A 72,089-nucleotide genomic window follows, 5' to 3' on the forward strand; every position below is an offset into this window, starting at 1 on the left:
CTTCAACAGTCCTTGAATCTTTAACAGCCCTTCGTGTTTTCTGTGCACCAACCACACCTGCAATCACTGAACAATATCTACAGACTGACTTGCAGAAGTAACAAGTACTCAGGCATTCACCTTATGATTAAAAAGTTTTTCTTAACGTATCAAACACTTTAAAAATCAATCTCTTCCAACCTAATCCCTCAATGTTAGTTAAGTTTACAGTAATGACCTTGTACCTCATATCCTTGTGTGAGAAGTGTGGATAGTATCTATATCTAATCACACACATTCTTCTCTCCTACAAACTGTCTCCCATAATAGATCCAATTTAATTGTGTATTCCTTAATACTTGTCACAGTGCCACAGTTGATGACAGTGCCATACTGAAGTCTAGGCATACATTAACAAGGCTTTCTTACTGTAGGGTTGGAATAGCAAGTAGTTAATAATGCATGTGACCACACTGAAAGATGAAGAGTAAGAAATGCCTTTCACAGAAAGTATTGAATAAGGTAGAAATAAGGAGAGGCAAAGAAAGGAAAGGAGAAGAACATAATGGAGAGAAAGGAATGATCACACCATATACTAGAACACCAAGTTCAGGTATATTAAACCTCTTGAACTCTGAGACTTGTTAGTTTTTGTGTATTTTACATTGTATTCTTAATAGCTTTTTAAGAAGAGGGATTAGTAACTTGGTTTTAAGATGTCATGTAGCATTTAATATACTCTGTAAATCCACTACATAAGAAATCTACTATCTAGAAAACTGAAAATCTTTTAGCATGAGTGTTTTCTTGTATTCCACCTCCATAGTAGGAGAGTATTTCCTGTGAAAACTGGCATGATTTCAAAACTTTTCATGAGTACCTTTATACCAGAAATATTGTATTGCAGCATTTCATATCAATAAACTTTAAGACAGAAAAAAAAAATCTGCCTTAAAAGTACAGATAGCAATGAAATCACAATACGAGAACAAGGCTGTAAACGTAAGGTATGAATTTGAAGGTATTTAGTGAAGTGTTATTGAATGTCACTAAAACTAAGTCTTCAGCAGAAACACCACTTGATATCTACCGTCTATATTCTTTGTTTCAACATGAGCTCATCCAAAACACTTAAATGTTAGATACTACTGTCCAGAGACCTTTTCTGCAAGAAGAGAGGAAACAATGAATACCCACATGACAGCAAGTTCATAAAATGGCTCTGTACTGACAGAAAACCCATTTCCAGTACCCCACAAATAACTCCAGTTATGAAATCATTTCTTATTTCACCTGCAAGCAGGGAACATGCTAAGATGCACTTAGAATGGGAAAAAATATACAGTGAGTAATATTTAAATGCAACTAGATTTCATTTCAATAATAAATTCTGCGCCATTGTAAACCCAGTGCTTTACATAAATATCACTGATGACAGTAAGTTAGACTGCATTTGTGTTTTATGTATGTTAGCACAAGTAAGATATAACTGCTCTAGGACATTTTCTCTACTGAAGTCAAGGGTAAAAATCAAGCAACCCATGTGAACAGCAGCTCTTGATGTTTCACTTATTAGAACTCAGTGTCTTGCAAACAAAAATAGCAGAGCCTGTTTAAGACTAGAGCATATGTTGCTTACCTTCTTGTAAGCTATAAGATTTTAGCCCAGATGCGTTTAAGTAGGCATGTTACAAAGATTAAATGACTTGCTGCAATCATCTCTGGCTTTATACATGTAGAGATAGAGTTAAGTACCCCCAAAACCTCAGAAAAGAGGTTTCCAGAACTCAATGAGGAGGCTAAATCATTGCTCAGGGGACAGAGAACAAGTGCCATTGATTACAGGTGACAATTTTACCTCTTCAAAACTTCAGCCCAGGAGTAGACCTCAAGGGAAGGCATACAGCAGAGGTGGGTTGAAGAAAGCTCCCATTAAAGGTGGAAGATTCTATGGCAGAGAAAAGGTGATTGCCAGCGCTGGCTCCTGAACTTACCACCTATTACTCAGCGCAGTGATTTTGTGAACATCAAGGAAGCACTGGAAACAGACATTTTGACAGTGAATTTACCCAGCTTAGGCAGTTGTTCTTGTAAACTGGATTATGCAGATTTTAACACTGAGATATTATTTTTGTTAATGAGTAACTGCCTAAAGAGATAAAACTCTAACCAAAGTTACTTGACATGAGAGACAACTCTTGGGAAATCCAGCATTAATAGCACTTACTGACTCATCTGCAGTAGTTTGTAACAGTTTGACTTTAGGAAGGATTTTTAAGGGAACTGTTGAGATTGGACTAAATGCTAAGGTGAATGGATAAACTAAAAAGTTGATAGAAAAAAGCAGCATTAAATTATTCAACAGCTACATCCCACATACTTCTACAGTACAATATAATCCTGATTTAGCAGTGTTCCCATGGGTTGCCTCTGAATATGTATATTCTGCAGTTTATAAATATGCTATGAAATATTATTTGCAAGTTAAGAATCAGAAGCTGCCAGCATTTGTGTCCTGGGTCTAACAGCTTCTTTAGAGATCAGTGAGATCCCAGGCTGGACTCTTACTCCTCTGGTCCTCCTGGCTCACAGAGTTAGTACTGGACCAAAAAAAATGAAAAGCAGGTCTTTCTCTTCTTTTTTCTTAAATGAACCATTCATACCATGTTCTAGTGTAGGAAAATCTAGAAGCACTTAGGATCTCAGTCTTCAAAGCCTGAAAGTTACCTGCCCATTGTTAAGCCTTAAATGACGAGACATAAAGAGCTTTTGAGGCTACAGATGCAGACACAGTTTTAACATAGGGTTATGTAATGCCCAGAGCAGTGAGATCAGCAGAGCTGAGAAGGTGTGGGCAAGAACATATGCTCCGACATCTCAAATAGATTACCAACTTGCCTCTTGATTTCCCACCACCCTGCCAGCAGTCACGTTTTCTCAGGCAGAGTGTGGCTCAAAACTCAAGGAACCAATTTTATCCACTTTCTTCCCTGAAAGGGCCAGTGCCTTAAAGGCATAATTAAGTCCTAAGCACATAATATTCAGTGACATTTAGTGAAGCATCTCTGGCAAACTGACATTGTAGAAGAAACAGCAAACAGACAAATGTATTTGCATGGTTTTCAGTTGGTTTGTAATTTTTTGTAATTGTACTGTCAAACAAATGCAGAATAAAGTATTAGACGAAATACAGTGGTTAACAGACTGAACCAATTATATTGATGCAGTGAAAAGAATACACTTTGCAGTAAGCAGTATTTAGAGACAAAAATAATCTTTTTAAAGCTATACAAAATGCTTTATTTCCGCTACCAACACTTGCATAGTTTGCACTGCTCATGAGTTCAGAGCTTGATGAATAAAACAATTGTTACAAATTCAGAGCAACACCACAGTGTCCTGCTCAGCTTTGGATAAAACTGACCTTCCCTCAGCCCTGCCCAGCCTCACACACTCCCCCTCTCCACAAATTTGCTCTAAAGAATCAACTTTTTGCTTCTCCTTAAAACAGCAGGAGGCTGGTATTACTGGGCAGGAAAGAAATGTGAACACCTTGGCTTGCAATCTTTCTGCTCCCACATTACACCACAGCAGCTGACAGGAATACTTGGTCATAATCTCCAGCAGGAGAGGGGAAGGTAAACTCTGAAAAGAAAAATAATACTAAAAGCAGAGTGTATGAGAACTTAACATTTAAACATTCTCCAATTCAAAGACAGTAAAGGAGACCATGGAAGCTGTCAAAAAACCCATCATATCTAACAAGGAAATTCTGTTCATAAAACAGATATTTCCAATTAAGAATTACATTAATAACCAGATTTTTTTTTCCCCGTTTTCAAATTAAATTTAATAGACTTTAATGAAATGATTTCTAGCTAAACACCCTAGGCTGCACCTAATCCTTTAAGTCAGCCCTACTACACCCGAAAGCCCATCTGGTGAAGATAGCTGCTTTAGCTGTACATGCAGTTAAGTCCCAGCTACTACCTACAGTGATTTCAAAACTTTACCTGAGCCCCTGGTCCTGCCCCTTTGCTTTAACTGGGGAACATAGCTTCCCATTAGGATGCCTGACTTTTTAAGGGATGCCCTACACCATGGGCTATATTGATGCCTACTAACTTTACTAAGACAACAATAACCTTCAGTAAAGGTAGGGAGCAACATCATAAATTGACAAAGCAGGACTCAGACCTCACCTCTTAATGAAAAGTCTTCTGCATTTAGTAATGGCAACATCTTTTTACTAAATGCAAGTATTTGCCAGGCATTTCAAGTAATACACTTCTTTGAAAAAAAAGAAAAAACAGTATTTCATCTCAATGTCAGCAACCTCCAGTCTTACTGTGCAAGACATCCTCTGTAATATCATGTTTATCTAAACTAAGTTGACACAAATGTAGAACTGTGCTTGATGTTACAATCCAAGGAAATTCAGTGTCAAGTCATAGCTCTGCCAGAAACCCTGTCCACCACTTTATGCATGATGAGGACAATCTCTTTGCTCCAGAGGCCAAACAGTTGAACTCTGCAATTTTGCAACTGTGTTTGTTGTGCAGTTAGTAGATTTTGCACTTGCATTCGTCTCCCTCATGGCATGTGATTATTTAGAGTCTTTAAAACTGCACAAAAGGTTTCATCCACAATAATTATTATTGCATTCTCTTTAGCTGGTCTAAAAACACTGAATTTCATTTTTATTTATAAAAAATAGACAGTAATAATAGTTAAACTGATGAACTAAGTTCAACTACCCCAATCTAGCTAGATTACTGATGTTAAGACAATGCCTTTCAGCCCTGTGGTTCACCTGCCATGGTCAACACTGACACAGTAGCAGGAGGTTTAATGCTAGTCTGACTTCTCTGCATATTTTTTTTTATACTAAGCATAAAAATAGCATAATGGAAAAAAGATTGAACCACAATAATTTTTCAGGAGTAAGTTTGCTGGCTTAATCATTGAGATACCATTTTCATCTTGGAATTACAAGTTAGCAGACATCCCCAGTGTGGAAAATCACAAGCCAAGAAGATCCTGCAGCACAAGAAATAAATACAGTTCTTCCACCTGTGCCAAACTAAAGAACATAAATATTTTTTTATTGGAAAATTTTATTGTGGGTTTTTTAGATGTTTTAAAAAGCTGTTTTCTTTCAAATGAGGTTTACCTTTGAGATCTGGTGCAAAAATATTTAAATTTACTCTAAAGTCACCACATATTTATAACATCTGCCCGTATTTCAAACCCCCCCCCAAAAAGAAAAACAACCCAAACAAACCAACAACAACAAAAAACCCACAACAACACAACCCCCACTTTCCATCACTTCCCATTCTTCAACATGTCTTTAAGAGGGCACAGAAAAAAAATAACATTGCATTCCTATTTTGCAGTAAGAACAAACATCAGCACTACCTATGCAGTTATATGACATTCACCCCATCAGAGAGACAAAAAGATTACATATAAGTGGCTAACTACCTGCCACAGCTCACTTGCATGTATTTTCTATTTGAAGTATAACTGCTGCCCATCCATATGGAAGTAGAAATAAACTTAAAGATTTACCTAGCCATATCAAAAAGGATACAGGAGCTGAAACTCTGGAGAGAGCATTCAGAGCAAGTTTGTTTTATCTCTACAGGCACTTGCACAGCATCCACAGGTTAGCACAGGTGAGGGCTTCCTATGGCCCTGCTGTGGCACACCACACTTCCACCTCTGCCAGGGAAAGGACAACTGATGCCATCCAAAGTCTGTATCTAAAGCTACAGTCAACCTTGTACTGTGCCTTCAAATCCCAAGAACCAGCACCTTCACTGTGGAAAAGGCACTTGGAAGATGCTATCTCAGTTGCAGGGAAGTAGAAAAGGACATGAAAGAACACCTGAGAAATTATTACAAAGAGGTTTGGTGTGATTTTTCTAGACAGTGTAAGTGCTAAGCTGCACAAATCCACTGTCAATAAAAAGTGGCCCAAATGCTCAATTTTATTTTTCCTTATGGAAGTGTGCCTCTGGCAATACATAATCTCCCTGGCATACACAGGGACAATTTTGTGGCTCACTAGCCTGCATGTTACTAACAAGCCACAAGCTCTCATTTCACTGCAGTATTAATGTACCTGTGAGCATCATGAAGTACAGAAATTATTATTTCATTACTTGATGCTGTTCGCAACAGCATCTGGGAGTGCCTGGAAAACCTCAAAGGCTGTGGACCATAAGTAAGACACACAAAAAAGCATGTTTTACAAGTAGGACAAAATGCTATTAAAAAGTTCCAGCTTAGCAACAACTAACATCTTAACATCATGTAACAGCTTTTTGTAACTAGTATCTATATATTTTCAACCTAAGCAAGTTTGCTTTTAGACAAGAGTGAAACTATATAGCACCAGTACAAAGACTAAAGACCTACTGAGAGAGTACGGTTTGTCCACATGAGGAGCAGTGTTTTCACAAAGTTCCACAAGTGACAGTGCTTTGGGTACAACCCGCTAGTAGAATTCAAAGCTATAAAATCACAGGATAAAAGAACCACTTTCTTTCTAAAATAAATACCTAAGTTGTTGCATTGAAGACCAGCCCAAATCAGCAAACATCATTTTGAAATAGGCCACGTAAATGAATGGCAAACAGATGCTGGAAGAGGTTTTCAGCAGCAGGCTTGAACCCTATTTTTAAAAGGTATTGGATAAAAATATGTATCTTTTTGCAATTTCAGTGCAACCTGGTTGAGGCATGCGGCATGAGGCAAAGCTCCTGTTGGGTGGCCCTGCAGCCTGCCCTCCAGCACAGCCTGCAGAAGTGTTGGGGAACAACTGACCATAATGCCTTAGTTTGGCTGCTTCTGTCAGACAGACATCTGTCCCCTTCTGGCAGAAGATCAGAGAAAATCTTAAATATTTTTTTACCATGGGAAACAACATGTTTATCACTTCTCTGCTTGGCAGTCACAAGTCAAAAGTATTGTTTTACTACACTCTGAGGAAGTGTCTGAGTCTTGATTTTCTGCACTTCAGCTGGGAGGCAGGCAGAAAACCCACTGACCCCCAGTCAATCCCATCCAACACTGAAAGGTCTTTTCTGATCCTTCAAGGCAGCGTATAGTGCCCCAAGCCACTGCAGGAGTGCTTCTGGCTGCTGACATCTACTGAAAGGGAAGGAGCAGCTCAAAAAGAAGAGATGCAGAAAACTGGGACATAAGAGGCAGCCCTCCTTCAGCTGAGGGGACAAAGCCCATGGAACAGGTGACTCCAGAAATGCCCCTCCACAGCCTGGCCGCTGGGTGTGCAGTGCTCCCCTTGTCGCCCCAAGCAGATGTCATCACAGTTCCTGTGACATAACGAGGCAGCACAGCCAGCATTTCTTCTCTGAGAAAAGCAGCTCCCACACCCATCTCAGCAAGTAGTAGAGTTATACAATTAAAATGAAAATTTATGACCAACTTGCTGAATGTGCCCCACAAAATCTGGTGCTTGGCCAAACAAGCCTCTGGACCCCAGCACCCCATGGTTTGCCCTGTGGCTGTGGGAGGGAGAGAGGAGCTGCCACCCAGACTTGGCCCAACCAGATGATGTCAACTCCCAACCCGCCACCAATGCATTTACCTCAAAGTTTTGCATTGAGTGTTTGGAGTCAGTTGGTATCTCCCCCTACTTCTGGGATTCTGGAGCCTCACAATTCCTCACTATAAAGATATTTATATGAAATTTCTTTATTCCACCCTCTGTTTCATACTGTTTAGATGGCAAGTTCACTGGGAGCAGCAACTGTGTCTTATTCTACATTTCTGTACTAACAGCACACCTCACATTTGCTGTATCATGAGGAATTACTACTTTAACATATTAGTGAAACTAATACCAATAGGAGTTTTGCCACAAATCACAGTTCAAACAAACAAACAAGGACAGACAGAAATTCCCTGCTTTTCACAGACAACTTCCAAACCTAGAGATCAATTATTACATTTATTACCCTTTGCTCTATCCTGGATGCAGGAGATTCTGCTAAATCGCTTATCAGAAATAGCTCATGCCAATGAATTACACATGGTAAATGCTGTAGCTGTGTTTGATTCCCATGTAATAGCTTTGGATGATACCATTTGGTATTAATTTCTTGATGTTTTACGTATTTATCACAGTTGGCATTTACTTCTCTGCTACTCAACTTCACAGTCCAATACAAGAGAAAAAGTTACAGCAATGCTGAAAATATATTAATGGTTCAGGATGTATTTGCACTTTTCTTCCATCTTTACCTGCTATGCTGCACAATTATCTCTGCAATATTTATTATCCCTAGTGACTTGAAGTGCTTGAATTCCTAAAGCTTGTTCTAACCCTCCACTTTTGTACCTTGAAGTACTTTCCTCCTTCCCGATGCAATCCGGAACTTGAAAGGTCAGCTATGAGTATTATATTGCAAAGCTTCTGGTATTTCCTTCCTTTGAAGGTGTTAGCTAAAAGAAAACAAAAACCTAAGCCACAATGACAGTTCAAATACAGAACTTTTAATTCTCTTTCCCTTAGCTTACATGGCTTGCAAAACTGAAGGAAGCACAATCAACACCCTTAAAATAAATAGTTCAAAATCTTTAAAAGCAAGAGATAGGCAGGTCAGCTTGCAGGTGCCACAAACCAAAGCCTTCTGTAGTATTTTGCTAACAGCAATCTTGCCACACAATCTTTTATCTTCACCTAACATCCAGCCACAGTGCAAGCAATAATAGAATTGGTCTGCTATTCATTTCAGTTTGAACATCATTTATATACTTGCATTACAAAACAGAAATATCGGTCCTTTGTATTTTAGTTATAAGAGAGTAACAATGCAGTAGGGAAGTGAATCTTTAGAAGAATAGTGAGCATGTACAAGCACTAAGACATGATGGTTTTAAAACAGTTTCCATTGTCTTCCCCCCTCCAAAAAAATTCAATAACCTGATCATGGAACAATCTGCATTTTTTCAGGGCTCATGCTCCATTGATACAACACTAATAAGAGACTTGGTCTAATTTTAGCAAAGCCTCCAGGAAAAGCTGAAATTCCAGCATAAGTCATGCTCTGAGTTAAGTGACAGTTTACTAGAAACTGACCTGAAAAACACTATTTGTAACTCAGCTTGTCACGTTCTAAAATCTTTTTTCTCCTTCTCACAGCTGAGCAGTTGCCCATGCCTGGTCAGGTTTCTTCAGCACCACACACAATTGCAAACACTATACTAAGCTGTCTTACACCCTTATGATGCTCCTGCATTTGATGGAAAAAACATAGCTGAGTCCGTTTTTTCAAGGAGTAACTCAAACAGCTTGTGGGTTCACCCAAGCCTTCTGCCTCATTCTGTAAAACACTGGTGTCCTATCTGCCTGTGACCATTTGGAGCCAAGACACTCAAGCCAAAGATATCCCAGAACAGCACCACATGGTTATTGATGAGAGGATCACCAGCAGGTCAAAGCAAGTGCATTTTAGTGAAGAATGTGTTTGGGCCCAGCACTAGCTGACAGAAGGGCAATCCTCTGAGTACCAATATATTCATGCTGTTGTTTTTTAAATCAAATACATTGTCCAAACCCTTTGCTCATATCTGACCTTGAAAAACCTGGCTCATTTCAGAATTTTAGAGCACATGTTCTTAATTTTCAGTATGTCTTAAACACACACACATTTAATATCAAAGCTACATTCTTGGGGTTCCCCCCCCAATTCAATGTCAAGTAACATTTATTGCCACCTAATCTGTTATATCTGTTTCTAGATGTTGCATACCTAAATCAACTGTTGTTAGTTTGTATAAACCATCCCCTTTCATATTTTCCTATATTCCATGGACCTGCCACTTCAGAAGAGTGATTACTTAATTGTAAAGTAAAAGATGATTATTTAATATTATAGCTAGAAGGAACAGAGTTACTTGGTCATGGATTAATAAGTACCCTGACTTTTACAGTTCGCAATTCAATTAATGTTAAACATGTTTTGTCATCTTCTGTAGTAAGGTCCTGAACCCTGGAAGGAAAATGGATTACTCTGAGGATTTGTTAATGCCACTGGCATGTTTTGATTCTCCCCTCTGTGTCCTACTTAAGATTTTCACATTTTACACTGTAGTAATTTCCCCCCTCCAAATGCATTTTACTGTCTCAGTGTTATAATCCTCATATTTAAAGGATGTAGACACAAATACTTAGGGAAATTGGAAACATCTCCAGCTTGTTCCTGTCATAATCAGTAATTTTCTGGTTTCTTCTGCACACCTTTGAATTATCAGAATGAGAACATTGTTTTCACTAGATGATTAACTTTAAATAAAGCTAAATAACTCTGTTGCCTCCCACTGAACAGAGAAGGAAGCAGAAGCATCTGACTACTTAAGGTAATAGTTTCAAAAATTAATATAACCTCTAGAAGCACCTATGGCCATCTTACAAATCCACGCTCCCCAAATATTTGAAGCCCTTCACTGACAGTCTCTAAATATGTTACAATCAGACAGGTGATGCTGGTCCAGGCACTGCAGCCACTTTCAATGGATTTCACAGTTGAAGCCGAGGCCTTCAACTATACAACCCACTCTCATCCTATTTAGTTTCCAGAGACCTTTTATTGGCTGCCCAACATCTGGTGCCATAGGCTAACTTCCTCAAAACATAATATTTGTCACTCAGAAAAGAGAGACAGACAGACACTAAGATGTATTGGGTCACGGCTACAAGCAGCCACTTGTACAGAAACACGGCTATCGGCAGTCTGCAGGGCAGCCATCACTTTCCTTGCCCTTCTGGCCATTGCACCGCTGTCTGTGCTACACATCTGGAAGAAAAACAGAATTTTGCCACATATATTATCTTGGTTTTCCTTGTTTAAATATAGTGATGACCAATTCATCTTTTAATTCAGCCATTCAGTGGCTGGCTTTTCATCACATGCATTTGTAAGTTTCTGCAGATAGTCAGGCCACACCTCTAACATGTTCAGCTGTCCCCGCTGGTGCTGTGTGGGGTGTAGTACTTCAATGCTGACATTAAATTATATTGTCTTCCTCAAATCAAGCTGAAGTTTTGGTATGTAGGGTGAAGCCTTGGATGCAAGTGCTTCAGGCAAAGTAAATGAGTTCTAACTTTGGGGAAACAAAACTGCTAAACTGGCCAGAAGTGAAATTTGTGCTTTGATTTAAATGCAGAACATTATCTCCTTTAGTGGCTCATGTAAATAGCTACCCAAGAAATTGGTCAACTGTAAAATAGCACCTCACTCAACTTTGTCAGCTTTCAGAAGCAGACCTTCCAATTTGACTTTTTCCTGAGTAGATAGATTATAGTCTGCCAATGTAATGCCTCATTGTTAGGAGTTAGGGAAGAAATCTGTCTGTGATTAATTTTTTTTTTTTTTTTTTTTTTTTTTTACACATAAAACTTTTTTTCTTTAATCTAAAGTGGCTCTGCAAGTTAACCAGTTGTCTGGGCTATTTCAAAGCATGTTTTTCCTTTTATTGCTGGACATTCAGTTACAGCAACATGACCACCCAAGTACTTTAAACCCAAGAGTTTCCAGCCCAAAGGTCAGTTTTCAGAAGTGCTGAAAACAGCAGACTAGAAAGAAATCATCTGGTATAACATTAAGTCAGACACCAGCTACCAGAACAATTACTACTTCTTGGAGAAGAAAAGGTTATATATGTTCATATTATGTCCATCCAAATGACAGGTCCTGATTAGCTTTCAAGGTTCCATACAATGAAGCTATTTTTAAATTATATGCCACTGATCATTACTTGATTACCTGTTACCATGTAAGTGAATTAGGAAAACAACACTAAGCATTTAATAAAACATAAAATGGATTAGCAATTAAATGCACAATTGTTTATTGACTTGTTTTCAGCAAGCTTTCTCAAGAATTTTAAAAAATAAGTATAACACTGCTGTTTATAGTATTAATTTTACTTTTTAAAAACAGGATAGGATTTCATTATTGAATTGTATAGAAGTAACCTGAAATTTACTATTAACACTATGAAAATATAACAGTCAAATGGACTGAACACACAGCTTTGTGTTTAAGTTTGAATACTCAAAACCTGGAAGAGGTTTTGAGTACATTTACATGTATGCTCATTACATTTACCAGTAACTATACCATGTAGTTATGAGGAGAGACTACCATCAGTCCTCGCAAGGATTCTACAATCTATACAGCATGCAATTCTTGTGCAATGCTTTTCTTTAACTTCCATTAAAACTTAAATGCAGCATATGAAATGATCCTGTAATATGCTTCTCATCTCTGATTATTAAAAACACTAAACCATTGAGGAAGCTCAAAGCTTATTTTTACTGTGCAGAATAAGTGAGCCTACACATGCCTCTAGTATCCCATAAATTCACTATGTAAAACCTTTAAAGGTTGAAACCAGGTGTTCACATCTGAAAGAATTATATGTAGCAATATCAGTTAGATATATTCATTCTAATACATAAAGTACCTTAAAAATAATATTGTATAATCCCTGCATTATACTAGTAGATATTTTCCATACTTGTCTGTGTGTTCAGTGCCTGTAAGTGCCATATAACTGTTTGTTTTTGTTTTGTTTTGTTTTCTTAAAAAGGAAGGGGGAATCCTTGCTCTATTAGCTGTGATTTTCTATGTATCAGTTCACTTAGTTGCATAATTCTGTTTGTAATACAATAGTTTAAACCTAAGGGTACCAACTCACTAAAAAAGCATGCACTGTATAAACCTCACTGTCACTGCTTAATTACTTGATCAAACTTGATTAATATTGGAGGGCAGATAGCAGCCTGAACTCCCTCATGCCCTTTTCCTCTGTCAAATTTTTCTTATGCTGCTGTCATGGGCTGTAGTAGCAAACCATGCATAACATCACTAAACATGCCAGCTCTTACAGGCACCCTCCTACTTTTGATTTTTAGTGGCCTTTACCTATTACTGTTACATAGGGAAGGAAAATACAGCTGTCTATCTTAAAAACCATGCCAAATAAAATACATAGGGGCAGTGAAAAAAACCCTTGTCTTAAACCTTGGTCCCACTGGAGGGAGGAATAAGATACTCACTCACTGCAAAGTCAGGTTCCTCCCCTGTTATCCTTCTTCCCACTGTACAGGAAGAGATGTCAATAGTGGGTTTGGATGATTCACAGGACAAGCCAGAGTAGGGACTTAAGCAGAATGACAGTGAAAACACAAACAGAAAGGGAAAACACCTGGGGCAGAAGTATTTGTTCCCCATGATCAGCAGAAGGTCTTTGCAGGGAGAGGAAAAGGGCAGCACTTGGTTTATCTTGTGTGGGAGGAGACATTGCGAAGTATGGGGCAAACTACACTGCCTATCAGACTACCTATGTGCCAAACTGTAGGAAGCGGTAAACCATGGCAGTTACTGAGCCAGCCATCAGGCAAAGCTCCTCTTTCTCCTGTGCAGTGACAGGCAGCAACCAGCACTCACACAGTGAGTAGCCCAGCCCAGCTGAGGAGCTGCCAGCTCCTTCCCAGGCCCCAGGAGCAAAAGCTGAGTGCAGTTCCTCACTGCCTACTCCTGCTGGGCAGTGGAGAGAAAAATAAGGGCTGGTCCTCTTTTTCCAAAGGTTAGCCAGCTTTCTACACATACTTCAACCAAAGCTTCTCCTTCATGTTTCTGTCTCAGATGACAGGGTGGAAATGACTTAGCATAGGGCATAGTACACCACATTTAGCTGCTTTTGGCTCAGTTTCGCTGTTGATGTAAAGAACAAATGAAACACCAGCTCACGCAGCAGTCGTTAACATATGACCAAACCATTCCTAGCCTGCTAACACAAACCACCTTTAGTATACTCATCTCTTTGGTTAAAGTACAAGAAAAAGCTTTTTCTAGATTTCAGTTGTTTGCTGCTTAAGTAACAGACACATACAGTGTTGCTTTGCTAAGCTGCATGCTATGATATTTGAGCAAGAGTGTATTACTCATGTTTGTGTCACCAAGGTCTGAGATGACCCTTTTATTTCCACAAAAACATTTACATCTCTCATGGGAAAGTACCACATGCCACTGAAATCACCTCCACCACTTCTGACTTTCACTTCAGTGTAGTAAGAAAAATGAAATGAACACTGAATCTTTGACACTTGTGACCAAGCTAAATTGAACCACAAGCTCTTGCTCCCTCTCCCTCCAGTAACCACATCTGTGATTTTACATCTCAGATCCTTCCTCAAGATATTATAGATACTTGAAGTCCCTCCAAGTTTCCAGTTGATGCTGAGCAAACAAGAGTGAATCTCCAGATTCTCCAACATAGTAGGATCCTGGTTCCCACTGCAAGAGTGACGTTCAGTTAAATGCATTTGCTGGGCACGCGGAAACTATGTTACAGGGCAGTGTAAAGTATTTATGGTCACGTAATTTCATTTCAGCCTATGTTTACCATATAAACACAGCTCTATATTACTAAAGAGCAAACAACAGAGAATGTCATCCCTGGGCTGAGGACATTCATAGCAATCAGGCATTCATAATTCTCTTTTACTAAAGCACCTTTTACTGGAACAAAACAGAGTTGACCAAATCCCACTTGTAAAGAGTGACACAAAAATGAGTGATGAAAACCAAGGTAAATAACTGGACCAGGCACTATGCATTGAAGTTTATTGAAGCAATTAGACAACATACACACACTCTTGGAAGCATATAGATATTTAGGATGGATTAAAATATAAAAAGGCTCTCAAAATACAAAATGAAAAAAGTGTGGTTAGCTTGATAACAGCCATTTAACCAATTAAAAAATGTGAAAAGAAGTTTAAAAGAAAATTAATTTGAAAAATATAAATTAAAAAATATTAATAGGGGAAGAATATCTAAACAGGGGTACACTATTATACATTATCATTGGACCAGGCTTAAACCTAATTTAAAGTCTTTCCTTCCCATAGGCCTTCTAGGATTACTAGAAAAATAAATTAGGAAGCCTATCTTCTCTATAAGCCCATGGAATAAGATCTCCATAATACCCAACTCCTCCAATATGTTTAAACTAATGGGATTATTTATCTTTGATTTTGAGTGAATAGCAAACAAGCAGGTTTAAAAAGTAAGCCTTTGCTAAACAAACCCAAATGCCATTTAAGTAAACTATTAATGTGCTTCACAATGCCTAACAGAAAAATTCATTTCCTTTTAATGTGAAATCACCACATTATATTTTATAAACACTGAAAAGAGATGATTCTGTAAACAGTAGAACAGTAACCTTCCTTTCCTCTACTGTACTTTTTTCCTGTTTCTCCCACAATAGATGAGAAAATAAATATCTTTTAGAGAGTAGATGTTGAAGACTGATCATTTACCTTCAGTCACACCACATAAGGATACATTGCCTTTCTCTTTCAGCTGCCAAGGATTTTAGTCAGACACAGTCACTACTTTTCACAGGAGGAATTCCTATCTAAGGAATAATTCATATGATTTCAAAGTGTGAACATGCAGGCTGGACCTATGAACAATGTCCTCAAACTTATCTTCATTAAGAATAAAATAAACTATCTAAATTGATTCATAATAATGACAATAATGACGATCTTCCCCACGGGATAAGAATCAAGATGGTTTGTTTCCCCTCCCTTTATTCTGTTAGCACAAAAGAAACTTTTTCTACTGGGCTATTTACTAATTATGAACAATTAATCATTAGTCTGTGAGTTTATACTACAGGATTTTGAAATATTATTATTAGGAAAAACTCAGCATAACATTGAATTGTTTAGATATATTTTTCTGCACTTGCCAATGTCCCCCATAGTTGCTCGGTTTTGAATTGGATGCAATTCAAAGAGATGGGAGCAACAGCAACTAATGCCAGGCTCAGGTCAGGTCCAATTTCTTTTTAAAGATGTTGGATAATCATATTTTATTCCAAAACAAAAATATGTTTAAGCTGGAACAGAACCAGAATGACAGTCTGGGAGAGCTATTTCACAGTTTAAGAACCCTATTCATCAATAGCTGATGAAGAAACACTTAAAAGGGGAATTTTTGGCACCACATGAAGCAATTAGAATGGAGCACAATCAACATTCATTGAAGAAGTTTACATTATGATGACATTAATCAACATGGGCTATTTAGCACACCCTTTAAAATACAGGGCTCAAGAGGAACAGCACAGATTAGTGAGGTGAATTTTAGAAGGTTTGGAGGTTCAGATTAGATAAGCATCCCAAGACTGACTGCTTAAGAGTAATCAGTCCCAAAAAAACCCTGCACGAGTCAAACCTGTTACAAGTCATTCAGCAACAGGGTTTTTTAGAATGCAGTTGGAGCTGACTTTTTCTCCCAGTGGCTCAGCAGCATGAAATGGGCTGAACAAGGCACCAAAATCCTACCTACAAGCAGAGCATTCCTGTTGTATTGCACCCACCTAGAACCAGGAAACAGAGCCAGATAAGTACACAGCATTTCAGCGATTACACCACAATCCTATTCAGCTCCCTGGTCAAAACACGGCACCTTGTCAGACAAGTACATTAAGTTATATAAAAGAAAGTACAAATAAGCTGTAACATGATTTCAGTTCACCAGATGGTGGTATTAAGGTACTGCAGAAAGCACTAAAACAGCATTTAAGCAATGTTTATTGTCTGCCCCAACATGTTTCTTTAAAAGTGCTGGATGTATCAGGAATACAAAGTGCTCCATCTCTTGCTCATTTAGGGAAAATAATTTTCCAAAGCCTGCTGCATAAAGCAGGAATCATCAGCTTTTAAGGCAGCATGCCATATGGCATTACCAAATTAGAGGTTCACCGGAGCAAAATTGCATGGAGCTGAGGGGTTACTCTCAAAGAGAGAAGATGCTTCCAGTTGTGGTTTTGGGGGCATTTGTCTCTGATCAGATAATGTGGCTCCAACTGAAACTCCTGGGCAGGCCTCTCCATGCTCCGTTCAGTCTCCTTGTAACCCACCCTTGGGACACACATGCTGGTCTGCAAAACTCCCCACAGATAAATACTCTTATATGTTAGCTGTGTATCTTGATTTTGTTCTACCTAATGTAAACATCTATTAATATTTTACATTTTATGTAGCACATACGCATGAAGTGAAGGGTCTATGTAGAAGTTATATGACAGAAACAGCTTCTTTGCTACTCTGTGTTTTATTCCCATATAGGTTTATAACTTGAGTTACACAAGAGAGAACTGGACTCCATTCTGTGAAAGAACTCTGTTCTATGAAAAAGAAGTTTCTGTTCTTGAAGAGCAACAACAAGAAAAAATAAAAATATAAGAAGATACTGACTGAGACCCGGGAAGCCTTCATGTACTTCCAAACTGCCTATAAAATTAAGAGATTAATCTCCCTCTATGGGCACTCAGTGCAAGTACAACTCCCTCCCCACTTCAAGAAACAGAAAACACACACAGCCAAGCACTGCACCAGACACAGAGCCAGGAGAGCCACCTAAATACCAAAAACAGCCACTAATCTTATTTCAAAAGTGGTGGAAGATTCAGTTTCAGAGTACAGCACAAGGAGAAAAGTGCGCATTTCGTGGCACACGTCTTGATGACATCTGAACCTAATTCACTGCCAACTGCTGGTCACCAAATCCCTGGGGAGATTACTTCATCTTTCAAGCCTTGGTTTTAACTGCTAGACCATGTGGGGCAGCAAACTCAGTGGTAACAGCACAGTGTATCAGACCAATAAAACTCCAGTAAGAAAAGACTGATTTCATAACTGAAGCAGAAAATAACCCCAAACCACACAACCAAAACCCAGAAACTGATCACCAAAGAGGGCACTGAGAAGAAAAGAGAAAATATTATGGTATCATATCTATTTCATATCACACTAATATGTAACTGTTCAGCAATTACTCAGCAATTGCCAGACAAAGGCAGGCTTTATGTTTTCTTGAAGAAAACACAAGGTAATTATGCCAAGTTGCCTGAGACATTACTGTAGCTTGTAACATTAGGCTTTATAATAATGAATCATCACAGAGGATCACACTAATCAGCCATAATACCAAACTGAAAAGCTATTATTCATGCAGTCCTTACTTATCAATAGATTGCCTACACAGCTTCCATACAATCATTAAAAAACTGTCTGTGTGTATACATATTTACACACTCAGCTCACTAGGTCTTCTGACTGGATCTGGTTCACAATTAACTCTTTTTTAAGTTTACAAAAGGATACAGCCAAAGACTACTAAAAATACAGGTCTTTTAAAATACAGGTCTTTACTCTTTGAAAGCCCAAGATCTGAAAGAGGCAGGCAGATATAAAGGCCTTTTTCAAAGAACTAAGAGCTGGATTAGGCTCTAGTCTAGAAAGTACAAAGGCTGCATATATTATATAAGATTGCTCTTGTTATAGAAAGAACCATAAATCTCAAAAAAGTACAGATAACTACAGAGAATCAAAGGACTGAAGAAAAGGAATTCCTGCTAATGTTCTCTGAAGAGTGACTTTGTTTAAAGGGCAAAGCCACACTCCATCTCCAAATCTCAACAGCACAGTTAAAATTGCTACAGGAGCAGGAAAGTTATTCTGTTTACCGCTCTTTCAAACTCCACAAGCAGCTTGAAATTCAAGCTGGTTAGTTCTGACTTACAAAAATCTCCATAAGTGTGGATAAAAAGCACATGAAGCCATCTCACATTTATGCACCTTTTAATCCTGAGGTCTTGGGAACCACATAGACCATGGGACAGGCAAGGATGCGAAAAGGATGCAGAGCGCTTGCTGTCATTCAAACCCCATCACCACACTCCCTATTGACACCTGGGCCACAAGGCCCAGTATCTACTTTTTCATACCTGGGTCAGATTTACAGCACTGAGAGGTGTCTGTAACTCCTTACTGTGTAAAATTATGTAAGAGACTGCAAAGCCTGCAAACATTCTGTGATCAGAAAAGCTGAGCAACATGATGCCACTTCTAGGTAGCCACTTTAAAATACAAAACCCCCAGTTTAAGTGTTCCTTTATTCTTTCTTCATCTGAGCTCAATTAAGTTTGGCATGGCTGGCTGCAAATAACCACTAATGTTTCCACATAATAGAAAGATAGTAGATTAGACTAAGCATGAAGTGTTAGTGTTTGCAGTTTTAGCTTAACCTCTTCAATGGCACTTTCTTAAACTAGATATGCTGTATAATCTACCTTTGATCTAGACTTAACCATTGCTTTGAAATAAAGGATTCTGTTCTATGTTTTATGATCTGCAAGGCTGATTATCATAGGCTATGAATTGTTAGGTGTCTGTCTTCAGTTATATACTCAAATGTTTAAACATTGAGACAGATTTCTGAACACTCCATAAGTAGTTCATGCTAATAAAACCAGACGGAAGCCCCAGCCTTCTCTATCACACAGGATGATTACACAGTGTCTGAGTTTGTATGAACTAATAAGACTTACATTTCTGAAATATTAACCATTATTCCATCATGTTCTGGGATTCTAAGGGTACTTCAGTCTCCTTGTTCAATTCTGTGAAGGCTGATAAAGTTCTTTGCATGCATTTATCTACTCAAATGCTTTGCACTAACTGCAAAAGGAAGCCTTCAGTTTCCAAGGAAGACCGCACAGATCTCTTTACACCATCCAGCTCTAGAGCTTGTTTTCAGGGCTAAACCAGCCTTTCACGGCTCAGACAAGCTGCGTGCTTGCTCACAGCCTGAGCCAGCATTGCCTGCAGATGACAGCAGTGCCCAGCAAGTTACAGCAGTGTCCTGTGGGCTCCTGTCACCTACAGCAAGTCACAAGAGGGACACCTGGAGAGCTTTGCTTCGGAGAAATACACACTTCTTTCCTGTAGGGAATTAAAGCTGCCCAGAACAGCTGAAGAGATTTTTCTCCTGATCTACTTGATCTCCTGATCTTCAACAGCACATGCTTTAATCCCATCCATCATTCTGAATAGGTAGTGTTTATAGAAGTGATGCACCTTGAGAGAGGCATCTTCTTAATTCATATGCACATACTCCTATAGCACAGCAATACTCCTGCACTGAATTGTGTTATTTCAGGTCCACAAAGACAAATCAGTTACAGTTTTTATACCATTTTGCATGCTCTGTTTTTTTTTTTTTTGCTTCATGAGATGAAGAATCCACAATGCTCTGGTTTTGGTTCTAGGACTTCTATTATTTAGTTCATGTTCTACTTTTGATAAGCCCTTTTTTTTAATTTGGGGGTTTTTTGAATGTTTTATTGTAAACAGTGTGACAGTACTAAACCTATTAAATAACAAAATTTAAATGTGGGTGGTGGCTTAATGTTCCATTGTCTGAGTGAGACCGTTTGATAGGTTTAATTTTTAAAGTGAGAAATAGTTTGGATTCAGTCCAAGGTGAGAAAAGCACCAGTTTAGGGAATTAACAAATATTAGCTGTCTAAAAACAGAAGCAAAAAGAACCCACAGTACTTAAGGTATCTCTTAAGGTCTACTTAAATGCTCGCTCCACACCCAACTCCTGGCATTCAAAGGAACAGAGTAGTCTGAAAATTTGAGTCAGTGACTTATGCACTAAAAAGCCCTATCTTGAATTCCATTTTACCAAGATGTCCCTACATGATGATTCCTACTATTGAACATGTTATCAAACATATTCCAAGAAACAAAGCAAAAAAAGTATCAAATATTATAAGGTAACAAGGTACGAGACAGAAAATATTCTTTGCTCCAGGAAGTATAACTAAGGGTGTATGAGAGAACAAGATACTCAAAAGTAATTGTCTTACTTTTTAAAGAGACAACCAGACAGTTCAAAGGGAGTGCAGGAATAGGGAAATCTACTATTTACACTTTTTCTGACTGAAAGTTTATAATAACCTTCTCCAAGAGGGCAATAAAGGTTAATCTCCCATTTTAAGTATTTTTTGGCACAGCATCTGTTTCTATAAGAAACATTGTGGAAGACTGATTTTTTTTGGTTGTTGTTATTTACAGCACACGTCTTTATTAATGAACATATTAATGAGTTAACGGACAGTAACAGAATATTTCTTGCAGTCAGGCCATGTTCTTTTGCTTATATTTTTTCAGTAGGATTATTGTCCCTGTTACTCCCCTCTGGAAAGCCTTTCTATAGGCACAGGTTAACAAGATTACTATGGATGGATTTTTATCTGCAATACTATACATTAGTATTACAGCCCATCAGCCATACTCCAGGAACTGCTAAGCACAGCTGCCAGGTTGACTCTGCTTTTTACCTTCATTGCAGCATTCCAGCTTCGGCTAATTTCTCTAGCATACAGAGCCAAACTAGAAACTTTTACATCTCTTGCAGGTGAGAAATAATTCCCTCAGTAACCCCACTGAGCAAGACTAGCTCTTGCCAGTCTCATTCATGAAAACTTCCTCCCTGACGGCTTAAAAGTGTTGTTTTTGTCTGCTCCGCCAGCCAATTCAGCTAATAAGGCAATGAGTTAGAAATGATTTGCCAAACTATATAAAAATTCTCTGTACGACTTAGTCAAATATTCTACTGCTGAATGCTGTTGCTTCAAGGAGGGAGAAAAATGATCACCATTCAGAAACCATACCTTCTGCAAGGCAGAACTCAGATCAGAAGTGAAGACACGGGGCCAAGATGCACACAGCAGCCCAGCAAAGCCCTCTCACAAACAGGTCAGCATAGAGATTACATGAAGCAGCTTTGCAGTGCTGTGAAGAAATATCAGAGGAACAATCATTTCACAGGGTGGAGGTGGGGAAGGAGGGACCCTCTGTGTACAATTAAAAGCAACACTTTTAACAGTATTTTCAGAGAAACAGAAACAGCTTATTTCAGTACTGTGTTACATACACTACATCTGTCACCACTGAGGAAGGTCTTTGCCAGAGGGACATGATGTCTAGGATTAATCACAAGTAGCAAAGCATCAAATTTTGTGGCAGGGAACATGAGAGGAATGGAGATGCAAAAGACAACAAGGATTGCAGAATTAAGTGGACATTGTGTTGCTTCTCATGATGGGATGAGAGTGAGGATGAGTTCTGTGGAGTGGAGTTAAAATCAATGGAGAAATCTATGTATTTTGGGATGTTCTGGGCAGTGCCAGGACTCCAAGTTAAGATTATGTGGGCATATACTTGTGCTCATTTTTTCCTTTTCATATCTATGCACCTGCAATTTGATCATACATATCTTATCATAAAACAGGAAAGCCAGGCTTATCTCTCAGGTTTGATCTGTTAATTAGTTGACCAAATAGAGACAGGGGGAGTTTATGAACCTTAATAACAGTAGAAGGAGGAGCTTCTGTTTGCAAAAGTCACTGGGTAGCATATAGAAAAAAAATTCTCTACTATCACTGAACAGATTTTCACCAATTATTTGTATTTTTCACTTGGTAATAGATTAAAATGCATCAGGTGGGATGAGTTCAGGGAAGCAGGCCTTCTCTGCCTGGTGGATTCATGCAAGGTCTCACAAATAGCACAATATTGAAATGAGAAAAGTGTTTTGTTTCTGGAGCCAGCTGGCTGAGGAGCAACTGGAAAGAGCAGCCACTATTTCAGAAAGCAAAGAGGCTTCAAGTACACTAAGGTAAAACATTAATACTACTCATGTACTAGGAATTTTTTTTAAGGTGTGCAGAAGAGACAGATGACACATGTGGTGCCTCCTCATAGTGAACTGGTGTCTGTGACTTACTGGAAGCAATGGCACATGGAAACACAAACACAAGGCCCTTCAGCATACAGTAAACAGTAGCTGTGGTAGGACATCCAAAGGCTGAGGAAGAAGTTTTCAAATTCAGATTGTGAAAATTTAATGACAACAGGAAATGATTAATTGTTTATATCTGCAGATACAAACATATTTCCTCCCTCCCAAACAAAGTGATTAAATAAAAACTGTCAAAACTATACCCCAGAGACAATTTCAAGGACAAGCTGCATCTAGAATACTTATGCATTTGCTGCAAGGAATAATCACACCTTAGACTACCTTTTTTTATTTTTCTATATACACCCATATATATGCACACAAACATGAATTACAGCTGAATACAAGCTAAATTTCCCTTGGTTTGAAATACGGAATTCAGCTGAGATCCCCCTCCCTGCAGCTGATTCATCAGCCCCTAACTAATGAGCCCCTATCCAGTATAAGCCTGACCAAGCTCTGAAATAAGGGACAGGGCAGCATTTTTACAGTGCTGGGATAAGGGGTAGGTTCTGGAGAGTAGCATAGAAAGCTAGAAAAGGGCTTCTTTCTTGGAAAAGAGGAGCAAGGAGTTAAGAAAACAGAAGAGGAACAGGGAACTAGAAAGAGAAACTTGCCAAGCAAATCCCCAGGTGTAATGGAAAACTAGTGACATTAATCTGGTTCATCTGTTCTTTCCCTACATCTCCAGCAATGGAGGTATGGAAATGATGAGCTCACAGCAGCCCTCCTGTTTGAAGTGTATAATTTTTCATTCAGCATTGCTTGCATGTTTTCAGACTAGAACAATCTGCCGGTATTTCCTTGGGACAGAGGCAAGAAAATGTCATACAAAGCTATTTCAGTAAGAATCATGCTGAAAGGATGAGAAAAAAATAAGCAGTTTTAGCAAGACAGAGCTTTTTAAATTTGTTTAGTTTATACCAATATTTGCATGGCTCAGAGCAAGACAAAAGAGTTAAAGATTGTCACATGTGTGGCACACCTGCTCTTCTTTTGTGGGCTTGCCATCAGCTCCTGTTTCATTTCTCACCTCAGCCCCCAGCTCGGGCAGTACAGGCACTAGCAAGAACCACAGGTGGGCAGCCAGGACACCCCATGGTTGGTGGGTGCAGGCACAGGCTCAGGAGCAAGGGCCTTGCCCCAGGGACCCCTTCCTACCTCTTGCTGTTTTATCAGGTCCTGCCCAGTCACAAGTGCTGGGCTTCCTTCCCCTGCTGAGACACACGCACAGACAGCATTGTGAATTAACTTTAAAAACCACACAGAATGCAACATTGCTTGCAGTAAGCATTATAACAGCAGCAGGAGGGCTCGGTTAAACACACTAATATGACACCATGTCCAGAGCAAAAAGCAGTGGCAAGCAATATATACTGCTTACCAAAACAGCACTACTTGGAACTAGTTTTTCCATAAGGGATTTGTTCTGCATGTCAGAAAAATCAAGAGGTCTTTTCTCATCGCATTGCTTCCTCAAATACAAGGTGTATATCAAGTTAGAAGACTTATATTTGTTAGCAACACAGAAGTTGCCTCATGGACCACAGACTGTTTCACATGCAGCTTTCAAGTGCTACTTATTTAAATAACATTGCTCCCTAAAAAGAAAAACAGTGATCAAGGAGCATAATATTTCTGGCCTGAGGAATGTGCAACCTTATTTACTCTGTCAAACTCAGCAAAAATGTTTGCCAGGCTGTTATAGCTTCATCCATAAAAGTGCAGGATCCAGTTCTGCTTGGAAAAGCAGCCCCAGAGAAATGGTGCATCAAGTTCATTCTTAATGTATCTCCATCTTTCTTTTTCTCAGTTTAGAAAAAAATAATAATGGAACAAGTGATTGAAATGTAGTTTTTCCAGCCTCCAGGCTTGTAAAATTACAATAGGATCTTTCCTTCCCACCCTTACAATATGGTCAAATACAGAGGGCAATGTGCTAACACAGGTTTTTCAAAATGAAAAGATTGTCCTTAAGCTCTACATACAGTGCCATGAACAAAACCAGCAACAAATTCCTTTCAAAAGAGGAGGTTTTTGCTACCAAATCTCAGCTATTAGAAATCCTATTAGAACTCCACAAAGGCATAATCCACACAACTGGATCTGAAGCTTCCCTCGTTTTCCAGCCTGTCTCCAAGACAGAGGGAAGGGCTAAAGCAGAGGACAAAACTGGGACAGTAACACTGGTGCTCACCAGCTCTCACATATCTCATGAGCTTCTTTCTAAAAAAACAGGACAGCAGAGCAGAACAAGAAAACACACAGCATATGTTACGGGGGTCATTTAGGACTTGCAGAAGGAGCACAGAAAGTATCATCCTGAAGCCACTAAGCCACCAGTGCCGGCTGGGGACTGCAGGTGCCATTGTGCTTGCTCAGAGGGTGTTTAAGTAAACTGCTGTTTTCTGTGCAAGCTTCAGTCTCGGCACAATTCACATACACTTGAGTACTGAGCACAGTACAGGAGTCCACTCCTCAGATTTAAAAAAAGGATATAAATGTCAAGTACCAAATCCCTGAAGAGTAAGACTCTTTCTGATGATGGGACTTGGGCTTTTCATCAGTAGAAGAGTTTTGGAGCTCCCAAACCTAAAATAGTCACCAAACACCAAAGTACTTTAAAAAACACTAGAGGCAAGAGGCCAGGCCACCAGAGCACCCCTAGATTTCCTCCAGCCTTCACCAGAACCAAGCTTTTGCTCCTATAAAATAGCACAATAGTTTTTGCTCATCAGTAAATTCTTGTTAAACAATATCATCTTTTGCCTGTCCACCTATATTTGTGTAAAACAGACTTGTGTTATTGTTATAGCCAATTAACAAAAAAAATTACTTGTTTTATGCAAGGCTGTAACCAGGGATCAAGGATTATTCTGAATTTGTAGACCAACACTCGGGGCACAGCCTTTCTTCATTCAGCATTAACTAGCTGCTTCTCACCTATTGTTTCATTTGATCCTTTCTAAAAAATACACTCACAAAAATACAAAAAGAGCTAGCCATCTTCTGTAAGTTGTGATCCAAGCTGAAATCACCTCATCCCCACAAGGTTTGGGAAGAATCATTGGAGGACATGTCCAGGAAGAAACATGAAGCTCTTCCTGCTGAAGAGGGCTGCTCATACTAAAGTCTGTCTTCCACTTACAACAGCAAAAAGATCGTCCACTTTCATATCCCAAATCACCATATTACAAATCAGCCCCAGTGCACATAACTTCAACTGTCTGGATAAAGTGAAGTGGCCACTATGCCTCAGGTTGGCACCCGAGAAAAATCCACCAATTCACAGGATTTAAATATATTAACTGGGTTAGAAAAGTATCAGACAAAGCTGGTGTTTTCTGTCACACTCTTAACAAGAATTACCTTGGTGTCTTTCTTTTCACAACCAAATGAAGTTTGGCTTCTGAAGTCAGTAGACTAAGTAAAAATAGGTTGCTGTACCAGAGACAAATCAGAGCAGCTGGAACTTTGAGTTTCATCTCATTATACTCAACATTGATCAGGTAATATTGCTCGATTCATTTACTGAAATATAGTCTGAATTAACTTGAAGCAGTAATGCACACTGAATACATTCATTATGAGAAAACAATGGATGAGACTAGACCGATTACAAAGGTCTCAGCAGGTCAGCTCTAATGAAGCAGTTCAGCCATCGTATTCCCTGTTTTTGACCTACACTCCCAGCATATTTTAGAGCATATTAAACTCCGGTGAGGCATTTTAATTGACAAAATTAATCTATTCTTGCAGGATGAGAAAGGTTGAATGCTTCATAATGGTTCGATTTTCCCTGCAATAATATTCTAATCAATTTTTTCTTATCTCAGCTCCGCATAAGGTTTGTATCCCTAATAGTATTCAGTTTACTAACATGTCAGTGGTGCTTCTTTCCCCTTCCCCCACTAGCCAGAGAAATTCCTAAGTTTCCAAGATGATGCATTTTTCCCAACTATTATACATATGGTTTCCCTTTATTTCACTCTCCAAATACACATCATTTGCACATGTAAATATTTGAAGGACCTAAAGTTTTATCTAGCAGATCTAAGGTGCTGATGTTTCTGTTTAAACTTTTTTTTTTAACTAAAAGTACTTTTATTGTCAATGCATTAAGACCTCTGCAAATAGGTTTCTTTAAGACCATAAAATATTGCAGGTTAGTGCCTCTGCAAGTGTAAATCAGCATATTTCCTTTGATAAAACTGCCTAAGTTAACAACAGACAGGATCCAGTCCCGATTGGATTGTCTCTAAAGAAGATAAAAGTAGAGCTGAACTCTGAGGCATGAGCCAGTACCAAGGAGATTTCAAAGCCTGACTGCTTATGTTTCCCCAAAGTTAAATTCAGTTTGAAGCCACTCACTATGCTTTAAAGATCTTTCTTTTTTCAAGCATAGTAAGCACTTGACTAACTTGCTCAATTGCAATAGCCCAATGGGTACGGTTCTACTTTGCAAAGGTATCAAGGTTCAGTAACTATATTATTTTACTCTGAAGCACACAGGACACATGATGCAAGTGTGAACACAGCTCTGAGCAATCATTTTATTTAAGAAAAAATAAACTGTCAAACCAAACATCATAATCCTGTGGCATCTGCTCATAAAGTGAAACACTCCCGAAGACTGACTGAAGCTTTTGTTACACTACAAGATAAAATCTTGGCAGATAAAGCTGCTGCAAATATTCAGGATGATCTTACATGTGTGTTGGATCACAAGACAGGTTAAGGTACTTCCATTAATGAGTTGGTGCCTCTTTCTGTAACTAACACACTTGATTTTTATTTTAGGCTGTGTGGGAAACATTCTATTTCATTGCAGAGTCCTTCAATATTGTCCTTCACCAGAGGTTAGGGTAATGTTTCATTACTTTCTTAGTAAATAGTAACTGAGAACATGCATTTTCTGTACTGGTGGAAAAAAAGCACAATATTACCAAGTATCTTCCCTGCTAGCTGTGTTCTAGCAGTCTCATAACTTAACAAAAACCAGAACAAATTAAAAGGCATGTGTCCTACTCATAAAAATCCTGTTGCAGGCATCCTGTGCATGCAGTCCTGTGCATGAACCGGCAGTGTGAGCTGAGCTCCCAGCCGCTCACAGCAGTCATAACCGCACACTCAAAAACTCAGTAGATTTTAACTTGGATGTAACAACAACATTTAACCTTATCTTTGCAGGGTAATGTATACAAAAGTGCAATACAAGACTACAGGAAAGTAATTTTTATTTATTTTGTAGAAAACTGAAATGGGATTCAAGACAATGAAAGATACACAGTCTATTCTCTTTTCACTGTTTTCGTGAGGAACAGTCTAGCTCAGTTATTTGCAGGTGATGTAAAGGCTCCTGCTGAAGGACTATGAATCAGTTTTTATCAAAAAACATCACCTGAATACACGCAGTGCCTGCTAGGTTTACCACAAGGCTAATTCTTCATAACTTCTATTTGCCAGGGAAAGTATTTCAAATAATTATACAATTACAGAATGCTGTATGAAGAAGTTCAGTATCGATTATCTTGCTTAAATTCACACTCTTAGTTGCTTTCTAGAGTCTCTTAGATTATCCAGTATAATTATATAGCTCAGAAGACAAACAAACCACCTTTTATTAAATGTTAATTAAACAAAAGTAGCCAACTTCATAGACACAACATATTAACCAGAATTCATACAATCCTGGTGACAATTTAGGGAATTCTCATTTTTCTTTTTGCTTTCTGTTTCCTAGATAGTTTCATGCCTTCATAGATTTTGTTGTTGTTGTTGTTTTTTTTTCCCCTTGTGAGGGGTGCTGAAGGATACTACACTATTTACACCATTTTGGCCACTGACTTCAATGAGAATAAGGCTTGAACCAATAATGCATGTTAACAGGAAATCAGCTCACAAACTGTAGCTCACTAATTCTTACCACACCGCTGTGAAGGTGCAACTAGTGATGCCATTATTCTCATATTACAGCACAGAAAGAATTGTAACACAGAGGCTGAGTGACTGCTGAGGGCCTCAGAGGGAAGCAATGTTTGTACAAGAAAATAGACTATGAAAGAAGATCTTGGCTCAAAGGGCAAAAAGTGCTTTTCATTACTCTGAAAGAGAGAAAAAAGTAGGCTTTCAAAGCAAGCTTTAAGAACACCATTGTCAGATTTTTAGGTGGAAAATTAAGATAGACAAAGAAACAATAATAATCTCTTATCATCTTAGATGTATCTAACTTTTTTAGCATGCCAAAAAGCATCTGTGCTCACGTGGCTAAAAATGATATGGTAGGGAGAACAATATACATACACTTCCTCTAAACACATTCACATTTAATCTGCTGAGAACATGAGTGAGACACATCTAAAAGGTTTAGGTAAGTTTTGAATACTTTGAAACTTAAGTACCTGTACATGACTTAGGTTGCCCATACATACTCAGATACATTTTGGCTATGAATCCCCATAGGAAAGATATACACAGCAATAAGTATCAGTGCCACACAAATAATGGGAAGGGAGACATTTGTGCTGTGTTACCATCTATTCATTTCTGTGAGCACATCGTTGAAAAATGTTATTGTTTTAAATAGGCTAGTGTTTATGTCATCTCTGCTGTCTATATGCAAGTAAAACTTTCCTCCCATATGCAGAGTTAAACAGATTAATTATATTAATTAATTACATTTAATAAATTCACCATCTGAAAAGACAGGTTGCTGCAGCATGGAGAGATTATGCCAGAAATTTTGCTCCAGTAAATCAGTGTAGTGTCAAGACAGTTCCAGGGCTGAAAGCCACAGAAATTAAGAGGAAAAAGGCTCCTTTGATAGGCCTGATACCAAGGCAAGTGTAATCAAAGACTGAAAATTACACATACATGCCTAAGTGTGTAAAATGTGAGGAGAAACTATTTAGTCTCAATATCAAAAAAATGGGTTTCAGTGAGCCGCTAAGCTTTATGATCAGTTCCAGGAACAATGCCATAGGTAAAGTCCAAAGTATTCTGAAAGAAAACTTAAAAAAAACAATTAGGACTTCTCTTTATTGTCACCTTCTCTCTAAACAGGTTGCATTTGCTCACCAATAAGTTGAATCACATAACATCCTCCTCCAAGGTACAACCATAGAACAGCTAATAGGAGCTGCCACACCAGCTTAAGTGGAAGCAGCTGGAGGATTCAGAGAGCTATCTGACCAAGAGTGCAAGGTCAGTGCCAGCTGACAACTGATGGGTCAGAGCTACCTACTCTAAACCAAGTTAATATCGTTTCTGCAAAGGAGCTAAACTACCACCACAGGGTACTCAAGAATCTATAAAGGCACTAGGAGGGCAGTAAGGGGACAGATATTGAAACTTTCCACAGGGCAGAAGCAGATTTGCTGCAGCTGCACCACTGGGGGAAGGGGGATTCTGCAGCAAGTTATAATAACAGTTCACATGCATATGAACTACACTGCTGCTGAGCTGCAGGATTTAGGGGCCTTTTGAAAAAGGATTAACACCAAATTAGCCATACAATTTGACCCCATACGGATTTCTGCTATGAGCCATCCATATTTAGTGAAAGTGAATGAGCATCTGAAACAGATGACCAATAAAAGGTTGACTTTAAGTGGTTTTCACTGTATGGATTTCACTATCCAAGTAACACATAGAAAGTATTTGGGCATCACATACAACAAGGCCCTTCTCTTTCTTGGAAAGAAAGAAAAAATTCTTGCCTTGGCAAGACTGGTGATCTCAGAAATTGGGGTAGAGGGGTGGAAACAAATGTCAGCTTCAACGGCACATCACTTAAGGTAGCAAACACAAGGGTGAATGGATGTGCAAGAGTCAGAAGTACAAAGTGCCTGAAATTTTGGAAGTGTTTTCAGAACAGAGTAAATATACCTCATTCTTTTGAGCAAGCTCTAAAAAAAGCTCACATTAGTGGCATCACTCTCCAATCACATAGTTTAAAGACAGCTCAAGGGAGAAAGCACTGTCAGGCAAGTAGATTTTTGCATGATGTAGACCTCTTGCTTTTACTACAAAGGACACTGAAACACCTGACCAAAGACAGGGCCCTAACTGTTAGGTGTTCAAATCAAGGACAATCCTACTGGAAATGACTCTTGTTTCTAGAAATACAAACCCAAATTAGCAAACAATTTATGTTACAACAGATATGCTGATACCTAAGTCTATTGCCTGTCTATGAAGAGCTGGGGCATACACATCAAAGACAAGTCTGATGTATTATAGGCAGGTTGATTTGCTCTTACAGCTTCAGCCATTGAGCTTGTTAAATTGGTAAAAATCAGGTTATAATCAATATAAAAATAATCATATAAAAAATGTCTATCCTGAATTATTGTCATATAAGATCTATAATGCATCACATTAAATGAGGTGTTTTTTTTTTTCCTTTTCTTTTATTGCTCAAGCATTACTTTCCATCTTAGGGACCAGACTACACAGAATATTGGTAATGAAAGACAGATTGGTAATGGGAAAGCAGATTTTCATTGGCAGGCTACCGGCTAAGTCCTGTCCCATCAGCAGAGATCCTACTTGGCCTCCTGCAGCCAGCTGTCCCTCTGTCCTGTTCCATTTCTTAGCAAAAGCATTTCTGTACCAGAAAAATTAAATGCTGCCTGGGAGGGAAGCTGCCCTGGGCTGACACACAGAGCTGCCCTCTCACAGGCTGCTGCAGGCCTGAAGACCCAGATGTAACACAGAAGGATCGCAACAGCATGGTCACCTTGCTTGCTCATAAAAGCAGAAAACAAGCTTCAGCAGCACTCCTGCATTTTGCAACACTCCATTCAGTCACAGAGCACTTCTGAGGAAGTTTTGAAAAACCACTGTATCTCTAAGCTAGGTTGCTTTGCTGCTGTGCATGTTTCCTTGCTCTTCTTGATAATCATATCAATACTGCTTGGCACTCCGGTTGCTCTGCCTCGCGCAGACTCATGTTGAGACTATGCTTAGTGCTGATTTCTAGGAGGCTGAAGGCTGCAACTCCAGAGCGGCTGCACAGACCAGCTGCTTGCCAGAAACAGAAAGCTTGAAAAGCTGAGGAGGGAATGTAATTTAATACCCATTCTAGGGGAACACTTTTGAGCCAAGATATGAAGCAGCAATTACTGAAGTGCACTTACAAAACTGGAAAGGAACTCTGTCATAATAACGAGCAACAATATTCTCCAAACCAGCTACATGTGATGCACCATTCAAACGCGGACTCACACTGAGCACAGGAAAACAGAGGCAGAGACACAACACACCCAAGCAAACATTTAATGCCATCCTTGCAGGAAAAAAAAAAGAAATCTAGTAAGAGAAGGGAAGTTTTTTTCCTATCTGGAGATGACTTGGCTTCCCAAGAATACTTTAAGCTTCACAGAAATAATGGCTCTGTCTGCATCTTCATATCCTGGACATGGTAGAGCTAGACAGGTCTTGCCAGGTCCTGCATCTTCTGTACCTTCATGACACTTTACGGCTTATTGCCCTTATTATTATATCAGCAAGCATTTCTTGATACTGCTGAGGTCATAAAATGCCAGGCAACAGAAGTAACAGCTAATCCCACTTTAGTGTCACAGATTTGTTTTCAAGATAGCAATGCAGATATCAAGGGAAAATCCCCATTCCTCTACAAGTGGATGGTAAAACTGCCATGTACCTCAAGGTCTGCAGCACAAGAAATACATCAGCAACTTCAGAATTTGAGTGCTCCAGGCAAGAGATATTACTTATCACTGAAGCCAGGATCAGCATGCTGAACTGAATTATATAACAATGGAAAGATGAAACACTTTCTGGAGGAGAAATCTCAAACTTGGAACAGCCAGGAAAGTGCTCAGGGTGCTCACCTCACATACTTTGCTTCTCCAGGGCAAGAGCAACCCTATAAGGGATTCCTTTCCTTGTGCTGCCAGCAGTCAAGGAACAAGCTGGAAAGGGAAAGGCATGGCATCTTCGGAAGATGCTCAAATTTCTCCAGCTTGCTCCTGCAGTTTTGGGTGCAGTGGCAGCTTCTAGATGTTGGGAAAAAAAGCAACAATGGAACCTAACTGTTCATTTACTCAGGACAGCTATTGTTTGTGATGCTCTTTCTAACCTGAGCTATAGACTACACCAATCTTCAGATTTGGTGTATAAAAAAACCTTTTTTAAAAACAACAACAAAAAATCAAAACAAAACACACACCACACCAACCAGCCCACACAAACAAAAACACACAACACCAAAGAAACAAGTGTACTAAAATTACAAAACTATCATGCAAAGTCACCTTTCACCCAGCAGCCAAGAAACTTAGGTTGAGACTGTGGAACTGCTTAAACCATGCCTGTCAAGGCTTGGCAAGTTTCTATGCAGCTGGCAGTTTGAGAAGGGTCCAGAGAGGCTGCCTGCTCCCCAGCCCTGGACACAGCCACCTGGCAGGATGTTTCCACATCTGGTAGCGTTTGCTATTACTCTCCTGCCAGTGGCAGGAAAAGGAGGATGGAACAGGGACTGGCATGATACCAGCAATCTTCAGCTGGCCCAAGGTTGGAAGGGGCATGGCTTTCCATCTTCTTCATGGCCATCAGCTCCAGCCAAGCTGTGCTGGAACAGCATTACTTGCTGGCTTATCCCAACTCCGTAATAGCTGTCATTGACAGAGATTCATTTAGATACTTGGTTTTGTTATCAGTGTTATATTGCTTCCATGAGCACACCACAAACAGGCCAAAGTTAGCATGCTTTTAAAAACCAAAGTTATTCAGAAAAGGAAAAACCCCAAACCAAAACATCCAAACCCAAACAAATTTTAATTCATTAAAAACCTTGCAAAGCAAATTGTGACAACGAAGTATAGAGCTATCACTGCAGAATTCACCTTTTCTTGCTCTCCCAGGATGGAAACAGCTTGACCTATAAAGATCCTGTCAATCAATAAGGCAGCTAAAGAGGTTTGGTTTTTTTAAGTTCTTTCCTAGTGGAAAACTCTCTCCAAAAAAATAGGTATTTTACATTTAAAAAAAAAAAGGGGGAGGGGGGAGAATACAGGTAGATGAATCCTAGCTTGCTCAGGGTAAAAGCTCTTTCATTCTACAGAAATAGCTTTGAGTGACACAATATCCTGGGACAGTACAGTAGAAGAGAAAGTGATGATTTATAGTGGCTGAGAAAGGGGAAGAGAGGGTAATAGCAACAATTAGTTGGCATACTTGTGATTTTACCACTCCAGCTTTCTGCTTTTCCACACCTGTGCAGGTCTCTCTCCAGGAAAAGATCAAAATTATTTCTGATCTGCACTCTACCAAGTTTTTTGTGATAATCTACTAATCAATCATAAAACAGGCCTCAGTATTCACAGTTCTTTCAGGGTACACCTGAAAAGAAATATTAAGCAATGTTTCTTAAAAAGGCCCACTAATCACTTTATTCATACCCTACCTATGAAGTCCTAAGGTCCCAAGATTGAATTACGTATTTTTTTCAAAGGTAGCATTCACGAACTGTGTTTTATGAGTTTTAGATCTGATGAGATCACTTCTTGGTTTCCTCTGCTCCAAAACACACATAGCTCAAGGCCAAATTCTGTCCTCATTTCAAACCTGTCCCATTGGTTTCAGATGGGAGAATAGCCCAGGTCAGAACTGGCTCCACTCCTGTATTTCCTGGATGAGAGAGACAATCTCATCAGGGCATTAAAGATCCTCAATAGGATGAATAGTCACATACAGCATAGGCTGTACCTGTCAGAAACAAAGACAGCATGCATATGATGCCCATCTACAAGAAGCGCTTGAAAGAAAATCTGGAGAACTACAGACTTCTCAGTCTAATCTCAAGCCAGGGAAGGTCATGAAGCAGATCATCCTGAGTGACCTCACATGTCACATACAAGAAAAAACAAGCGATCAGGCCCAGTCAACATGGATTTATGAAAGGCAGGTCCTGTTTGACCAATCTGATCTCCTCCTACAGCAAGGTGACCCACCTAGTAGATGAGGGGAAAGGCTGTGGACGTTATATACTTAGATTTAAGTAAACCTTTGACACCATATCCCACAGCATTCTCCTGGAGAAGGTGGCAGTTCATGGCCTGGATAGGTGTACTCTGAAATGGATAAAGTACTGGCTGAATGGCCAGGCCCAAAGAGTTGTGATGAACAGAGCCAAATCCAGCCAATGGCCGGTCACAAGTGGTGTTCCCCAGGGATCATTATTGGAGCCAGTTCTGTTTAATCTCTTTATCAATTATCTGGATAAGGGGATAGAGTGCACCTTTAGTAAGTTTGCAGATGACACCAACTTGGGTGAGAGTGTTGACCTGCTGGAGGGTAGGATGGCCATACAGAGGGATCTGAACCAGCTGGATTGTTGGGCTGAGGCCAGTTGTATGAGGTGTAACAAGGTCCTGCACTTGGGTCACAACAACCCCAGGCAACACTACAGGCTTGGGGAAGAGTGTCTGGAAAGCTGCCTGGCAGAGGGGGATCTGAGGGTGTTATTGACAGCCAGCTGAATATGAGCCAGCATGTGCCCAAGTGGCCAAAAAGGCCAACAGCATCTTGGCTTGTATCAGGAATAGTGTGGCCAGCAGGATTAGAGAATTGATTGTGCTACTGTACTCGGTGCTGGTGATGCCCCACCTTGAACACTGTGTTCAGTTTCGGGCCCTTCATCATAAGAAGGACATTGAGGTACTGGAGAGAGTGCAGGTGGGGGCAACAAAGCTGGTGAGGGGTCTGGAACACAAGTGTGATGAGGAGCAGCTGAGGGAACTGGGGCTGTTCAGCCTGGAGAAAAGGAGGCTGAGGGTCTACCTTATCACTCTACAACTACCTGAAAGAAGGTTGTAGCATGGAGGATGTTGGTCTCTTCTCCCAAGTAGCAAGTGATAGTACAAGAGGAAATGGCCTTAAGTTGTGCCAGGGGAGGTTTAGATTGGATACTAGGAAAAAAATTCTTAATGGGAAGGGTTGTCAGGCACTGGAACATGCTGCCCAGGAAAGTGGTGGAGTCACTATCCCTGGAGGTGTTTAAAAAGATGAGGTTCTTAGGGACATAGTTTGGTGGTAGATTTAGGTTATAGTTCTACTTGATGATCCTGAGAGTCTCTTCCAACTGAAGTTATCCTATGAATTAAACCACATACAACATCAGTTCTCACAGAAACAGCAATATCACATTTCCAGTGAAAATTGAACTAAACACAAGTGATACAAATGGCCTAATTCAGTTTTAAGACAAGTATTGATTGATAACATTTGCCAATGTTGAGACAATTTTTTTTGTTCCCAAGAAGTACCGAGCAGACTCAGTGTGGCCAGAGAATAGCTGCCATGATATCAACTGAAGGGATTTATCACATACTGGATTTAATCTATGTTCTTCTCCATTCAGACCTTAATTCTTCAGTCTTGACAGGATTTCCAAGAACTTTTTTAGCATCAGCTTTAGTGTTTTTCAGTAGAGATGCTTTTAAACTGTAACTAAAACTCCTCAAATCTGGGGTTGTGAAAACCAGGTGCAGAAATACACAGTTTGAAAGCAAAGGATAAATACCATGCCCATTTCATACATCACACTAAGCTTCCAGTTAGCAACTATTCAAAATGGTAAAGTGTTTCACCAAGGAACTTTGTAGATTACAGTGAAGTGCAATACAAAACAGTAGCCAAGTTATGAAGATTGTATATTTAACAACTAACTTTACATGCTCTGTTGCTTCTAATGACTCTCTTGTCCATGCAAAGGTTTTCTTTGACTGGGAGATCCAAGTAACCTGTAATGTTCGGCAAAAAGCTGTAAGGCAGCCTAAGAGTTGATCTCATAGCCATGTAACCTGAAGCCATAAAACAGATACTTGGCAAAGCTTGTGCAAAGATGAACACAGCCTCAGAGAATAATCTAACAGCAATAACACGTACTATAGTGAATAAGCACAATTTGAAAACAATTAGCATAACAGTTTCGGTAAGTATATTGTGCAAACACCTATAATATCACAGTATTGCTTTAAAGAAGGAAATAAAGCAATTATGTTTTGCACACACAGCCAGTGAGAGACAAGCCGGAAGCTTAACAGAAATAAATAGTACAGCTTTCTTATTGTAACGTAATTTCAGACTGAGTTTTGTGCTAAAGAGGTCCATCCTATCATTTTGTTTTGGTCCCCAGAGCTGTTTAACAACTCCCAGTCCTATCCAGAACTGGTCAGTCTTGCACTGAACATAGGGATCAAAGTGTTTTGGTCTCCAAAACAAAACAAAAAAATCCATATTTCTAAACTGAATAGTGCAGTAACAATACCTATGTACTGCAAGACTGAAAGTGACATTGTGTACTATCTTTTTAAAGGACAGCTCTGACTTTCTACATCATTTGCTAAACACAGAGTTACAAAAGTTGAAAAACCTCTTAAGGTCCACAAATATGATGCTAGTGACCAGAAACTAAAGAGTCATCTATAAAAACTACAATGTATTGGAGAACTGAATTCAACCCGCACTGAAGAATACTTAGATTTTACTTCAAACAGGTGAAGAACAATGCACTCTGTGAATTCTGTACAATTCAGTTCACACGTGTACGGCAGCACACACTGCAATCCGCCTGTCAGCTGCCACAGGGACCCAGCACAAGGCAGACCAAGGCTGCTGTGCCTGCCTCAGAGCAAGGACTCTCCTACATCTCAACTCAAATATGCAGGCACCGAACAAGAGAATGTTTCACTTCATAATTCAGAAGGTGGTAGAAAATTTTTAAAAGCATAGAACAGGGAGAAATTATTCACGTTGCTCCTGAATGTTTCTTGAAACATTTTCTTAGGACATTTTGCGAAGATTTTCAGTTTAATTTTATGTAAACCAAACACCAACTGTGAGTAAACAAACAGTGCCTCTGTTTTCTGTTCATGCAGCTGTTTTATCCAGTAACTTTTTGAAACACCCAGCTTCATAATAAGGTAATATTAGATTTTCTATTTTCTTTAGCTTTCCCTGAACATTTGAACTTGAAAGTTAGTTCAACTACCAAAAATTCAATGCACTTAGTACATCCATTTCAAAATTTTACAGTAAGTAGCATTTGTAAGTTATTATTTCAACATTCTCACGAGTAAACTTTTCTCCCAGAAAATTTCAAATATAATTCTACTATACAGACAGAAAGTTCATATAATATTCAAGGGCAAACAAGTCAGTCATTGTAAAAGGGAAACAGTCATACAGAGCAATAACACAAAATAACCCTTTCAATAGAGGCTTGCCATTTTGCAACTGATTAGTCTTTCAAAAATAAAAATTAAAGAAAAATATAAAATCCTCTAACAGCTGAATCAAACCCAGTGTTTAAATGGGAAGAAACCTTAGCTTTGGCTTTCCCAAGCCCCTTCTTAAGGGAGATAAAACTCCTTAAACAAGTATGTATAGTTTTTGCTTCAGATGATGCTGAATCAGATCTGTCGTCAACTGTATTTCAGTCAGCTGAGAGGTAAATTTCATTTATTCCATCTAAATGGAACACAGGACTTGACTACAATTCTTTCTGCATATCAAGTGTCATCCCCTGTTAGCCTCCTAAAACACTTTCAGAGCAACACTGATTGATATTTCCCGTACCCCCACTCCCAAAAGGAAAAACGTGTAGAAATGAGAAGCTGCAGAAAGGACACAGCCCAGAGTCAGAGCACATACGTTTGGATGCACGCACAGAGGATGTGAAGATCCCTCTGCAGAGCTCCTGGCTCTGCGCAGATTCGTTCTCACTCTCGGACTACAGATGGACCTCAATGCTTGTGTTCCTCCACCCATATGCATCAGCACAAAGGGTCATTGTGCCTAATCCCAGATGGCAGCCAGGGTTTAGCAGTTACTTGTCAGCACCATTCTGTTTATTCAATCACACTATAATAAGTGAGATCTTCAATACAGTTGATTGAACATTTATTTTGGACTTATCATACCACATGTGTCTAAATGAATGTGGACTAATTGCTGAAACCATTAAAGCTACACAAATGCTTTGGAGTATTTTTATTGTCACATGCAATTCTATTTTGACCACATTTTTATGAAGCAGGATAGGTGATTTCCTGGTGTATCAGATTTTGGGATGGCACCTCCCCATGACCACCTTTTAAGCTTCCCATGGGAAGCTCTTGTCTCTACAAGCAGAACTTCCAGTGATATAAACACAATGCCTGGGAACCTGCATGCAGCCTTGGGGCTAATACCAGATATTTATTTTTTTTAATCACTCCTGGTGTCATATCTGGTTAGCAAGAACTCCTATAATAATTTTATCCTACTTCCTTAAGGCAATATCCTGCTCACAGTGAGATGCAGTTAAACACTAGTAATAATACTTCTAGAAATAAAAAACAACCTTTCTATTGCAATTTTTTGTTTCCTTTCTCAGCTTCCATCTTTCCCCATCTCACTTTATTTCCATAGCTTTTCCTTGTTTCCACCAGTAAGCAACCTCATAAATAACACAGATGATCCAGTGGCCCTTCTTCCTTCTGCACTGACCTTTCTGCAGTATCATGGACAAGGCAGTCAGGCCACGGATTTGTCTTTTTGCCACACGGCACCAGGAACCGCTGTGGGGACTGAAACTGAAAATCCAATCCAGACTCAAAGGCGTTTAAGATATGGAAAACCAGTACAGAGCTTTCACTTTATTTGGCCTGACTTCTCCACCCCTGAGTCCTCAGACAAATTCTGACAGCACTGACCTATTTCAACAGCTACTTTTGCCTTGCACTTGACTGTGTCACTCTTTACTGCAGGCTCACAAATTGATCCGCAATTCCCTTTTTCTCTCGATAGTTAGACAGTAGCAGATCGTCCACACATCTCCTCAGCAAGACTAGAAATTCTATAGTTTGAGATAAATGCAGAGGTATCCTCACTGAACATCTTCACATTTTAAACTTCTTTTATTTCTATAGAGTCTGTGTTTCCCCCTACTATTTTAGCACATTTAACCCTCCCAGTTTCTCAATGTGTTGCACTTTCCAGCTTTGTCAGTGAAAAGTACACGTTTTTTGTACACAGTAATTCTCACAGCTCCTCTGTAACACAGGAAAATGTTATTCATGCTCCTGTTATTTATACTCAGGAAAAATAACTACTTCAGCACAATGCTACCCAAACCTGATAAGAACAAAGCCCAGTTACTATAATAGGACAACATGTTCAGAACTTGAAAGCAAGGCTGATAATAATCTAGATAACAGTCTAATGAGTAAAATGCCTGTAGTCTATTAAATGGCTAATGGAGGTCTTCTCCCAGAACTGTATTTGCACATGCCACCGGTCCTGCAAATACTTAATCTACAGAGAGATGAGACCCCGGAGAAAATAACCAATATTAGCACTACAGCTGTTTTGATTTCTCAGCATTTGGATATGAGCATAGTGCAGAAACTAGCAAAGTAAACAGACCAAAGCTGAGATGTGTACATCACACAAAACTAGAGACCACAAATAGCAGCTGTAGCACCACTTACTGTCATTAGTAGTATTATCCATCTTAAATGATAAATATCCTAAGGGTTATAAAGTTTGCAACTATCAGAACTTCTAGCCCGAAGCAGTGTTTCTCTACTTAACATGGATAATTGTGTTCATTTCTTCCTGCTTGTTATGCAAACAACTAACAGTGACAAAGGAAAAGCTATCATGACAAACCTTACAAAAACGTTTGTGATACATGGCACCAGTTAAGGCCATCAGCAAGATAACTCCACATCTAGTGATTTTTCTTTAGCTCCCATCCACTTTGTTCCTATGAGATCTGTTGAAAAACATCTGTCTTGCAGCAACAGATATGAGAAATTACGAGCTGTGGTTTTCCTTAAAACAAGGCAGAGTGCACAGTAGGCAAAGGCAGCAGTGAAGGATACAAGTATGCTTGCTCTTCCCTATTTTTCCTGTGTGGCCTTGGGCACATCACTTAATTTGTCCGACTCTTGGTTTCTTCTCTGTAAAACTGGTGATAGATTCACAGGAGCACTGTAGGAGCTAACTTCTGAAGGCTGCCAAGTACTGAACCAGCAACAAGTACATGAGACATAAAGAAGGCTGTCATGCTAACACACATGTAGTAGAGCCTGTTGTGGCAGGACAAGGGGTAGTGGTTTTAAACTCCAAGAGGGTAGATATAGACTGGATGTAAGGGAGAAATTTTTTACAACAAGGGTCACGAAACACTGGCCCAGGTTGCCCAGACAGGTGGTAGATGCCCCATCCCTGGAAACAGTCAAGGCCAGGCTGGACAGGACTCTGAGCAACCTGATCTAGTTGAAGATGTCCATGGTCATTGCAGGAGGAGGTGGACTAGATGACCTTTAAAGGTTCCTTCCAACCTGAACCATGATGTGGTTCTATTATAATTTAAATTCTAATTTCACTGCTCTTGGTGTTTTCCCCATCTCCCCACCTACCACCCCCCTCCCCTCCCCCCAATTTAAGGATAATATACTACTTTTTTTACCACCAGGAAAAGCTATTTAACAGGCAGTAGTTTAATACCTTGAAAGAGTTCAAATAAGACTTCCCAACAATCAAGCCTTGATTAGGGTCCAATAACCTAATGCTTTGATCTGAATAGGGTAAACAAAAAATGAGGCTGTTACACACTGGCCTTGCCATTACCCTGTTCTCCCTTTCAAAGGTCTGCATTTACACCTCAAATACTCAGAAAGATTACATTTCTATTACAAAATATAATCAAGTATTGCAATTCTAGACAGAGCAACTTGAATTTCCCATGCCTACCAATGTTCCATATGAAAAGGGTTTATTTATTAAGACAACAGTTGCTGCAAGAAGAGAGAAGCCCAACCAGGGTTTTTTTGCTCTGCAGCATCTTCCTCCGCACCTCCAACAGCCTCCAGGCTTCGCCCATGACAGCCCATAGCACAACCCACAGTCCGGCAGGAGTGGGGACTCCTGTATCCCCACTTCCACGAGGGCAGTGGGGGCTGCTCACACAAAGCTGCTCTCAGAGCTACAGCCAAAATCCTGGACCAAATGGAGTCAATTCCAAATGTGCCACTAATCGCCCAGACTCAGTTTCACCCTTTGCTGAGGCTATGAAGTGTAAGCAGCCTTGACTTATTTCCAACACTACATGAATATTTGCAGGCTACAGAAACACGCATGCATTCAGCCACCCGTGTCACTCAAATTGCATGAATTTGTACTGTTCTTTCAGAACAGTTTCCAGAAACAATATGATATTTTTAGGTTCTATTTCATGTTGAAAAATACTCTAAAATAAAATGGGATTTTACATTTGTTAATCATACATTATTTCATCACATAGGTCAGTGATAACATTTAATACAACACATCATTGTACCAAGTCACGTCACAAGCTTTATAAGCATAATGACATGTCAGATAAAGGCGCACCTGAAGTATTCTATTTTTAAAAGCTTTAAGGGTGGCTCCTGCTACTTAGTACTCCTTGAAACTTCTTAACTTATTTTCTAGATCAAAATATTTCCTTTTTCCCCTGTAATGAGACACATCGTTATTTTCCAGATCAAAGTACTGAACTCTATTTTCTAAACAAAAGAGCAGCTGCTTTCAATATCTTTGAGCTTCTAGTATTAAATTAAAACAGCCCCTTTTGACTCTGGGGCCTGTCAGAGACTACAATTACTCAGTACCTAACCAGAAATAATGCAAAATCTATACATAATAGCTATACATAAGCACAGTACAGTTTAAAATTGCAGTGATCTATTAGTCAATTTGAAGTTTCAAATGCCTTCCAAACCAATTAATTTCAGGAAACATTCTTATATTATTTTCTGTTTGAATATGGAAAGAAAGCATTACAAGATGTTGGAACATCTAATATAACAAGTTATTCATGCTTAACCAGTGCCAGGTCTAGGCCAAGATACTAAGAAATGGAAGAAGCTGCAGGGATCCAGTTATTAGAAAATTATACTTTAAATTTTTATTTAATAACCTGGAATTGGTCACAGTAGCTGCTTGCCATTTTCCCTTTGCAGCAGAGAAGTTGCTACAAGTCTTGGGGTTTCTATATGACTTTGCTCTTCCAACACTTTCAGGTTTTGATTTGTTTATTATTACCCAAGAATAAACTTCTAATATCATTTTTTTTTGCATAACAATGCTGCAAACATTAGCAAGGACATCTTACAGAACAGAGGCAGAGACCAGGAACACCTGAACAGACCCAGCCGCTGAGAAACTTTCCCTGAGCAAAGGAGATTCCAGAGCAAATTAGCTGCTCACTCCATCTACATTTTCTGCCACTGCAGGTTATAATTTCCTTTTCATAACACAGCACATCGTTCTCAATACCATATGCCATTCTGTAACCACTCAGCTTCCCACTGAGCTATTGGCATAAGATTTACTGAGAGTTTCACTGGTGTTCCCAGGCTTTCCAGATACTTACACAAGTTGAAAGATGCAGAAAAAAGAATGCTTTTCCCAAGGACTTTTCTGCTTTGTTAATTATGGAGACCCCTGCATCACCAGCCTCATGTCTTCCACCTGCTGCCCTTGCCTGGGACACTAGAAGCTCCATGCTCATGCTTATTCCAGGCCAGGTGCCCCTAAAGTGAGACCTCCAAGTTCAAATTACAGCTACCTGATCTGTCATTAATGGAAAAACACTACAAGCACACAAACCTCCCAGCTGCTGGAGCTGAACATTGAAAAGCTGAGCCTTGCTGCTTGATCTTATGTCAGGAAGCAAGGAAAAAATCCAGGCTCTCTAGAGAATCCATTTTAGCTCCTTCAGACAAGGGATCAAGCCCATGGCTGAGCACCATACCAGCTGTTACTAACTAGAACCACCAACCCACATGGACCATCTCAACCAAAGCCCAGTGGTAAAACACAGAAGCCCAAGCACTCTCTCCCAGTATTAGGCAAGTGGATCTGTAAAGCCTTAAAAAAGCCAAAGGAACTCAGTTGAATTTAGTGGTACTATTTCATATATGCACATAATTGTAGTGTCTATATACACATGCACAAATGTAAATATATATAAAAATTTTGGCTAGTCTGCTTCTTTCTACCATCATCAGGACTTGTGTTATGGTAAGGAACTCTTGGAATACAGGGGAATAAAACCAAAATTTAACAGCATGACTACAGATATTTTTTCCTGCAACTACAGTCTTTTTCAATATTCACTCTCCAGCTATTCCTGTGATATATCTTCCAGCCAGTGCAATATTCCAGCCTGGTCTTCATATAAATTTAAGAAAAAAAAATGGAAGGAAAAAAATAATTCCCAACCGTATGGCATAGGAGGAAAAAACATTATTGCTTACTTAACAGACTTCCACACAGACACAAAAGCTACGAGGAACTCATTTCATCTGCTTTGTTGGTGATCTTGAAACAAGAGGAGTTTCAGAATCTGCTGCTAACAGCCCAATTCACAACCTTCCCCCTGAGAAGGGACAGGCAGAAGCTATGAACACGTTCTGTGGGATCTTGGAGAGTTCAGTAAGGGTTACACACCCGGATTTTCATCACTTTTCATGAAGTGCTTTAAGTGTTAATAATGAAATCGGACAGAGACTATTAAATACCGACTGAAGTGACAGTTCTGCTATATTATTACAGTGTTTGCACAGCAATCATTCTGCAGGTTATTTTAGGATGAGTGGTGTTTAAATTAAATATAGTCCCCTGTGTTCTTGTCTCATCTGAAGTCAACCACAGACTGCATGCCTGAACATCCTGCAGGCAGTAAGTTTTGCCGAGTCTCATTTGTTTGTTTTAGTTTTACCCCTTATTCCTTTTGCCAGGCAAGATGAGGAATTTGAAAGAAACCTGCTGCAGCACTTCACAGCCTTTCATAACATGAATGACACCAACTTGGTAAAAAACCACACTTAAGTAATTTAACTCAAATAACACACACAAACTCTGCACACCATGTTAACCACTGACACAAGGCTTCAACTAAAGAAAATTTCAATCTACATCCCCAACTCATTTTCTACAAAAATCATTAGAACTTTGAGTCAAAGTGAATAAAGTGAGAAAATCCCAGGTCTGTTCTACCCAGACCCTTCTCTACAGGCAGAGATAACAGAGCTGTTGTATTTAAGTCAGAAAGAACAGCTTCAGTCTTTGCTATGCTGTTAATATGGTAGGACACCATTGTTTACATTTTAAAAAGCATTTTTCAGATGTGTATTATCTCCTTCAGACAGTTTATACCATTAATCAGATTTAACTAATTGCTTTCCTAGAAAGTGAGCACACTGCAGTATTCGTAATCTACCCTCTTAACAGGGAAGTACTTCAAATTGCAGATTATACTCCACTTTCCCCTGTGGCTTAAAAACCATAGCAAACATTAGAATTGTATCCGTTATTAATACTTATTCAAGTGCATCTTAATAAACACTACATACATATGTATGTAAGTACATGCCCTTGCATCAGCTTTTGAATAGTTCATAGTAAGATATTTCCCAGCACATTCACTGTTCCTGCTATGCCACCAAGTGCATTTACTGTTAGCTGAAAAATAGCTTGAATTGTAGGACTAGAAAGAGCAAAAGGAATAGCATTGCAAGGCTGGAGTAAAGCTAAGTTGGAAAACAAAACGAGTTAGATGAAGGTCTAGATGATGGCCCCTTCCCAAGGGCACAGTCAGAGAACAAGCACATGCAGATTGGGTGCAGGGTCACAGTCAGTTACAGGGTTTATTTCAATTTTAACATCAAATAACTGCACTCACTGGGTGGGTGTGGGGAGGGGGGATAGGGATAACATGGAGAAAAGCAGCAGGATACTTCATAATAATTTTTATCACAATGAGAACAAGTAAAAAGACTAGATTCCACGCAAACAGTAAAAACAAAAGAAACATCTCCCTGACGTCTAAAGATACGCCAGCAGTGCAGGAACTGGTGCATTCAACTCAAGAAACTTTAAATTAGTCAGTCCCCAGTACCAGTGGCCTTTCAGAGACAGGACAGACCACAACTAAAAAGTCTTAACCTACACTCAGCTTAATACTTCCATATTCATACAACTATACAAAACCAAACCAGCAAATTTAAAACCAAGCACTTCAAGAGATATTAGCTTAGGAAACAATTGTAGTATCTCAATGCACTTCAGTCCCTACTTCCTCTCTTACAAGTTACTCATCATCCAGAGCCCAGCAGCCTCAGCAACATAAAAACCTCAATAATTTACCTCTCAGTCCTTGAGAAGTGCATCTCCATACCCCCAGCAGCTCCCATGCTATAGTCAAATCTGCAGCTAGAGGCACAAGAAAAAACCCCCACAGTTCCCCCCTGCCTCCCTAAATCCAGCAGCCTCCAGCACAGCACTCATCACAAACAGCTGAGAGACAAGCACAGCCCAAACAGCTCCAGCTGTGTGAAACCACCTATTGCCATGAAAAAGGCCGGTCCTCCAACTCAACACAATTAAAACAGACTTTTACTACGTTTTCGAAACATTGAACCATGGAAAGCTGGACTTTGAGCAATTAGGGAAATAGGACACTATATGGTCTAAACAGCTACCTCACATTTAGCTGGATTTGTATTTGGAGAATATTAAAGACTTTGTACATCGTATTTATAAAATATTTGTTTTCTCGATGGCCAGTGTAATGTCTCAGAAGGACCATGATCTGAGCAGACAAACTCCACTTCTAAAGCTAGACTTTTTTTTAGCTGTCGTAAGATGGAATTCTCAGATCCCCAAACAACTGAAAATCTCGATATGTGCAACGTGTTCCTGGAGTTTGCTGTGCTACAAACACTCAGTCTTGTTGAATGCTGCAGGCCCCTCAGCTGAGTGTTTTTGCACTTGTGTAGGTACTTGCAGGGTCAAAGGCCTGAGCTATAAAGAACTCATGGGATATACTGTAATAAAAAATGGAACTAGCAAATTCTTGCTTGAGTAGCATTCATGAAGATTTATTGTAAATATATGTAAACATTAAGTAATAAGTGTTGTAAAATATCAGGCTGTTAGATGCTTTAGCTGCTCTATATGAACACATTTAACCTAAGATAGCTTTTAAAGTAGTCCATGAATATCCATGCTTTGCCATCTGCTTTTGAATTGAATGATCCCTCGAAAGCAGCACCGTAAATTTTTCCACAAATGAGTGATCTGTTCACATTATGTCCACTAACACTATCTTATGGTAGAGCAAACAAATAACTCAGATGTCACATCACTGCACACAGCAACAATAAGGTGCACTCTGACTGGGGTTTAGCACATTACTAAGAACTGCATCACTGGTTGTCTCTGAGGATCTAACCTGGCTTCTTAGAGACATATTTCTTGACAGCCTGTCAAGAAAGGCTGGAGATGCACACTGAAGAAAGAATACCTTTAGCATCTCATTTTTTTAGAGATGATGAATTTTTATCTGGGCTAACTCTCAAAAAGATCTGAACAAGAGGATGAACAGGCACCCAAAGTAGGAAACAAGGATTTATAAAGGTGCTTTTATAAAATGAAGTCTTAAAGGCAGAAAATATGCAAAAGAAATATTTTATGCATTTGTTATACAAACTGCTAGACTAGTCAGTATTTTAAAATATAAGAAATTAATTTTCCATGGTTATACAATTCTTAGCTATTTCAAAATGCTCTCATCAGCTTCTTGGGAGACAATGAGAACTGTACCAGCCAAGTAAATGCACACACAGGGTTCACTGAAGTTCATCAACTGAGGAAAACAGTTCCTCATTGATGTTCACAGAATGACAGAAACATAGAATCATAGAACAGTTTGGATTGGAAGGGACCTTAAAGATCACGTCATTCCAACCTCCCTGCCATGGGCAGGGACACCTTTCACTGAACTAGGTTGCCCAAAGCCCCATCCAGCCTGACCTTGAACACCTCCAGGGATGGGGCATCCACACCTTTTCTGGGTAGCCTGTTCCAGTGCCTCACCACCCTCACCACAGCCATAAGCTCCAGGTCCCTGCTTGATCTTCCTAGCAAAGTGTTCAGACTGAAAAAGGGGCTTTGGCATAGGGGATTCCTTCATATTTATTTTCTGTCTGGCTCTGGGCAGATCAGAGGTCCCAAAGACCAGAGTGCTGAGCAGTGTGGGGAGTGCACCCACCTTCCCTCGCAGCTCCTTGCTCTCCAAAGCCCCACTGCCATCTGGGCTTGATGAAATCAGCAGCTTTGTCCCAGAAATGGGCTGTTTTGGGTGCCTAGACAGAGGCAAGGAGAGCTTAAAATAGAGCTTGTCTCTGGGGCGGCAAGGCTGGGGAGGCTTTCCAAGGCTCCATAGCAGCCAAGTGCTGTGGTGCTTGTTGAGTCTGCCCGACGTCTGCTGCTCCCCAGTGAGAAGCTCTGTGGACACCCCACTGTTGTTCCTTTTCTTTTAAAGTAACCACTGAAGAAAACCACGGGGTGGGTGAGACATGTCAAATGCTTAAAGGCAGCTGAACAAAACCGGTCTGGTCTGCATTTGACACACCATCACTTATTGAGTTTTTATTTCGAAAATGAATGAAGCAAACCACTGCTTTAATAAGGCTCTTTGGTTTGTCAGAAATAAAACATGAAGCAGTCAGAGCCACAAGTGGGGAAATTATCAAGGAGGATGAGTTAAAGTGCAGTTAATGCAGTTTTTCTTATAGATGCTGTTCTTGTGACAGATGGCCTGGTCTTCCTGCCCTCCTAACAGGAAAGAAATGGCCCTGTGGGAGGATAGTAAACAAAATTTCAAATAGATCTATTGTTTCAGCAGACAGGAGAGACACCACGCACTCAAGCACTGGCTGACTAATCTCAAAGTGGGTCTGTCATATGAGGACAGACCTTTTCCTCTGTGCTGCTCCTTGAGAGTATCCTCCAGGGCTAGACGTGCCTGGGAATTAAGAAGCTGACTTTAACATCACAGCATCCAATGTTCTATCTAATTTTGCCCTTGGGTTAACTGGTAACATCAAGGATATTACCTATTGACTAAGAAACTGGAAAAATAAAGCATGGTGGTAGAAACAGTACTACTCATACAATGGCACAAAGATCTATAGGTTCTAAAAAAATTAAGAATACCAGATGTTACTGTTCTTTCCAGTTGCCATGCAACCACAGCTACCCTGCTATGCTTCACCTTCCTAATCTCCTGAACAGCTAACTCTAAACCAAGTACAATTAATTCCCCAATGAACAAGACAGGACATCACCCAGTTCTGTGGTTACATAAGTACTTTGACTGTTGGTATATAAACACTAAACAGACACAGCACCAGCACACAGCGCAGCACCAAGCTGCGTTTTTTGAAAGATTAACAAAAGTCATTGTTGCAAAGTATGACCTTCCCCGTAGTACAGGTTTTTACGACAACTCCTAACAGATATTTCTTATGCTGCTTAGGAGACTGTCCTTGCCAGTCCTCCAATGATGCAGGCAGCCTCTTACCCTAGAAACCCAGATAGAAATTAGTATGTTGTGCTTCAGCTGAGCAGCATGTAGAGGCACTAGGGCATGCACAGTATTAACAGTTTACTCACTACACCCATTTATGCCATCTGACAATAACTATACAAATAATGATAATTTTCTTTTTTATGAGCAGCATCTCTGGTGATCTGCTTTGTGGTTTTTCAGCAAATAGGTTCTGGACCATACATATAAAACCATGATCATTATAGCTGTGCTAAATCAAATCACTTCCATTATCAATAAAATGGACAGTGAACAGTGGTTTTTGCTTCTAACAAATATTTGTATATATTTGTATATTCACAGAAAGTGATAAGCACTCAAAAATCCCTTTTATTCTGAAGTGGCTCTCATTGACACCATGCACAGACCCAGGCTACTAACATTTCTATGTAGCTTCCTGAACACTGTGCAGAGCTGCTGAGCAGGCATAGAAATGATTGGAATTAGCATCGAATATGAAGGTGTTTGCAGAGTTTCTGATTCAGTGATGAAGATTTTATTGTAACGACTATAGATTGTACAAGTGGCATGCCAGTCTTGTGCAATTCCTTATTTTGCAATATAAAAAAAAAAGACGTGAAAGAGGAAAAAAGCTGTTCCATTTCATTTCCTGTGCATTCATGCTCTGGGGAGCAGTGTGTATGTGCATATAAGCTGTGCAGGAACAATTATGATGACATTTAGTATTTCAATAATTATGGCTTTCTGATATTTTCAAAGGTGTGCTTAAATGATAAATACTTCAGTTAAGCACATGATATATAGATGCTCAAGCACATGCAAATCAGGATAATTCTCCATTCATCTGCTGTAGAAAATGTTGCATTGGAAAGGGCAGGCAGAGACACTTGGCTGTGAAATAGGGTCTTTTTCAGACCTCCTGTGGCTGTCCTGCTCTTTCTCCCAACTTCTCATAGTAAATGGTTATTCCTGCCTTCAGCCTGCTGCCAGGAGTCACCGCACCCCTACAACGTAGTCAGATTTCCCAGTCTGAATGTTCCCTTTTGATATAGTGACCTTTGACAATGTGTTAAAGAGCAGGAAAGATTTAAACAGCTAGGTGTGCTGAGGCCAAATCTTCAGAATAAAATTATATGTTGGCTATAGTACCAAGAGCAGAGCCGTGCCTGTGACCCTGCTTTAAAAGGTCTCTAAAGATTCCAGATGCATGGTTTGTAAATGCAGTACTGTGGCCAGCTGTTCTGGTGGACAAAGAGAGAGCAGGACTGACTGATTACTCTCAAAAAATACCAATAAGTGGATGGTTAAGTACCCACTCCCTTGTCAGTTTGGGGCTTTTAAGGAGGAGGCTGATAGGAATCAAGTTAGTCTGGGCATGGGGGGTTAAAAGAATTTTAGCAGTTTGATAGGGAGCCGTGTTTGATCTATGCTGTGTTCAAGTCAAATAGATCTTACCCTTGGCTTCATGGCACAAGTATGTACTTGTCCAAATTATGCTTTCATGAGTTCACCAGGTTTTTAGGATTTGCCAGTCTTCATGCACTGTTACTCAAAGTAAGGTTCACAGAAAAAATCACACGCTGTCTGCATAAAAATGTTTGCATGGCTGTGCTCTAAGGCCAACTCACATTTCTAAGTCAGAAATGATCGTGTTCAGCTATAACTTGTCATAGCAGCAAGCACTGGTGCAATGATTTCCCATTTACTGTTTCTCAAGCACATGGAAATGCACGAAAGGACTTTCCAGTGTCATACAAACTAATACACAAATCAGTTAAAATGATGTTTTAACATTCTGATTATGATTGATAGATTATGGATGTCTGCTCTAGCCCTCCTTATATTTTGCCGTCTTCTCATTATCTCTTTTTTTGCAGGAGATGATAAAGGAGAAAGACAGACAAACCTGAATGGTATTGTAGCCAGAGGGGCATTTAGAATATTGCTCTGCACCTGAGAAACAGGTTTAATTACTGCTGCTGTCAAAATGTTTTAATCTAAACAGGTTTCCTTATGGTGAACTATCATTTCCCAAACACAATCCACTTTATGGTAGGGCTTAAAATGCAGGTATCATAAATTACAGCAATAAAGCTTTAATGATTAAAGATGCTTCATCTGCTTTAAATGCCTCAAATTATAGAAATTATAACAAGTCTTTGCATTAAAATTTAAATAGGATTAACAGTTTGAAACCCTTTATAATGTAGGTATCATAGACCTGATTCATTCTGAGATGGTGGAGAGCTTAGCACAGACATAGGAAGGAGGCAGCTTCTACTTCTCTTTTGGACAGCTTGGAACAGGTCTAGCTGTTGGCATATATCAAAAAAGGGACTGCGACTGCCCTAACCTGTCTGCCAGAGACAGCCTTTGATGTACCAAGGGAATAATGTAATTGCCTCAGCCATGCTTTCTCTGTTGTATAATGCTGCTCCCTCTGGAGACTTTCCTAAAAGGCATCACAGAGCCAGAAAGCTGCTCTCTGCCTGCACCTCCCGCTCTCTTCCCCAGGGGGACTTTGGGTCCTTTAACATAGGCAACGTGCCTCCTGTACATCTATACCAAAAGAAGATTCTACATAAAAACACCTGCACATGAATTGACATATGACTCTGATTACCCTGTTGTATTTGATTTATGTAATCATCTTATCATATTCACATTACTCTTGTTAATAACTTCTGGGAGCATGTTTAATATTAAGCAGTGTTTGTCAAAAGCAGATTTTAAATCTGTAATTAAAACATTTGCTTCTGCAACATATTTATATTCTGCTTATCCATTGGAGAGACAGAAACATGTATTTTGCTTGACCAGGCACCAATAAGTAAGGAAGCTCAGCTTTCAGACGTGCATATTACCTCAGATTTTTTTTTTTTAAAGAAAAAAGTAAGAGAAATGAAATTATTTCATGTAGGTGGTACATAAAAGAGGAACCTCAATTCGTTTTATACATTATTAATGTTGAATTATTCAGTTGACTCATATAGAGATAAAGAAGGTGCCTTTTATGATATAAAATCTACTCAGACTTAAAACTTGTATTAATATGATGTAATGTTTGATTGTAGTTGGAGATGCACTTTCAGATCATCTTTGTGAAATCTGAGTTTGACTGAAGACACTTAAGAAGTGCGTACTCTGTTCCTTGATACAAATAGTTACATGGTAAGTGTGCAAGTGAAATGCAGGACTCAAGAAAAACCAAATGGCATCCAGCTTTGTAGCTCGCAAATTCAAAGGGGGATGAAGCAAATAAGAGAAGTCCAAGACATTTCAAGGGCATTCCTCAAGATTTCTGATTTGTGTTGTGGGACCACAGCCTTTTCTGCACACACCACAGCTGACTTTTCAAGCTGTTTGTATTTTTTCTAATACTTATTCATTCAGATTTATAAAATCCTTTTGGTAAATTATTGAAAGTCAAAACACTGATACTCCCAGCCTTCGACCATGTTAACAATGGTACAGTGAACATTACCACTGATTTATTGCCATAGTTCAGATGAGTGAAACACAGCCTTAGAAACACAGGAAGGAAACTTTTTGTTAATCAAGGCCAGTCTTCCAACACTGGAAAACTACTGTAAATAAATGCCCTACAGAAAGAGAGTTTGGTATTCAAAATGATCCTTTTATTAATGGAAAGCTCTTCCAGAATCTCACTATTATGAGAGTTAGGAACATTTTCTACTTTTATTCATGCTTGTACCATTTTGTCCTACTTCAGCATATTAGGATTAGGACCTAACTCGAAGATGCTCCAAGTTTGATTAATATCTCACTTTCTTACTTGAGAACCAATGTAACACTTGACTAAACACGACTGTATCACACAAAAAGTCATCTTCAATAAAGAACATCCTTTGTTGATCAAAAATAACTGTGCTAAGTGAGAGAAACTGAAGTACTCTGTAGACCCAGAAACCTGTTCACACGTAACAGCCTGGACTACAAAGCTGCAGTAACTGCATGTTACCTCTGTAGTATAGACACTAACTAGTTTCCATGGTGATCTCATATTTCAGAGCCAATACTAAAAGTAGGTAAATGGGGTAGGTGGTAATGATGTGCAGACGGTAGTGTGGCACTGGACACGACCACCTGTCTCTGGTGAAGACAGCAGGAAGCCCCTTGGGACTTACAAGGTCAGTGTCCTGTTTGGTCTTACCCAGGCAGCTCTGGGCGCACCAGCTCAGGAGTCAAAAAACAATATGAGACTTTAACTGCCCTCTCTCCAGCAAACAGGGGTGTTGAAGTAATGTAGCTGGGTCTGTTACGGGTTCAATTTGGTGCAAATTCCTAGAACACCTACAGCTTGCCCTGGCAGTTTGCTTCTGATTACACTGCACAATGCACCATGCTACCCATGGTCTGTTGCCACACTTCTGTGCTGGCAGGGTCCACACTTCCTTTTGAAATAGAAGCTTTAAGTCCAAATATTTTATGAAAGAAGGGGAAAAGAAGATTAAGTGCAGTTCACCATTTAAATCAAAGCTGTATGTACAATAAACTTAAAAAACTTGTGGTTAAATTGAGATGCCAGAGTGATCTAAAATCATTCAGTGACATTCAAATTTGTATGCTTGTTTTTCCTGGATGTTGATGACTGCTTGATTTTTTATTTTTTTTTTTTCAAAGAAGGCTCTGTTCTGTTGTTCTTTTTAACGGGTGAGATTAATGCCATTAGAAACTTTAACCATTTTAAATCAGTCTTCATTCACTAAGAAGATTGATAAATTGATGCAAAAGAAACCTGATGTTCATAAAGTTGTGCTCAGACTCCCTCAGTAGGATGGCAGATATTTCATTCAGTTCCCTGAATTTTGTTTGACGATTTAGAGTGATACAGATTTTGTTCTGAAGATCTTTTTTTTACTTCAGCTAATGAATAACTGCAAGATATAAAACCATCTTCTGTATAATTCCTTTGGATTTCATTCACAGAAGTTAGATCACTGGTTATTTTCAAGGCAGCAGTATAAATCAGTAAGATAATAACTATTAAGTTGTGATGCTATTGTACTAATTTATTACATCACCCAATAATAGTAGAGACATAGTTAAAAATCAGAAACTCATTAAGGAGTTTCTGTTCTGAGCCCTAACCAGATGACTACCTGTCTTTAAACAATACTTTTGCCTAGAAGCATGTTTCGGGATATAGACACAGTAATAAGAATTTTTAATTACAATGCAAATTCGTAGCATCATTTATCTCACCTCACCTTTTGCTTTCAGTCAAGAAATACCCCTCTTCTTCCCTCTCAGATATATTGCTACTAATTGCATAAGTCTTTTGTGTCTGACTTTTACCATTAAACTTTCAATCCCAAGTATCCAATGCATTTGCAACAGATTCTTCCTCCAATAGGCACAGATTAGAGACAGACGTAGGCTGCAAAGTTTGCATCTGTACCTTCATTTTCTTTACAAATATTAGGAAAATAATCAATAATCTGCATGATTTTTGAGAAAACTTAATGCCAAGTAAGAAGACAACTGAAATCACATATTTTTCTTCTGGGAAGAGATTGCCTGAAAGTTTCCATTCTCGAACATCCAAAATTCAGCTATGACACCCACAGCTGACTGTCTCCCCATCCAAACAAGGCAGAGCAGAGAGCGGGCAGATCTGTGCCTCTGCTCCTCCCCTGCTAAGCAGTCACCCTGCTCCTTCCAAAAAGCAATCAAAGGCATTTGGGCATTGCCAGCTATCATCATACAATTAAAGCACAGGAAGTCAATGTAGAAGAACCTAAGAAAGTCTAGCCTTGAAAAATAAGCTTTTAACCTTCAGTTAATTAATTCTGGAGAACATTTTTGATCAGATCTCATTTTTAACCTTGCTGTCAGGTGGTGAATCTGCCTGTTTTTCTGAAGTGGGAGTTGGCTGATAGCTATATCTTATCTTAGCTCATACATCTTCAAAGACTTGTACTTTTTTAAAAGAAGGCTTACATTGGGAAGGGAGAGGAGGTCTTTTGAAATTACTGTACAATGCATATATTAAGCTGTAATATTTTGCAAGACATGTATGCCCAGCAATGTGCCTCTCATGAAAGGTGTCTTGATTTATCATCGAGGCAAACATTTGAATGTCCTTTTCAGAAATATAAAAACTTCTACAAAGCTTTTTCTAAAGCAAATTATTTAATTAATACCAAGCAAAGTCATTATTTTTGTGTTCTTAAACCAAAACTTTTAGTTTTAGTGGAAAAAAATACTAGTTAGCAAGCACTTATTACTTAAAAGAAGGATAATTACTGCTGCTGCTATGAGAGGGACTGGATACGTATATCTGGAAAATAGCTATTGCAACTACTTTCCAAAATACTTCTTTACTGCACAGCAGCACTGCAGGCTGCAGAGTTGTTTCCATGCTAAATGTCAGTTTGGACATGCTCAAATTTTACAGGAGTGAAAACAAGAACACGTTTTTCTCTAGAAGACTGTGTTGTAGGAACATTCATGTTACAAATCTGACACAGAAATCCAGATACTCTGTGTGCCTTCTGCAAACTGACCCTGTACCCAAAGTCTGAAATTTATTATATATTAATTACAGCTTTGTGTTTACACACAGAATAGCAAGCTATCTGGAACCCAAATTTTAGTTAAAAACAATCTTCTGGGAGTGTGAAACATTGACTTTGACTGTTACTTTACCAGGAGGCAGAAATGCAACAAACCACATGCAAGTTAATCTGCATTTGAGCTCTGTTGCATGTTGGATGGACGGTTAAGTGTCCATGGTACTTAATCAATTCCTATTTTGTGTAAGGGAAGAATAGAAAAACAGTGCAAAAATATTGCACAAAATACAAAGTTAGCGACTTTTTACAGCTAAAAAGGAGTCTTTGAAAGACCTTCCTACCGAATTTACAGGGAAAATACTGACAACTAAAACGATGTGTGGATTAGTTAAGCCTTTGTATTGTTGCTAAGAGAGGACGTTTTCTTCATGGTTCTATAGCCCCTGTTGAGAACAGAAGCTTTACAAAGGGGTTTCATATTGACAGTTACCTTTGCAGGAAGCACCCCTGGTCAATGCCTACCTTATCAAAGAAAAATTCAGTCCTGGACACAGAAACTGTATCAAAGAGTTAAGACGCATCTCCTGTGAGCTAGCTCCAGGTCATCTGCAAATGTCCTTCTCTGTACCCTCTCCTCCTATGAAAGCACGAGTCAAATTTTTCCAACATTTGGGTCAGGGTGGACACAGAACCGGTGCAGAAATGATGGCTAATCACAGTAACTAGATGTGGATCATACTGCCGGGAGTGAACACAAGCTGAGGACTTCAAGGATTTTAAGCTTAGGAAGTCGATTACAGAATAAACCTAATTTAAAAATGCCATAAAAAGATTAAAATGTATTTGTTGTTGTAACTAAAACACACTGTCTGAAAGGCTATTTCTCTGAGAGATTGCTGAAAATCTATTATCTGTAACATGTACAGCAGAAATTTCACATTCATGCTTGTCACAGCATTAGGGGCCTGAAAAGAATCTATCCAGTTCAGTGACCTGTTATCCATGCTGTTTGAGTAGATACAGCCAATGTTTTTGTAAAACTCAGCTCAAAACATTTCTCTACCCTTTTAAGGAAAATATGAGATATATTGAAATGCAGTTGTTTATCACCCTAAAATGGTATAGTATGAATCATCCAAGCTGGGAAAAAAAAATAATCTGTTCACTTTCCATGAAGAGAAGCAGTACTTAAGAATTAGGACTGTGAAATAATGAAACTTGCAAAGTACTTTTAACACCTGAAATGGCAACATGAAGGGCCACAGTTTTCAGGCATATCAGTACCTGAAGATATGTAAAGGCACCTTGTGGAATTTCAGAAGTCCCCATGCACACATTTAACCCTTGTGTCTGTCAGTATGAATGTTGTGATGGACACATTTGTCTGCATCTTTACATTTTGCTTCCCCTATTCCTTTGTTTCTGATGTAATAAACCTGCATAGAAATAGCCAATATAGAAAACACAGCAGAAAACTTACTCTGCAGTTCCTCGGTGAGGTCAGTGCCTGCCTGGCTCGGGGCAGGCTCAGCGCCAGCCGCTCTGAGGGAGCAGAGGGGCAGCTGTGCGAAGTGCTCTTCGTTTGCAGCATTATTTGCTCAGTTGTGTACACAGCCACTCGTCGTCTGACAGCCAGTGGCTCTGCAGGATTTGTGGACTGTGGCTATGGGGAAAAATATCACCCCAAACAGTGACTAGTTTGGCTGCAGTCATATTGGAAGGAGCCCATTTGTTCCTTTGCTCTCCCCCACTGAGACTGGTAACACATCCCTTAGGAAGGCACCTGCCCTATGCAATGGAGGGGGGCTTGTTAGTATTTATTAGGCAGAATACATAATGCAATTTTGTTGGCAGTGTGCTATATTGAATATGGATGAACTGCAATGCTATCAATGAAGTTGCCTTCACTGCTGACTGCTTTGCATTGCAGGACATAAGATCGTTCACAGCTAAAAACTGTTCCTTCAGCTGTCTTTAGGGGCCAGAATTATGGAGGTGCTTATGTACTCACTAAAATCAAATGGGAATTATGTCTAAAATTTTTCAGTCAGGCTATTAATGACTCCAGTGACCACAAGAAGCTTACTTTATATGTAGTGCTTTATAGCAGTATATAACAATAAGATAAGATTTGCACCACTCCTCTTAGACTTTCATTTTTTTAAGGCACAGTCCTCAAACCATACAACCCATAGATAAACATGTCAGTGGCTGGAACCGTACTCAAGGAGAAATGAATAGAGGATGAAAAACAGGTTGCAAATATTAAGAACAAGGTAGCAGCTAAAACCTTCAGGTTTTGGGTTAACACATGTTACAATTCAATAAAGCTCATGAAAGCCCATCAGCTCCAGTCTCTATTCCTTGCCTTTCTCCAGGTCCACACAGCAGAGGACAACTTAATACTCAGGCTAAGAGACTTAAGTATTGGCTTTCACACAATGTTTCTACTTTGCTGTCATCAGGGCTACAGCTACAACTATTGTCGCTAAGATTTGGTGGCTATGACAGAAGAATGGACCAATAAAGCAGAAAATCAGAAATGAGAACTATAGGATACATTTGTTCAGTTGTTATAAAAATATTTCTGATGGGAACACGGGCAGTACAGGAATAGAATTATTCTTAATTATCCCCAAAGAGAAGTATAAGCATTTTTACAGAAAAGTAAGTTCAGGTAAGAAAACAGCAAAGTTGTCTTTACTGACAGTATTCAATGCTTTTTGTGACAGTGCTTTTCAAAGCACTGTTTAGAGACAGTTCATCTTTATAATCTTCATTTTATAGACAAGGAAATTGAGATACACGATCAGAACAAGTAGATTACAAAAAAATGTATCCAAGAAATTGCCAACACTGAAGAACAGATTGTGGAACCAGCAGGCAAATGGAAATAAGAGACACAGTGCACATGTAAACCATACTAAGCAGCCCAAGTGGTTGCAATTCATCTATTATCTTCTGTACATATAATGAACTCTCTTAGAGCAGAAAGTTAGCCATGCAAGTCTCTTCTGTTTCTCTTATTGCACATAATTATTTTCCTTTATTTGATAAAACAGGTTTAAATTACTGTTGCACTGTCAGATTATGTTTCTCTGGCCTATTCTATCAAATGCATTGGCTAAATTGTGTCAGGCAACAATTTTGCCTGCTTGGATTTAATGTAACTGTCAGACATATAGGCCATTTCACCAGCACATCCATAAGTATGTAACAGCATTTCAAATTCCCAAATAGCTGTCAAATGCACAAAAGATGTATTTTCAGTTCAGCAAACTTGCCACCATCACTTCTGCTTTTTGTTTATTATGCAAACCAAACAGCATTCAGTATTTTTGTACAGTTGATAATGGCTAATTATGGAAGGAAACGTTATGTGATTGTCAACCATGGAATCAAATGAATTTAAAATATTCCATCAAGCATTTAACGAAAGTGTAGGAAAAAGACCGACTAAAAATAACAATGAACATGTTCTTTGCATTGAAAGATCATTGGCAGAAGTAAATTGCACAAAATTCAGATCCTTATTGCTTAATCATCTCACATTTCATTAGCCACAGCTGCCAATTGTCTTGTGCAATGTGAATTGCTTTTCATTTTAAAAAAAAAAAAAAAAAAAAGAAAAAAAAGAAAAATTTTCTTAGGCTGGAAATTGGTTTCACTCAGATGCAGTGTTAGAATGCAAATATTCATTTCTGAATTAATTCATGACAGAGGGCTTGGCCAACCTGAGCTAATCACACCCCTGGGGTCCTCTAATCCTCTAAAGCTGATTATCTCATGATTGTCACACCCACTGGGAGTTCCCTTTGTCATTAGCAAATTCAAACTGTAGTTTAAAAGAAAAATAAGTTCTTGTTTTGATGCTAAGGTCGGGTAGTGAATAGCAGCTCCTGCTCTAATCCTTTAGTGGCTGATGAGGAAGAAGTGTGCTCTAGTATGTCTCATTGCCCCTTCAGAATTATTAGGATTCAGAGAGAACAAACAGCAAGCGAGCAAGCGAGTCAGGTGGTGAGATTATGTACTGATGAGACAGCTTTGTCCCTCCAAACTTAAAGTGGATGCCAGTAACAAATACATGCCATTCTCTTTCTTTCTACTATTCGTTTGGTGTGTCTGTTTTGCTAGCAAATTGGCATCAAGTCATGAAGAAACTTGTGCAACATAAATTGCAAATTTATTCTGCAACTCATGTTTCACGATGTCCTCTTCAAAACCTGTTGTCTACCAAGACTGCAGAAGCTGCAGGAGGAGCAGAATAGTTCAGAGCACCCATGTGAAACGTGTGGTAGTGAACAGGTGACATTAGTCTCCAGTGGGTACTTGTTAATGCTGTTTAGTAGATCATGTCAATAGAGAACTAGAGTCAAGGTTTAAAGCTGAGGCTGTTATACATGTGAGCCCTGCAAAACTCAGTTTGCACATTCAGCCACATTATGTAGAAATTCTCCATTTGAGATAATTTTCATTTACTGAATATGAGTTTTGTGTGCTGTGAAACTTGTGTTGTACAAACAGTATAAAATTTGAATGTGTGTCAAGCTGGAAAATTGTTTGGGAAAGCTTGCACTGAGGGTATGCTTTGAATTATTCATCACAGTTGTTGTTGAATTTGAATTGTTTCTTACCAGCACTTCCAAGGTGCTGGAATTTGCTTGATACATTAGCTGTCTAACCACTGTGTTTAAGTGTACTGTAGTGGCTTTCCACTCCCTAATCCAACCACTACTTGTCTGTCATCTCAACTGTTTCAATTTCTAATAATGACTCTGTATTTGTGGGCAATTTTTTGGCTGTTTTTGTTTGTTTGTTTTAAATTAAAAAAGAAAGGCAGATGGCTAGATGTGTGTGTGCACATGCAGGTATGAGATGTGCAAGAATGTTAAATCTATGAATTTTGCAGCTGGTATATGAGAAAATTGTTGGTACTTGTTTGATGTTCTTAGATATACTAGTATGACATACTCTCATGTAATTTATTTTGAATACATACAGACATTTAAGGTTTCACTTAGCTGTAGAGTGTCCAATCTGTATTACAAAATGCAGCTTGTTTTGCTCAAATTCATATTGATCCTCTGAAGTTTGTATTATAAGATTTATCACTCCTTCTGCATGAGAGCTTTTAAGATGCAACATAATGTGTACATTGGGAAAAATGTGTAACATGATAAAGAATGTACGTAACCTGGCTCATAATGTTTAAGCAACATAAAGGAGTGTGAGATCTGCTGTAAAAGTTTAATGATGTGTGGTTTGCAATTAATTTTGCATGCAACATGAAACTTACGCTACTTTCTTGATTGGGCTGAGAAATTTTTATCAGGCAAGTTAAAGTGCATTACACTTTGCATAGTGAAAATCTGTTCTCTGTCTCTTGTGAAGTTGGTATTGTACCCTGCTATCCATGTGAATACATGCTCTTCCCTCCAGTGTGCTGTAGGGACTGTATAATATGCTCCAAATTATACATATATGCTGAGAAATCCCAGCTACACAATGAGAAATCTGTGCTGAGTTTACCATGAGGGTACCAATTAACTCTTCCACAAGATATTCACAACATGTGTATTCTGTGAAATTTCATTGTAAACAGGAGATCAGATTTTACCAAAGCAAAGGAAGGTAGTGCTGTAGAAAAATCACAAAGCATGTGCTCGCTACACGAACACATAGATACAGATGCAAACACAGATAGTAGGATCTTGAAGATATTACAGACTTTACCAAAACTATAACTACCAAAAATAGTAGCAAGAATTTTCCTCAGATCTTCGTGTAATTCTACATGAAATTCCACATGGAGACATAGTCTCACATAAAAGATTTTAGGTACATTTGTGTGAGAAACTTTTTATGAGCTTGAAAGATTTAGAAGTGGAGCTCATGCTGGAAATTCATACTATGTGCATACATAGTAAAAATTATAAACTCAAACCCAGTGCTGCCAGTCCTCAACATTCACAAGTTTTACATGGTATTTTCATAGAGCCCCAGCTCCCAATAGCAAACACTCATGGAAGACTTTAAACTTTAAATAAATTACTCACGTTAAAATTGCAAAGCAAGAACTGAAAACACAAGGCTTTATGCACATGGACCAAACAGAAATCAACCACTACTACAGAAAACTAATTTGTTTACATCACTTGACAATGACAATAAAACTTCTACACTGGAAATGATGGAGAAATCTGAAATATTAAAGCCATTGATTTAAAAGTCAGATATCCCAAGCAAGTTATCCAGCTATTCAAAAGAATGACTTTAAGAGGCTACTTTTTCCACTGAATTTATAGGGTAAGTTAAGTTCAAAAGATGAAAAATCTAACCTAGTATCATGTAAGAAACCAGTATCAGAGTGTACAAATAATCAGAATTAATGTACATTTTACTTTAAGTAGTAGTTTGCTGGTTTTATTTTTTAAAAGTCACACATCTGAAGCAAACTATTTCTTATCATATCAGTTAATACACTTTGAAACTCCCATGGGAAATGATCACATATAAACTAGTGTCATATGACAGCAAAAACAATTGAGCTGAAATAACTGAATTTACAATTACATTGGTGAACCCAAGTCTTACTGTGCAGCCTCACCTGGAGCACTGTGTGCAGATCTGGGGGCCACAGAATAAAAAAGATACTAAGCTACTGGTGAGTGTCCAGAAGAGGGCTATGAAATTGGTGAAGGGTTTGGAGAGGAAACTACAGGAGGAGCGGCTAAAGTCACTTGGATTGCTCAGCCTGGAGAAGAGGAGACTGAGGGGAGACCTCATTGTGCTTACAGGTTACTCACAAGGGGAGGAGAAGGGGCAGGTGCTGATCTCTTCTCTCTGCTGACCAGTGATAGGACCCCAGGGAATGGCAGGAAGATGAGTCAGGGGAGATTTATGTTGGACATTAGGAAAAGGTTCTTCCCCCAGAGGGTGGTGGAGCACTGGAACAGGCTCCCCAGAGAGGTGTCATGGCCCCAAGCCTGGCAGTGTTCAAGAAGAGACTGGACAACACCCTCAGACACATGGTGTGAACTGTGGGTTTGTCATATGCATGGACAGGAGTTAGACTCGATGATCCTTGTGGGTACCTTCCAACTCAGGACATTCTATGATTCTATGATACTGTGTACTTGCCAGTGTTCTGTGTCTTCAGCTTTTATTGCAAAAATCATTATTTTCTTGATTGTTTTAGAGTCTGAATCTCCAAACTGTCCACTAAAGCTTGTGAATCACTTAGGAACTTTTTGAAATGTTAGGATGCAAGCTTAGTTTTCTGGAGTATGAATGTGTAGAACGTGTGTGTGTGTGTGCATACAGGCAAGCATGTGTGTGAACATATCTTCCCCAGTGCATCACCAACAAAATTAACTGTTTGTCTTGCAAAGTATGACTGAGCTTTTTGCAATATAACTGTAGAGTAGAAAAGGGTAATAGGATTTAAAAAAAATCCTCTCTTCTTTTGAAAGCTATGCATAAACCAATAATTTAGTATGGGGGGAGGAAAGAATTTTGATACATACAATGGATTTGGGCAAAATACTTCTTTTTTGTACAGATCTTTGGGGAAAATTTTGCTCGATGTCATTGTAGTGTTCGGTGTCAACTGTTTTGTACCTGAAACAACTGACCTGAAATCATTTCTGACCATTCATGGGTGCTTGTGAAGAGATGGGTGTGATGCTCAGCTGTGACATGTCACGTTTTCTTACAACATGCCTCATGTAGGGAAAAGTCTAGTGACAAAACCAAAACATGTCAAAACTGTAGCAGATTGAATGAGTCAATGGAAATCAGGTTGCAAATTGTCTTCTAAACCTGGGAAGGCGCTAGTCACGTTTACATTATTGTGGTAAAATAGAGGCCTTACCAAAAATGAGACTCACTCTGTGCACAAAACATGCTTTTTGACACCAAAGGAGAGGGAGAGCTTGATAGCTTACATTGCATATTCTATAGACAGTTATATGGACCCTATTGGCTTCTATAATATTTTGAAAATGCATTCACAATGATATTCTATTTCCACGCTAGTAATGTCAGTGGGAGTCCTGGTAGTATGCTATTTAGGCACATTGAGAAAATAATAGGATTTACAATAGCTTGCAATTTGTTTTCTACTGCCACAATGTCGGCTTTTGTTACAGGCTTTGTAGCTGTTAGAAATTTATTTCTGGCTATTCTGTTCATCTTTTCCACAGAAATATTTCTTCAGTGTGAATCGCTTCAGTATGAATTGGAGTGTTTTTGCTGCATAAAGTTTTCATTATTAGACCTAATATAAATAGTGCAAACGTTTTTCTAGGAATAGTCATTCATATTTTTAGCATTTACTGGTTCTGTTTGTGGGCCTGATGGATGGTCTTACCGGCAGTGCTAGCATACTAGTTCAGAAGGCAGAGAATATTACCATATACTGGTAGCAAGTTGCTGTGGTTTTTTTAAATCTAAAAAATTAGACTTAAAAATAAGATTTTTTTTACAAAACCCTTTTTTTTTTGGTAATGCTATCTATATGAGAATGTTTGCTCTGTGAAGTATGCTTATTTAGTCAGGGAAAGTGATCATGTGAGGAAGTTTGAGCTTCATCAAAACTAACCAATGAAAGTTCACACCAAGCACTGGCAATCACAACGCAGTTGACTGCACTATTTGTGAAATTCAGTGAAAAAAAATACTGCCAATAATGAACATATTAAAGACTATTAACAAAATCTGACATGTTAAAGACCTAGCAAATGTTGTCATCCAGTAAAACGGTTCACTCAAATTCAGTATGACACCCCTGAGAAGTACAGCCTGGAGATCGGGTTTTGCTGCATAGTTATATGTCACATGCAAAGACATTTCCCTGGATTTCCTTGCTGCTCTCAGGTTTGGTATTATCACATAACTATTTCTGGTTACTCTAAACATTAAACTCACTTTAGATACTCCAAACTCTAGTGTAAATACCATCAGATCTGGGAAAATAATATGCTATGTGATACTGTAAGATTCCATAATAGAAAAGCTGTGAATTTGCTGCAGATGAAAAAGGCCACATTCAATTATGAAAGAGATACAGACAAATACTTTAAAGCTGTTACAAATTATGTATTGCACATTGAATTAACCTAGATTATACAGGGAGTAGGAAAATTAAAACATAATAAACTGACAAGATAAAAATAATTGAGTTCTTACTTCAGACTTTTGATACTTAGACAGTAATGTCCCACTACAGTGTAAATATCATTCACATATGGCTATATGCTTATATGTTTTATAATATGTTAGTTAGAAATTGGTTACTATTTTTTAAAACTTGCCAAGAATAGCATTGCCTAATATTTGCTGTGTTCCTGTGATCTAGTTCTTTCACCTGCCTCACACTGTTTGTCTGGATTGTCACCTGCTGTGTTGCCCCAGATATGTAAATACATGAAAATAAGAAGAATGTGACCTATTAAGCTGCAACTTTGCCACTTTAACTTACCCTGTAACCATCTGGCAGATACAGAATAGTGAAGGTTGTCTTTTCTTCCCTAATCACTTCCAGCTGTTGGAGGGAGGCTCGTCTCCATGCCTTCCTTCACCTGCTGCCAGACTATTTTGGGGATCTGTGTCTTTTATATGTATGTAAAAAGATGGAAGGAGGGGAAGGAAGAAATGGTATTTGTTTGTCACCTCTCAAATGGAGAACTATAGTCCTAAACTTCTTTTTGAAACTTCATTCAAATCCCATAGCACGTTGAGTGTTGCTGTGGTCACCTGTTACACAAGGATAATGGAAATTAACTTTATAATTGCTAACCACTTTCTTCAGGTTAGTCAGTCAGAACTGTGTTCTTACATAAGTACCCAGCAGAACTTAATCCAGTGCTTGGATCCACAGACCCAGTCCCAAACTCAGACCTATCAAACTCCACCTACTGATCAAAAGACAGTCGTAGTGAGTGCTTTACTCCTTAAGGCGTTTTGTTCTGTGGCCACATCCTTTGACTCACCAGCCAATTTTTCCAGCTGGGTAGATGCAAGTCCAGAAGAAGCCAAACAACTAAGTGCAAGACTAGATTCAGGAACAGTCTTTGTTAGATGAAGTTTAGAAGTTGCCTAACTGAGCTAACACTATGGGGCACAGCATTTTGGTCCATGGCTGGGGTCCAGACAGCAGTCCCAAGGGCACGGTCTCAATAGCCTCTGTGGGCCAGGGTTAATGCACCTAAATACTCTGTCTTTCTGCACTCAAATCAGAAGATACAAATACATTTAGTAAAAGATAATTCTTGGAGGTTAATTTGCTGTAATTTTTTCTGCCAAATTACCAATTAATGCATCTGGAAAGAAATATTTTACAGATCTATAATCAAGCCCAGAAAGAAATTGAAGCTTCAATTGGAGCGTCTAACTATTAATGTATTAAATTATCCTGATATATCTCCAGCTGATTATATCAAGCACTCTTCCAGAATTTGAGAAAGAAGTAATAAATTAAATTATAAATTACTATTGATTATTTTTAACTTGTTATCATCCTCTAGATTTTGATATGTACATTGCTAACTGTTGCTGAGACATGGTGAACACAGGCAATAGTTTAATACAAATACTTACTATCTGCATAATAATTATATCTCAGGGTGGCATTTTTTCTCTATGCTCTACTGGTAGGTAATGATGCACTATAGCTATTCTTTTTAGGCATATATGTGTGCTTATGTACATAACAGCAAGTTCCCTTCAGACACAGAAAGACTGCTAACTGAAATGTTTTTGTTTGTCTGCTAAGGATATTCAGTGGGAGGTACAAAGGAGGAGAAGGAGGAGGAGTACAAATGCACAGCTTCTCATGTCTCAGTGCCACACCATGCCCCAGGCTCTATGCAGCTATTGCCAGAGGAACCCTTTTAATTTTTGAAGATAATTAATGCTTAAATTAAAATTTTTAAAAAGGGACTGTTTTTCACTTTCTCTTCCCTCCTCTTTGCCTTCTGACACCCACAGAACAGGTGAGTATAAGATGCAGCAAATATGTTCTTTCCCTATGGTGGGAAGCACTTGCTTCAAAGGGTATGTAGTTTCTAGGTTTGCCTGCTTCATTAAAACAAAACAAAACAAAAAACAAACAAACAAAAAATTCACTTGCAGGGAATAAACATAGTGTTTGATCAACATACATGTTAAGCAGAGAATGCCTGGGTACCCCACAAAACGATTGCAAGGACTGTGTTTGTTGAAATATCTGGAAGTCAGAAATGCCATTGCCAACATTTTGTACAGCGTGATTGCAAAAAAGTCCCGAAAATGCTATTATTAGCATATAAGTAATGGTGGTAACGTTATCCTACACAAAGAAATATTGTTCTGATCAGAATTTTCTAGGTGCCAAGTACTTTCGGTTTCAAAAGCACTGTATTTATTTATGCTAAACTGCTACCAACAGTAGGTTTTCTTTAATGCAAAACTATTTACTAGAAATATCTTCTATGATACCTAAAAAGTAATATTCATATTAATACAATAATTCTAATAAATATATAATTTGTAGCATAATAAATTCAGCCATTTTACAGCATATAAGAGTGCTTTATTGGCCATTACAAAATTCCATTTTCTTCCAGATAGCTCCCTGCAGTTTTGTCTCCTAATTACAGAAATATCCTCAAATGCATTTTTAGAGAGTCACAGGCCAAACTACATAAAGAGACAGCTACCTGCTTCAGTTTTCCTTTGCAAATTTGGCCTGGAAATTCAATCACAAACTGAGGTCCTACAGGCTGGTGGAAAGATATCTACACATCCTACATGTCCCTGGCTGTCCTCATAATCAGCTTTTAATAGGGGGAGGGAGAAGCAGATGCAGAACATTACCCTCCCTTGAGAGAGATTTGTGTGGGTCCAGGTGGCCACACAGCACCAGAAGACTTCTGTGCTGCAGTGGAGAACAGCTACAGATTCAGAGCCCTCCTACACAGACTTTACACCGCTCTGCTGTCCTTGGCGCAGTCCAAGCACAGAGCTTTGGCTGCCTTAGGTCCTTGCATATAATCAGCTGGAGGACATAGATGTGTCATGACTGAAAGTGAAAATGCAGAGGATTCTGAAATAACAGTCGAGGAGTTAATTCTATTAAAGGATAGGAATTACACATGCTGTGAGTGAAGAACATGTAGGATGCAGCTGGATAGAGCAGTCATTCAGTTAAAATGGAAACAGTTTATGAAGGTTGAGCTCTAAAATAAAATCCATTTTGCTGTCATTACAGGAAGCTGGAATGTTAAATCTGACAAAAAGGCTAAGTAACATCAACTGAAATTTGATTTCATGTGTATCGGGTCAAATTACATGTTGCAAATAAGATTTACTATACGTTTAGTGTTCATGAATCATTTGTGAACAGATGTTCTTTATTTGTAGGCATACACCAAATTTCTTCCATGTAAGCACACCACGATCTTCTGCATTGTTTGCCAATCACTCATAGTGACTCCTTATAGCATGGAATTGATCATATAGCTCACAAGCCAACATTTCCATTCTTGGAGGATGACTTAAGAGTGTCCAAATAAAACAGAGATGAAATATCAATGAAAACTACACGTTTGATATGTGTGTCTGGATAAATATTTGTATCTTCTGAAATTTGAGAAACTTTAGCAAATATTCAAAAACAGGGCAAATATGAAGACCAGACAAAAAAATCAAAGTGGATACACTAGTGCTCATTGATTAAGTCAATAATTAAGGACTGTTCTTTAGCTCTAATTCTAAGAATTTCACAGAAAAATCATGTAGAAGTATTAAAATTTCCCCAAAGCAAAAAAAAACAGTGCTGAATGTAATGAGTAGCCTTTGGATTAAAAATTAACTGAAATATTACTTGAAGAAGAAAATGGCGTAATAAAAAGCTTCATAAAAAAAAGAAAACGCACAAGGCAGCAGAATACAACTCTGAAAATCTTAAGCCAATCAAGAGAAAATTAACTTCTCTGCAAGCTAAAATAATTTAGGTTCCACAGCCTAAATAACATACCTCATAGAAATGAAAAAGGCCAGCCTACTACAGAGAAACTACAGAGATTAGATGAAGAGGTTGCAGAAAAACAATTGAACAATGAGTACAAGAAACTTTATCTGAACCAGAATTTACTGATAATCCAGGAATGTTACATTTGGAAAAAGCTTTTATAGCAACTCGAAAGAATAAGTGGCAAAAATTACCATAAAATAAGTTAGTTTTGCCAGCTAGAAATCCTTCCTTCTTCCCTCTCTCAGTCCTCAGTCACAAAGATACATCACCTTAATGATTTTAATCATCAATCAACCTTAATCATCACCTATTATGATTATTTGGAATCTTGACTTGAAAGCCAGGAAAATGAAAATAATTATTGTACATACCAGCACTGCTGTTTTTCTAGTGTTTGATCATCACTTTCAGAAACCACGTGAAAATGTTCAAGTCAGAAGGGGAAAAAATAAGCTGAATGACAAATTGTTAAACAGAAACATTGAGAAAAGTAGTGGAATGATTTTACTATAAAATTAAAAGGATGGCAATGTTTAAGAAGTCTGATCAGTCAGAAGGACATTCCTGAAAAGGTGTCCTATTCTACGGAAGAGATTAAAGTATCTTCTGGTTAATGGGTAAAATCTTGTGAGATGAAATTAAAGACATTTATCTTATTCAGTACTTGTTAACTTTTTAAATACTAAGTAGTCTGAATGAGCCTACCATCAACACTATATTCTCACTGCCTGTTTTCAGTACAGAAAGAGAAAAATCTATTTCCCTTTACCAAAGAGCTTTATGAATACGAGTAAATCAGTGAGTCATAACATCAACAGTTTTTGTCATTTTCCCCTACTTTTCTTGTTTGCTTTACTCTCCTACAGGTGAAACACTGAGTATGAAACAGGGAAAGTAATGAAAATCTTGAAAAAGTAGCCTAGCTCACAAAATATTATATTGCAATGGCCACAACAGCAAAAATCAAAATTGCAATAGCTCCTATGAATAAACCCTTGTGGATGATGGAGCTAACTCTTCTAAGGGCTCAGGACAAACTGTTTTTCTGGTCACTGTGGCCTTTGTCCTTCTAAAGGACATGACCTCAAAGCAATGGTAGACATTCAAAAGGTTTTTGTGAAGAGCATGAAAAATGTATTAACTTCTCATGCAGTGTGACATCTCACTGGCTGTTATTCATTATTATATTCAGTAACAGGAGTGGAAAATGCTATGGGGAAAACAAACAAACAAAAACCAAAAACCAGAAAAAAACCCCAACCTAATAGATCCTTCAACCAAAGTTAGTGGAATACTGTTGTGTTCGATGGTTTGGTTCAAATCAGTTCCAGGGTTTTATATAGCCGCCAACACACTGGGAGGGAGAAGAATCAAAAGAAGGAAAAGCAGATCACAGCATAGAGGTAACGGATCATTTTACAACTGACATTCTGACAAGGGGATGACAGAGCAAGGCACCAGTTAAAGTGACGAAACTATTTAGAGAACACTGTGCACAAAAGAGGATGTACAGAGCTGGGAATGGAGCTGATGTATGTAAATAGGAAACAAAGACAGAACCAGCCTTTTCTGTCATTTACAAAACTTAGACAACCACTTTGCTTAGATAAAGCAAAACAGATAAAACCAGGATGCCCCATCCTGGCTTAAAGCAGCCCAAACCAAAGGGGCTATTGTCCTCAGAGTCTTAAGCTTGGTACCAGGACTGACATTAAAAATAATTGCACAAATTTGCACAGATTTTTTTAAGGCATATTTAGGTAGTTTTCTGTTAATAAGGCACTAGCATAACATTGCTATAGCAACCCTAGAGTTAAGGTTGAGAAGACATTTTCTAAGCCCTTCTACCCAGGTGCTTCTAACTTTTAAAGCTTTTAAAAATGCTTTAAAGTGCTCAGCCTAAATATTTCAAGTCTATTGTTAAACTAATGGCAAACACTTCCGAATTTTTTTTTTGAGGGGAAATGTCATGCTTCACGGATCCGCCCATATAAATATTATACTTCTTGCATTAATAAGTATGTTCAGAACATGAGGCAGTATTCAATGAAAAGGAAATGAAAGGCAAAAGATGTTGATATGATGAGTATGTCTGTAAGTTTATACAAACATAAGTCAGCAAATCAAAAATTATTATATCCTCAAGACCTACAATGCTGCCCTAAGCAGAGAGATTAGCATACTGAAAGTGCACACGTTAAGTGATAAAAGTAAGCAGCATACACAGCAATACAAAGCACTATGTAAGCACAAGTTGAGGCTCTTTTGGGAAACAATTTCTCCACTTGTGTGTACAAAACCTTATACTAACACAGTCCCAGATTTGCTCTTAGGTAGAAATGCAGCAGAGACCAGAAGAAAGCCCATAAGCCTGTCATTGGGAAGTTCTCCCTTCCACAGATCATTTCCACTCAGAAGTAATAACAGTTTTCACTCACAGACCTATATGTAGGGCCTACGGATGAGCTCTGCAGCTCTTCTTGGCCAGCGAGTGGAGCAGGTCTCCTTTGGCTCTTTGCCATTCAAGACCTAGACTGCTCTTGGAGGAAGCCAGATCTGTGCAGAGATTTCTTCTGTTCCTCCAGCCATGATGGAGCCTCTAGGCAAGGTGGGCTACTCCAGGAAGTGCACTATTTTTCTTTTCTGTAAGTGTCATCTGAAGAGTGTGAAAAAAAATCGTTCTCACATGTGACGTTTTCATTTCCGGTTAAAAGAGAAAAACGAAATCTTCTCACAGAAGGCAAATGCTTCAATTTTTCATTTTTTGAGCCAATGCTGAATCATGCTGTTCTGTTCATGATGAGACAATCATGACTGGAATCACGGGAATATATCTCCCTACTGCAGAATAGGATTAAGCTATTTCTGATGGATATTTTCCTCTAACACCATCTCAGAAATGATCAGTGATTCCACAATCTCAGAAGACAACCTGCCCTATTGTACCACACTTAGGGCTAGGAAGTTTTTCTTTATGTCTAACATAAATCTCTCTTCCTGCAATTATGTTGATTTTATCTCTTGAAGATAAAGTACTGTATTCAGCAGGAGATGATGTGTGAATGATGATGTGGTGACTTGTGAAGCTACATCATCACTCCTCAGTGTGCTACTCTTACAGGACAGGCAGTTTATATTTTCACAAGAGATCATTGAGTTGAAAAAAGGCACATTCACCTGGGGGAAATAAAAAAGTCCAAATTTAAATGAAATTTAACTTCCTACTACTAATTGTTTTCAATTTTACACAGGATACAAAATACGATATTGTATACAATACAAATATACAATCTCGTGAAGGGCTTTTTCATGGAATGTTTTCTGTTTGCATATAATACAAATTAGATCTTGAAGGAAAAACTGTAAGGGGTTTTACTTTCACATTTTAAAACTTTTTTCCATATGTGCTGAACAGGCGACAA

Source organism: Columba livia, chromosome 7 (genome assembly GCF_036013475.1).
Source record: "Columba livia isolate bColLiv1 breed racing homer chromosome 7, bColLiv1.pat.W.v2, whole genome shotgun sequence".
Classification (NCBI taxonomy): Eukaryota; Metazoa; Chordata; class Aves; order Columbiformes; family Columbidae; genus Columba; species Columba livia.